The sequence below is a fragment of the Diabrotica undecimpunctata genome, chromosome 4, assembly GCF_040954645.1.
Source record: "Diabrotica undecimpunctata isolate CICGRU chromosome 4, icDiaUnde3, whole genome shotgun sequence".
NCBI lineage: Eukaryota > Metazoa > Arthropoda > Insecta > Coleoptera > Chrysomelidae > Diabrotica > Diabrotica undecimpunctata.
Window position 1 is genome coordinate 16330228 of NC_092806.1, and position 72089 is coordinate 16402316.

The 72089-nt window shown below is 32.7% G+C and overlaps 2 protein-coding genes and 2 long non-coding RNA genes across 4 annotated transcripts; all 4 read left to right on the plus strand.

Annotated features, from left to right (window-relative positions):
* Positions 1-12834: 12834 nt before the first annotated feature.
* LOC140438142 (uncharacterized) lies at positions 12835-29445 on the plus strand. The gene is made up of 2 exons (XM_072527852.1): positions 12835-12993; positions 29109-29445. Exons 1-2 carry the CDS (start codon positions 12982-12984, stop codon positions 29331-29333), a joined length of 237 nt encoding a protein of 78 aa, XP_072383953.1. The 5' UTR covers positions 12835-12981; the 3' UTR covers positions 29334-29445.
* Positions 29446-36512: 7067 nt separating this feature from the next.
* Positions 36513-39066, plus strand: LOC140438143 (uncharacterized). Its single transcript, XM_072527853.1, has 2 exons — positions 36513-36662; positions 38722-39066. Exons 1-2 carry the CDS (start codon positions 36651-36653, stop codon positions 39022-39024), a joined length of 315 nt encoding a protein of 104 aa, XP_072383954.1. The 5' UTR covers positions 36513-36650; the 3' UTR covers positions 39025-39066.
* Positions 39067-49152: 10086 nt separating this feature from the next.
* On the plus strand, positions 49153-51744 carry LOC140438144 (uncharacterized). Its single transcript, XR_011950445.1, has 2 exons — positions 49153-49292; positions 51454-51744. It is a non-coding gene; the product is annotated as an uncharacterized lncRNA (long non-coding RNA).
* An 11533-nt stretch (positions 51745-63277) lies between these two features.
* LOC140438145 (uncharacterized) lies at positions 63278-68590 on the plus strand. Its single transcript, XR_011950446.1, has 2 exons — positions 63278-63386; positions 68306-68590. It is a non-coding gene; the product is annotated as an uncharacterized lncRNA (long non-coding RNA).
* The last annotated feature ends 3499 nt before the right edge of the window (positions 68591-72089 follow it).

A 72089-nucleotide genomic window follows, 5' to 3' on the forward strand; every position in this document is an offset into this window, starting at 1 on the left:
TCTAAACTCTCTACTATGGTCTAAAGATATTAGACAAGAAACAAAATTGACAATCTATCGAACCTTGGTAGAGTCTATTATGACTTATGGGGCAGAAACTTGGCAGATCACGAAAAAAGATAGAAAAAGAATAGAAGTAGTAAGAATGGATTTTCTAAGGAGAGCGTGTGGTGTATCCAAAAAAGATCATATCAGGAATGAAAATATTCGAAGGAGGAAAAATACTGTATATTCCAGTGTAGACAGAATGGAAACGAGACAACTAGAGTGGTACGGTCACGTGAAGCGAATGAATGAAGATGGCCAAAGAAAACTTTAAATTACATACCACAACAAAAAAAAGAAGGGGAAGGCCTTCAGTTGCCTGGAAAGAAAATGTACGGCACATATTGAGAGATAGAGCCATCAAAGAAGACGAATGGATGGACAGAAAACGATGGCGGTCGAAATGCCAGAAGCGGCAGAGGCTGTAGAAACCTCGCTTATATATATATATATATATATATATATATATATATATATATATATATACAACGCAAAAGTCTAAGGATATTTTAATAATTTGACAATACCAATGACAGAAATTTCATGACCATATAAATTTGCTTGTACTATAATTGTTGATACAGACACTCACTTATTATCAAAAAAAAATTGTAAAACTGATAGCAATACGTGTTTTAGAATGTTTTTTATAAGGGACAAAAAAATCGACATTTTTATGTCTCGTTTGTTTTTAATTTTAGTCACTTTATACCATTCTTGCTTAATAGGTGAGTTAAAGATATTGTCTTTTTATCATGCAACGACCACATTTAACGTTGGATGAGATGAATAGAGCCGTGAGACTGCTTCAAGCTGGTATGCGACAAACTCAAGTTGCTGACCAGCTGGGTGTCTCCCAAAGCGTCGTAAGTCGTTTGTGGCGTCGGTTTAGAGACACTGGGAGTCCAGCCGAGCAACATCCAGGATGTGGTCGCTCTACAACCGTCGCTCAAGACCGATATTTAATTTTAAATGCCAGAAGGCAACCAACAATTACAGCACCCGAGCTGGTTAATGAATTACAGCTTGCACATAATGTAACAATTAGCAGCAGTACTGTGAGGAATCGTCTCCATGAAGCGAATCTTCGTAGTCGGCGACCACTGAGATGTCCACCTTTATCTAGAGGCAATCGCGCTGCAAGATTAACCTGATTTCAAGAGTTTCAGAATTGGACTGACAATGAGTGGGCCACAGTTTTCTTTAGTGACGAGTCTAGATATGGATTTCATTCAGATTCTCGTCGGACAAGAGTTTGGAGACGACTTGGAAATGGAAAACGATTACGACATCTTCAAGAAGTGTATACATACACAGGTGGTACATTAATGGTATGGGGCGGAATCATGGTTGACGAAAGAACTGACCTCATTTTCTCACGTGGCTTTCTCACAAGTCAGCAATATTTGGACACTATTCTTGAACCTGTTGTGCGCCCGTTTGCTGCTGCTGTTGGAGAAAATTTTTACTTTATGCATGATAACGCTCGGCCACATGTTGCGCATATTGTAACAAACTGGTTGGATAACGAGGGTATTGATGTATCGCCGTGGCCAGCACAATCACCGGACTTGAATCCCATTGATCATGTATGGGACATGCTCCAACGAAGAATTACTCCACATATGGGCCATATCTACAATGAATTTCAATTAAAAGAGCTTCTGAGAGAACAATGGACACAACTACCTCAAGCAAACATTAACAATGTGATTCAGAGCATGAACAGTAGATGTAGAGCTGTGGTAAACCAACGTGGTGGCCATACTTTATTTTAAGTTTATATTTCGTATTTTTAACACTTTATGATGGTATGTGAAAGATGGGTGATTTGCAATATATTTTTTTTGCTCCAATTTTCCGTTTTTTGCAATTTATGGTTTTTGACATATTAAACAACAATTTAAACTACAAATTTTGTATTTTTTTTTTTTTAAGTTGATTAAAGATAAACATAATACGTCTATTTATAAAAATATCCCTAGACTTTTGCGTTGTATATATATATATATATATATATATATATATATATATATATATATATATATTTTTCAACCTCAAAAAACTACCCTTGAAGACAAATTATCTCACAATAAATTTTATAAGGAATTGAAATCAATGTAATATTTCTAGTTTTATTTCGCAACCATTTAATATTTTCATCCCTTATAAACCAGTTCCGACACATGAATTTATAAAAAAAAATTCTATGCTTCAAACTTCTAAATGGTCTATTAATGGTAAATTAATTTTATTTCGCTATTTACAAATTAATTTTGTGATACAAGCATTTATTAAACCCTTAAAACCACCCTTTGTAGAGTATTGTATAAAAATTGTTAACTATAATTCCAAATTGCACAATGTTGTGGGTGCAATAATTCAAAATCTATTTATTACTAATATAATCTCTTTCTACATTATATAATAATATGTCTCAGAGTATTTCATTGTTTCAACTCATAAGAATTACGCCTTCTTATAAAATATTGTAGAAAAAAAATTTTAAACCACTAGATAAAATTTAAAAAATGTATGTTTTGTAAATTATAATTAAAAACTCTAAAGTGTCTATAAACGTAAAAATTAAAAGAGTTATGTATTTCGATGTGGGATCTTTGTACAAATCATTGAAAGACAAAGTACCACACTCAGATAAAAGTGATGTTGTATACAAACTTAGTTGTTTAGGCTGTGAAGGTTCTTATATAGGTCACACCTCCCAAAAAAGTTTTCAGCCGTGTGACTCTTCACATTAGATTACACCCTGATAGATGTTCCCTAGCCACACATGCTAACACAACAGGACACTCTTTCGATTTTCCAAATATAAAAATCCTGTTCACCTGTTCATCTGTCAAAAAGACAGATACCAACAATTTGAGCAACTTATACTCGTTATTGTTAACTTTAGATAGCTACATCAATAATATAAGTTTCATTAATAGGTGATATATAATATATCTTCTACTTCATAAAATAAGTCTTTTTTTCCTCTTCTTTTTCAGAAAATCCAGCGCCTATCAGATATACTAGCTAATTTCCTTTGTAGGCAAAAATTAAACAAGGTGGAGTTGCAATTTATGTAAAAGAAAATCTTATGTATTCTTTTCTTAATCTAAATGGATATAATGTAAAGCAATGTTCAGAATTTTGTGTGTAATTTATGTACCTTCAACAAAAACTAATATTTTACCACGTTATTAAAAATCCACCCACTGCACTGCCCTATTAATTCAATTAGCAGATTTAAAGAGGGTGGTACTCGTTTACGACTAATTATATTGCCTAGTACAGCCTACAAATAATCTCATTCGTCACAAGGAATTAAAAATATCGAATACTATGAGTCAACACCAATTAGTGGTGAGAAGAACGAGTCTAAGGTTGTACACAATAGTTAAACGGTTTTTTGTTGTAGTTTTATTGGAATTTTAACATGAAGGAATATTCTGAGTTCTTTGTTGCAAGTTTTTAGTCAAAAATAAAGATAAAAATAATTTTTTTACCATTAAATTTAGTGCACCAGCTTTTTGATTACTAGTATTTGTTATTTTAAAAGATATTTATTTATATGATTTTTTTGTTAAAATGTACCGTTTTTGAGTTATTTTTGAAAAACCACCAAAAAACATGCATTTTTAGGTAGGAAATCAACAATTTTCAGCGTGAATAACTTGCACAATATTATTTTGCATAGAAAAGTCTGTATATTTTTTGCTATAAATTGAATTATTCGTCAATTTTAGGATTTAATGTTATAACAGCAAATTTACTAAGATGTAAATTGGAGCTGATATGTCAGATACTAGAACAAGTGATTCAATATCTAGGCATCATACTATCTAGCTATGAAAGCTTGAAACAGAAGTGGAAGATGAAGTGAATTAAGCAAACAGAGTCGCAGGTTGCCTGAATGGAGCAACATGGAGCAATGTCGGAAAAGAAATGAAAGGCAGAATTGATCATATGAGCCGATTGACTAGAAATAGGCAGGGCCGAGCCGTGCGGTGGTGCAAGGGGTGCATGGCATCCGGGCGGCGCTCGCTTGGGGGCGGCAAAATTTACCCAAAAATATAAATATCAAAAATATAAAATCAAAACGCCAAGCAAGCAAAGTGCAAAAAAAATAGCTGGCAAATAGTTGACATTAAGAAGACAGCGCTGCCTTTTCCTGTGATGTATAATATACATTAGTATAATAAAAATAATAGTACCAAATTATTCGTAGCTGGCGCTGACCGATGATATTATTTTCCGGGATTTCCTGAAACTGGGGGAATTATTATTTCGGACCGAAATCTATACTATAAGATAAGTGTTTTCTGTGTTTTCTTTCATGCGAGTAAGTTTTACCGAAAGATAGTTGCGAATTTAATGACAAGTTGAATATTAGTGTGATTTTTTTTATTTATTTCTGTTATACAGTATATTATTGATGTTATCAGTGTATTGTGAATAACAAGTTTATTCCAAATAGCTTTTTATTACCTGCATTCATTATATAAAGTTAAAGTAATATTTTGCACTTTTTACTGATTCAATTTTTTTTTTTCAAATTTCCGGTCTTTATTTTTGTTCAAATTATAAACTTTTATGTACTGATTTAGATGGCTGATGATAGAAAGAGACTTTCTGGTTCACAATATTCAAAAAGAAGGATAGAAAAAGAGAAAGATCACAAGCGATTAGCTGGCTCACTAAAAAAGTTTTTTTATTCACGACGACTATGCAACCTCAACCTTCAACAAGCCAAGCCTTAGATGTTCAATCTTTTAAATTAAGTGAAAAAGATGCAGAATAATGGGGTCAAAATAAATCAACCGAAAACATTACACTGGACCAGGATACTACGAATACTCCCTCATCAAATAATACGCAAACCGAAACCGCAGATATTGATGTAAGTGGAGAGCAATTTAAAGATCCAGCATATTGGCCATAAGTATTAACAGATACTTTTAGACTAATAATTTTAGATATAGGTCCAGTACAATTAAAAAATATTATTTATCCTGTAAATAATTTAAACAGATCTTTTAGCTCTACTTACTTCGTAAAAAAGGTAACGAATAATGAAATAGTACCTAGAATGTACCTTATTTACTCAAAATCTAAAGATTCAATATACTGTTTTTCCTGCAAATTATTTGAAGTTTCTTTTAATAGTTTTAGCGATAATAATGGTTTTAGAGACTGGCAACACTTTCTCGTGCTTTAGAAAGATACGAAACTATAACAGCGTTTCACGTTAAGAAAATAACATTGCGGAGATAGGGCCATGTAATTCTTATGGACGATAGAAGCGCAGCGATGCCACGATGAATACAAGCACGATTCAGGGTTGTATAATTTGTATTTTCGTTTTCACAGACATGAATTAAATTAATGTTTTTTAACGTAATTGACCAAAAGTGCCCATTCGAAACAAGAGATGAAAAGTACGGAAAATGATTTTAATTAAATAAATAGTATTTACAAAAGATAATTTTATTTTATCTTATTTTAATTATAGTAACGACAGTTTATTTGTTTTTCGGTAAGAATATCATATACCATGAATCATAGAAATAAGTAGAAAATATTGCTTAGTTAAATCATGCACTTTGCCGGCTATTAAAGATTTAAAAGCAAATAAACGGACCGCTTGGAATGCATATATCTAATTACTAATTGCAACTTAAAATAATACGGTGTACGTATGTTAGCGATTTTATGTCGTTCTCTGAGATTACATAATGATAATAAGGCTATGTGCTTTGTGGTTCTTCAGTTGTTATTCTGACTTTACAGTTAAATGTTAATTAAAAATGGAAATTCGAAAAATATATCGACAATCTAGTAAACCGCATGCCTGAGAGTTTTGGCAACACTGATTTCCATAAGCCTAATGTTATTTTATGTTATTTTATCCATAAGCAACAATCGTTGCTTTTTAAAACAACCATTCTCTCTACACTACTGTCACAACACTCCCTCCAAAAAAAAAAAAAAAAAATTTTTTCAGCCCCCTATTGTTAACATCATATCTTTTATACCTCACTATTTCATTATTTCACAATCTTCACGTTTACATCATATTCCTGTCCATTCCTTTTTCTTTTGCTAGTTCTCTGTCTTTTCATATATCTATCATCCACTCATTAGTTCTAAACTCAGTAAACATTTAAACACAATCCAGCAATTCATCAGAATACACTCTCTCCCACTTTACCTAAACCCTTAATCAACCATTGCTTCCCCCTCTCTTAGTCAACAACTTAGTACACCATACTCACAGATAAAATTTCAAGCTTTTATGTGTCGAATTTAATATAACCAACATATATTTTGTTCAGGGTGCTAGATGCTTTAAGCATGAAGGACCTCTATCATCTCTAATTTTGTTGATTAACTCATTCATTTCCCTTTGACCCACTCTCCTTTATTCTTTAGTCATTTCATTTACTTTTATTCCTGCCAAGTCTCTGAGGATCTCAGTCTTTCCAAAAAAAAAAAAAAAAAAATTTTTAAAATTTAATCACATATATTATAACTTTAATTCCTTCAGCCGGAAGATTTTCAATCCCTTTTTTCAATCTATTGGACTCACTTATATTAAAAAATTTTTACGATACAAGCAGTATTAAACAATTTCATCTACATATGAAGTCTTACATTAGCTACAAATATATACTATTTATTTTTCCTTGTCCTAGATGTAAGCAACATAAAAGGACATTTCCATATATTTCAGCTAATTCTTCACAAATTACACCTTTTAGACCACACTCCATACGATAAAGAGTAACATAAGCTGCCTAATGCATACGTCATCCTCTTAAACATGCATTTAAACAACACCAGTAATTTACATTTTATATCCAATATTAAATAATTATAGAAAAAAAATTTTTAAATCCCAACACCTGGATTGCTGTTATCATTTTAACATCATCAAAGTTTTTTAATCTTTTGGCTGTAGTAATATAATGTTTAACTAACACTGTTTCATGGTTCGTTGACATTTTGTTTTTGACACCATTCATTGGTATTTTATCAATCAGTTGCCAACCGTAGTCCGTTTGAAGAGGTTTACTCTCCGGACACTGGAACTCACTTAAGCATGGGTGTATGTTACCTGAAGTAAAATCTAATTAAAATATTAAACATCATATAATATTATCAACAACATGTACAATCTTTGGTAACACATTACATTTTAAAGGGTTTTTACCCAAATATTTTGGTGGCTCAGGCATGGTAACCTGTAAGTATAACCATTTTATTGTTTTTTAACCTTAGTCAAAATTTTAAACCATGTTTGCTGTAATTAAATGGTTTATACTTATTTTAGGTATTTTAACCTGATGATGGAACAGTTGTTCCGAAAACGTTCGTGCTTGTAATGTTGCCCTTTTAAGGGTTTTTATAAAATAAAATATACCCACATACAAAGACTAACCTCTTTTGTTATACGTGGTATACAGCCAGCTACAGGAATTATTTTCCTTGTGGATTTTAATGTTATTTTCTTAACTTGGAACGCTCTATTTCGAAAGTGTTAAGAAATGGGTTGAATTAAAAAAAAATCAACTGAAAAAGGTTTAACTGTCGATTATATGAATCAGAATTTATTTCAAATAGAAAAAAAAAGAAGGGCATCTGTTTTAAAAAGAATTTTTGTGATTCAATTTTTGGCTGGACTAAATTTAGCTTTTAGGGTTAACAGTCAAAAACTATTCGAAAAAGGTAATGGCAGTTTTATGAAATTAATTGAGACAATTGCAAAATTTGATAGTGTAATGGCTGACCATATCGACAGGATTCAAAAAGATAGCAAAAAAATGGCACATTATTTGGACGATAAAATCCAAAATGAAATAATCATCTTAGTAGGAGAAACAATTTAAAAAAATATAATTGAGTCCTTAAAAATGTGCAAATATTTTTCAATTATCCTTGATTGCACACGTGACATTAGTCATCAAGAACAAATCACAATTGTTGTTTTAGGATCCTGCGAAGTTAGCAACACTACTGGTCAAGGTTTAACTGATTTCATATTAAATTTTTTAAAGGAATTTGATATTAATATTGCTGATATGTGAGGCCAGGGTTATGACAATGGTGCCAATATAAAAGGCAAACACAATGACCTACAAAAAATCTTAAATGTTAATCCCAGAGCTTTTTTTGTCCCTTGTGCGGCAAACAGCCTTAATTTAGTTGTGAATGATGAGCAAAGAGCTCGCTTGAATTTATCAATTTTTTCAGTATTATTCAGGAACTATATCTCTTTTTTTTTCGGCATCAACATATCGATGGAATATTCTTTTAAAAGAAGTACCTAGGTTAACGCTAAAACCGCTGCCTGATACCCGGTGGAAGAGTCGAATTGATGCAGTAAAGACTCTTAGGTTTGAATTATAAAAAGTTTATGATGCACTGTTCGCCCTTTATAATGATACATCTAGAGATAATGACACAAGGAATACTCAAGTTCCCTGATTAATAAAATAAAATCATTTAAATTTATATTTTTCTTAGTTGTTTGGTACAATATTTTAATAAAAATAAATGTAGTTAGCCAAATCATGCAAAAATCTGACGATATTTTACCAGAAGTTGTACAAATGTTAAATGGAATTATTGGAATTGTTAAATGGAATGAAATAGTTTTAACAGACATGAGATCCGACAATGGGTTTATAAATTTGCTCAATAAAGCTAAAAAAATAGCTCAAGAAATGAATGCAGAAATTTCATTTCCTGCAGTTCATACAGTTCGACCAAAAAGAAAAAAGACTTTTTATGAATATGAACATAAAAGATGAGCCAATTCAATCTCCAGAATTACATTTTAAAGTAAATTTGTATTTTTATATTATTGATATTGCCATCCCAAAATTAGATGAGAGATTTCATGATTTAGAAACACATGTTGAATCTTTTGATTTTTTAAATAACTTAAGTGTCTTTTGGACAGAGGAAATAATGAAATATTGTACCAATTTAGAAACTAAACTAACTGACCCGGAAACAAAAAATTTAGAAATAAATGCAATAGATCTTTACAATGAGATTAATATATTTTCTATTTACATTTCCTAATTTATTTGTTGCGCTTAGAATATTTTTAAATATGCCAGACACTGTAGCTCAGGGGAGCAATCATTTTTAAAACTTAAATTAATAAAAAACTACCTAAGATCTACCATGAGCCAATCCAGGCTTACAAATTTGGCTATAATAAGTATCGAGGAAGATATTTGTTTTAATTTACATGTGACTGACCTAGTTAGGGAATTTGCACTTTAAAAGTGTTCTAACCTAGTGTTGTATTTCTTTTTTCTTTATTTTACAATTATAAATTATATTTATGTACATAATATGTTGTATAAGCTCATATTTATATTATAGGTATTCCGTGCCTTGAGTTTATAAATTTTCTCAAAAAGAGTTGTTATAACGACTAATTCTTCACTAAGTGTTGGATTCCTTGATGTAAGCATCAATTTTGCAGTTAAATTTTCTTACCTTTAATTTGACGTATCATTTTTGAATCTGGCTAAAAGTCTGTCTAACGGATCCATATAAAACATTATTTTGTTGTCATAAATATCAAAAAAATATCAAACAGAATATTTTTTCAAGGTTTTTTGATTTTAGAATATGCCTGGAAATACATTAAATTCTCAATCTCAGCAACTCGTGCTGAATTTGTATAAATATTTTGAGTTGGAAAAAAGGAACAGAGGACTCTTATTGGCACCTTTGGCTTGTGTTCAAGAGGTATTGTAATGAATTGTATATTGTTTAATAATTTACCTACCATGAAATTGTTTTTAGTTTAAGAGGGTAGCTGCTGCCTTGAAAATATCACGGCGTACAGTACGTACAATTTAAAAATGAAAAGAAAGCAATCCTGTCCTTTCAACTAATCTGCCTGAAGGAACTAAAATGGCAATACGAAACACTGTGTACAATATGTACCTACAAAGTAAGTATAAGTTGATATTGTACAAAATAAAAACCATCTGGTTTATACCCCAGCCAATAGATGTTTCACATCAAAATTAACACTTCTAAAATAAAGTTTCACTATTTTTACTAGTTTTTATTTTCTTTTTTTTAGAAAAGCATGTTAGTCTACAAAGTTTGAAATGTGAATTAGAGCAAAAAGAAGTTGTTACTATGGGACAAACATCCTTGAGCATTGTAGTGAGAGATATAGGATTTAAATATAAAAAGGATGACAATCGAAGATCATTATTCGAACGAACCAATATTGCTGCTATAAGATCAAATTTTTTTCGTAAGCTCTTTGAAAACCTGGAAAGTGTGCATCCAAGAGAACTTGTTTTTTTTTGGTGAAACATGTATTTATTCAAAAGGAAATAAAACAACTTCCTGGTAAAACACTAGTAACAAAAGTGTACGTAAACCAAAAGGTTTTGATGGTAAACGTTTCATAACTGTTCACGCTAGTTCTTCTAATGGATTTGTTTCTGATGCAAGTTTATTGTTTTGTTCTAAGTCTAAACATATTGATTACCATGAAGAAGTGAACGACATTTTTACTAAGTGGATAAGGACACAAGTATAATTTCCAATTTGGAAGAACCATCGTTGATTGTAATGGATAATGCTCCATATCATAGTGTTCTTTTAGAAAAACAACCTACCACTGCTTCAAAGAAAGATGAAATTGTTACCTGGCTAACAACAAATAACATCCAATTTGACTCAAAATTTACAAAACCTGAATTACTACAAGTTGCAAGAATGAATAAAAAAGAAAATGTGTATGGTATTGATGAGTTACTATAAGAGAGCATGGTCATGAAGTGTTGAGACTACCTTCTTATCTTTGCGAATTCAACGCTATTGAATTAATTTGGGCAAATTGCAAGTCATATTACAATAAGCATATTGGTAGGGACGGCTATTCTGATAGTGCTGTTATAAATATGTGGAAAGAGGCGCTTAATCAATGTAATGGAGACATTTGGGAAAAAATCTGTAAGACATACTCATGAAATTATTCAAAAGTGGTGTGTGCGAAAGCAAAATATAGTTGATATTGATATTCAACCCATCATAATAAATCCTGGAGATAACTCGGATTCTGAAAGTGAAGGAAATATATTTTATAATTTTGATATTTTGTTTTTTTTTCTTCAATTTATTTTAATAATTTAGTCATTTAGTCATATTTGTGGAAATAGGTTGTAACAAAGTAATTGATCCATTCTTGAGGCTAAAACAATGAAACCTTTTACACATAACTTTCCACACTTTGTTTTGGAAACTACAGAGAAGTTCGATACACAAGTAAAAAAAATTGATAAAAACCAGCTAGTATAAAAAATAAATACTAAGTCTCTAGGTGTGCGATATAAGGAAAGTCGTATTATTTTAGTCAGATTGAGCACTAATTTGTAACACCCTTTAAGTTTTCTACAAATTAATGTATTTTCGAAATTTTTCTTTTTCCATTGTTTTTTTTTTGTTTTGTTTTGTAAAGTTTAATTAGTTTTTTGTGTTAGTAACTTAGTTCGAAAAGATGCACAAGAGTTTTTTATCTTTCAGGGCATTTTCTTATGCTTAAGCTTAAAAATTGAATGTTATATATATATATATATATATATATATATATATATATATACGATGTAAATGTTTAATATTGTATTTTGAATAAAAACTCTTTTTTCATCCAGTAACTGGCTTCAACTGTTGAATGCTTTGGTGTATAAATAAATAAATAAATATGAGAATTTAAGCTGTTTGATCTTGGGTCCATCTTTCTCGACTACAGTATTTCAAATAGAGTATTTCTTCCAATAATCATAATAACGTTGAATATGTAGAAAACTCAAAATTTTGTTCAAAACAATTATATAATGAGTTTTTAACATCCAGTACAATAAATAAACAAAAACAATCACTATAAATACGTTTAACGGGATATTAAACATTTCCTAATTATTTCATGAATCTAGAAAAGACTTACGTTTGATTTAAACGCTTTGATTTAATTCGTACAACTATGATGTGCAAAGATACAGCGAACGGAATTGTGTTTTTATTAATTTTCCCTAATTTGCGATGTTTTCTTATACAACTTTTCCAAAACTGCTGATGAGGCGGCAAATTTGGTTCTTGTACCAGGGCGGCAAAACTTCTAGGCTCGACCCCTTAAATAGGGTAGTAAAGACGGCGAGAGCCGGTGTCCCAATAATAATACGATCATTGGGAAGACCATGAAAATAATGGAATAGCAACTTACTGAAGGCACAATAAAAAACTGACAGTCATGCCTAAATAAAGACAAGAACAAGAAGAATAAAAATTTATCTATTTCTAGGCCAGTTTGTTTTTGATTTACTTCTATGGTGTTGCATTTTATATTAAGTGTTTTGGAGTTCTCGGTTTTTTTCTTTCACTAGATTTATATATCTATAGCACTGCCATCATTTTCCATCTATAATACATTTTTGTATGATGTTTTTTAATACATTTAAAAAATATACTGAATAGAAAAAATGATAATTTTTCGGCTGGTTTGTCTTTGTACAAATTACCAATAAAATATTGTATTTATATTAGATTATTGTATATACATACACTGATTATTACATATTTACCAAGTACGCACACTTAAAACTCGTTTTTCTTCAGCCGTCTACAATTACCACATTTTTTTAAAAATAATCCCCGACCAGATTGACCGGAATGTAACTAAAGTGAATCGCAATGTATCTCGTACAGCATTGAACTTTATTTTTCTTTTCTTTCGACTTAACTTCATTTTTAAAATCAACTTTTTTATTAAGGTAATCAAGCAAGACAAAGAGACCTACGAGATATATAAAGGGTATTTTCGCAACGAACAGGCATCAGTTCTGAAGTTGTCCTCTTTGACAAGTCTTAACTAACGTTGCTACCGTCAACATGTTCAAATTGGTAAGTAATTATATTCAAATTAGAATTGTTTATCCATTTTCCAAAGTGACATTATAATTATTTTGAATTTATTTTCGTGAAAAATTTTACGTAATTTATCCATCTTTATCTATTTGTCTTTTTTGTTCCATGTTGATCCATTTTTTGTATATTTTCCTGATATCATCGTACCGTCTGGACATTGTTGACCGTCGTCTTCTTTTTTCTTCCTTCGGCTTCCTCTATGACGTTTTCTTAGCCCAACAATATTGTCTATCCTTGCTAAATGTCTAGCTAATTTCCATTTGTTTTTTATTATATATTATTGTACTGTCTTTCATTTTAATAATTCTACTAAACATCTTATGTATTGTTTATCTTTTGTTAATGTTTTGCTAAGATTTCTTGCTAAATGTCTTAGTAAATATATTTACCTATTACTTTATTGTTTATGTCTTCAAGCTTAATGCTAAGTGTTATGCCTTTACATTGTCTCGGATTTATTTATTTCAATTCTGTTAACATTAACTGTAATTGCTCCAAAGTATCTGATATTAATACTACATCGTCTGTACAATTTGGATAGTGAATTCTTACTCTGCTTATTGTGCTTATGTAGTAATAGTAACTTTAAATAGTTTTGGCAATATGATGTCACGTCTCATTCTTCTTTAAATTTTTATGCTATTGGTGCCTGTATGGAATCTCATTGTAGTTTTGCCATAAGCGTAGTTATTTTCTGTAAGTTTGGTGTATCTGTGTTTTTTCCTATGTTGTTGATAGTCGATTGTTGACCACACCTCTAGGAAGCCAAACTTTTTTGATTTAACACAAGTATCAAATAAACATAAATTTTTTTTGATGAATCAATTATTAAATTAATAAATTACTTATATATTACAAAATTTGTATCAAATGGAGTGGATTCTTGTTCAATCATGCTCCTTGCCTACTAAAGTGACTTAATTTTTTTCTTCGTTCATTCCTCTTTCGTTGCAACCATCAATTCTTTTTTTTTTCTGAGATCATCCTGTACGCTATTACACTATCTTTGTCTGGGTCGTTCTTTCCTTGTTTTCGTGATTGCACTCCGTTTAAGGATCATCTTTGGTATCTTCTTTCTTTCCATTCTGATAAGGTACCCTATCTATCTTATTATCCGTGACTTTATGAAGCGACTGATGTTTGGTTCGTTATATAGTTCCTCTAGCTCCCTTTTTGTTCATCGCACTCAACCTTCCACTGTGTATTTGCCTCCATATATAAATCTGAACATTTTTCTTTCCCATCTTTTAAATTTTTCCATATTTTCTTTTTTTATTGTCCATACTTCACTACCATACGCCACTGTGGGCCTTATTACTGTTTTATATATCCTCAACTTTGTTTTCTCAATACATACTTGGATTTGATCAGTTTCTCATTCAGTTCCCATTCTTCCTGACCTTTCTCTTCTATAATAATCCCCAGATAAAAAGGACCACTCTCTCAAAATTATATTCCCTTGATACATTAGATATAAAAGTAAACTGTCGCTCTCCTCTTTGCTGTGTATTTCCGAATATCATGTACCTTGACTTTTCCTAGTATCTTTAGGTAAAAATAATTTGCCTCATTTTCTAATCTTTTTATAACAGTTTATTTATAACATAATTCCATATATTGATGTTTATTATTAAAGATGGATCCGGTCGTTTTAACTCGCTTATTTCTGATTATTGTTTCCAATACCAAATTAAAAAGTAGCGTGGATAACAGATCTCCATGTCTAAGACCTCTATTCACTTCAAACTCATTCGATGAAAATACTCTTCATACTATATGATTTCGTGTGCTATTCAGAGTCATTTTTACTAACCTAACCAGTTTTGCGGGTATGCCCAAGGAGCTCAGTGCTTCACACATTTTATTCCTTTTTATCCTATCATAGGTTTGTTTAAAATCTATAATCAATGCAAAAAGGGTTACCTCATATTCATAGAGTCTCTCTCTTAGCATCCTCGCTAATATCTTGTAATAATAATATCTTTGTCTATATGGGGCATAATAAAGTTTGGTCTATTCTTTGGGCATATTTTCCTCTTCCCATATCCTCTTGATAAGGCTTTAAAACCTTTTTTGTAGTTCTTTCCCTCAATTATTTATCATTTCTGCAGCAATGTTTCTCCCGGTCTTTTGTTGTTGGCTTTAACAATTGTAATATTATTAAAGCTTAAAGAGCTCAAATGACATAACTGTTTCTTTATTGATTGTAATTATTTCTTTAGTTAAACACACCAAGATTTTGCAACTTTAATATCATCGCTTCTCGTATTCTTGTAAATATTTAAAATAAATGTTTTTCGCTCCCTTCCTCGTTTTTTCCTTGTCCAGTTCCCAATTTTTAATGGTATCCTTTCTGTTTCACTTTATGTGTTTGTATATTGTGTTTCATTTCTTACACAATCAAATAATGTTAAATCATAGCTTTTGACCCAGTACGTCAATACTCGCTAAATTATGTCCTGGTATCTCTTTTTGTTTTCTTTGGTAAGTTTCTTCACCAAAACATTGGATGTAGTGCTTTGATCATATCTCTACAAAGAGGATGTACAATGAAGAATTCCCTACCCATATTGTAAGGGAGACTTATTGTATTGTTCACTGTGTTTATATATTGGCTACTTATGTGTGCTTATTTCATTGGAGTCCTTAATTTCTCCAATCGAACAGAGTAAAATGTATTGCGCATATCTAAAAAACTAGCGTTAAGTTTCATTCATCTTGATATCAATGCAAGATATTATTGCTCGAAATGTACTTTGTCCTTTAATATCTGTGATTTCACTTTTTAACCGGACATTTAGGACTCTTTCGTAGAGTTTTTCAATAGGCAAGTGTTAATGATTACTTGATAATTGTGGTAGTTGGTGCTGTTTCGTTTTTATAGTCGCTTTTCTAATCATTTTCCCTTTAAAACTCATTAAATTTTACACAACAGTTTCTATGATCCTGGGATCTGGTTCTAGAGCTCTATTAATTGTTATTTGTTTTATTGCTAATACGCTATTATTCTTTATCGTTCTTACTGCATCTACCTCTGGTTTATCTATATCTAATTGCATTTACAAATAATCTCTTCATCTTTCTTTCACTATAATAATAAAATATTATTAATTAATTAATTAATTTTCATCATCATAATTAGGTCAACAATCATTTGTAGATCTTGGCCTGCTCGTAGAGAATGCGTCACTCTCGTCGATTCCTAGCAATTTCCCTCCATCTTATGACCCTTTGAATCTTAAGGTCCTCTTTAACATCATCAATCCATCTTCTAGTTCTTCTGTCCTTTGGATCTTACAATGTCAATCCTCTTCGTGTAACGATTATCTAACATCCTATCAATGTGTTCAGCCCATCTTAGTCTATGCACCTCAATAAATTTCACAATATCTGGATTTGTGTATAGCTGGTATAATTTAAAGTCCTATAATAATCCACTTTTATTAACAGCCTAAAAATCGTTTGAATTATAAACTATTGAAAGATACCAAGTAGTATTTCGCCATTTTGGGATAAAGTAAATGTTTCAGTTCCATATATTAAAACTAGTCTTGTAAATGTTTAATGTGCTTTACTGTGGAGTTCTGTTTACTATTGCTATGTGTCTTTCTTTTTCGTCGTTTATCGTGTTTTTTGTGTTAACTAGCGATCCAAGATATGTGCATTCTTTGACTTGCTCAAAGTTCTAGTTGTTGATTTGGATTCAATGTTGAACATTTTGAGCGTTTTTGTAACCAAAATATATTTGGTTTATTCCTCATTTACAGTTCCAAGTCCTAGTTCTCTTGTTGCGTTCATAAAGTTTATAAAACACTACACTACGTCTCTCATACTGCTGCCCACTATAACACATCCTAGCGCATCTTCCTGTCTTAGACCATTATTATTATTAAAGAACGTAAAGTTTTCTCCTTGAACTATAACTCACAATCATACGTTTTGCATTGTTAGTTTTTTCAATTTAACTAGGTGAGATCCCAAAGTCTATCATTGCACTATAGAGTGCGGTTCCACACTGCAGTGAATCTGCATTAGTAATGTCCAATAATATTCTTTGTAAAGAGTTTAAGTGTCTCAAAAAATACGTTGCCGAATATTTTATATGCAGATTCTAATAGAGTAATGGTTCTATAGTTCTTGCAATCAAGTTCATAACTCTCTTTATGTAGCGGACACATTATTCCCTTTAGCCACTTCTGCTTTATCAATTCATTCTGCCATATAAGTACTATCAGTTTATGAATTACTGCCATAAGATGGTCACCACCTTCCTTATTCATTTCAAAGCAGATTTCGTGTTGAGCCCTGAAGCTTTATTATTTTAAAATAGTCTGTATATTTCTCTATTATTATGGGAATTATTTTTTTTTCTTTTGTGATTTGAAGTCCTAGATCTTCTACTATTGAATTTATTTTCACACGTTTGCTTTCTCAAGCTTTATTAATTGTTTTTTCTCAAGAGATTCGTGTTTTCTCCTTTTTTTTTATTTAAATTGCTTTTTACGCTGCTTTATAAATTTTATCTTTTAATGTTTGTTACACTGCCCCTGCTGTTTATACCTTCATCTGGTGTTTATACTAAGCATTGTTTGTACAATACATGAGTGAGTCCACTGAATTAACTTTCTATGTTTTACCTATTCCTTTGTAGTTTTTCCTTGTGATTTTAATAGTACATGATCTGAATCATGCTCAGCCTAACTCCAAACTTTTATTTCTTTGTATATTTGGTAGTTTTAATGTTTTAATGAAGGTATTTGGTTTAATAACAACATTAGGATTCTCAGGTCATGTTGTTTGCCCAACTCTACCTATATTTAACTATAATCTTTGACTATATCCACTCCGTTATGGAGTAGAATATGGTTTTATCAGTTATACTTTTACATTATATAAAATAACAAATAATTTCTATATTAATGCTATAAAATTGTAATTCCAATTCTGAATATAAACCTTCAAATACAACTTAATCATAATATAATAATTTTCTGATGTTCGCATAAAAAATCTCTCTAGTACTAATATCCAATTAAAACTGTTTTCTCGCAGCTCCAAGAATTGCTAACCTTGGCTTGCTTTGTTCGAAAACTTTAAAAATATCTGTTGAAGGATTCCAATAAGTTTTTTAAGAATATTTGGCATGAAGCGACAAATACCACGTGCTCTCTTCAGATGAGCGACAAAGGAAAAATATGTAGGTGAAAATAAATAAAGATTTCCACGAAAATATATTGTGTTAGTTCAGCAGCTAAAATGTCGCATTGAATCAAAAGTTTTCTACTTATAATGCCACGGACATATCTGAATTGTACACAATATACTATAGAAAATACGTGAACTAAGAATAAATTAGAATAAATGTATAATTTGAGAGACAATTTTTGTCTTTTTTCAAATTGGCAATTTTAAATTTAGCATTCGATAGGTAATTTACTTATGCAATTATATATATATATATATATATATATATATATATATATATATATATATATATATATATATATATATATATATATGTATGAAAGTAAAAGATTGCATTTTATATTTCAATTCGAATTCCACCATTGTTTTTCACGTGTTTCGAGTTATTCAACTCCCCATCAGGGACACTTGTAGTCCCCCAACTTCTTCTTACTTCGTATATACATATATAAATATCATCATCATCAGTGGTGCTACAGCTCTAGTTGAGCCTTGACCTTCCCCAGTATATTTCGCCAGTCGTTTCTATTCATCGCCAACCGTTGCCAATTTGCCGCGCCGATTTTCCTTGCGTCCTCGTCCACACCGTCCATCCATCTCAGTCGTGGTCTGCCTCTACTCCTATTTCCCACTGGGACCGATAATAGAGTTAGTCTGGGACATATATAAATATATATAAATATAAAAACCATTCTACCATATAATGGTGTAAGACCTACTTTCAAATTTTTTCCATTCTTAGCGCTTTCGTGTCAACATCTTTGCTTTGGTCCATATTACTTCCTTTCTCTCCAATATCTTAACAATTACCTTATCCCAGGTCTACTTTTTTTAATTTTTTAATATTTTTGCTTCCAACACTGTTCTCACTGGTTTTGTATCTTTCATCCGTTGGAAATGACCTCACCAACTCAGCTGTCTCTGTTCTATAAACTCCAACGTGGATTGGATTTTTAGTTCGTTCCTTATATCTGTGTTCCTTATTCTATCCATTTTCGTAGCAACTCTTTAACTCTTCTTAAAAACTTCATCTCTATAGCCTGTATTTTTGCCGTTCCGTTGGTACCCATGATTCGCTTCCAAAAGTCAGAACAGGTCTACAACCTGCTTTGAAAACTTTAATTTTTGTATTCCGCGATAGTTCTTGTCGGCATATAAATTTTTGTTTATTTTATTTTTTGTATCATTCTTAGTAACTTGTTTTCCATTCCTTTCTCTTTTAGTACTTTTCATAGTTTTTGTCTTGGTACTTTATCGAACGCTTTTTCTAGGTCAATAAATATTACGTATATTTTATTGTTCCCCTGCAGCACTTTTTATGTTATCTGTTTTAAAGTGTGTTTTAAAGTGTATCAAATATATGATCCTGTATATTCCTACCACTTCTAAATCCACTTCGTTCTTCGTCTAATGTGTGTTCTATCATTATTCCTAATGGTTTGTTTATTATTTTTTTCCAAGAGTTTTATACATGTTAATAGCAACGTCAATCCATCCTCTATTCTTTCAACCATCCTCTATCCATCCTACCGTCTTTTTTGTATAGGGGTACTATTAGTGACACTTTCCAATCTTCCGAGATGACTTCATTTCTCCACATTTAATTCAATATTTTTAGTAATATTTGTTCTCCATTTTTTCCCATGTTTTTAATCATTTCTGTTGTTATTCTTTCCACTCCAGATGCTTTTCCATGCGTCAACGTTTTTATTGCCCTTTCTAGTTCTTCTCCATTTATTGAGTTTTCTGTGCTATCTTCAATATATTATTTTGTTATTCATGAATGTCGTCTTGGTTTATATCCGTTAATAATTCTTCAAAATGTTGTTTGCATCTTTTAACTATTTGTTTTGTTTTTATTATTAATTCTCCTTTTTTGTCTATAATGCTGTCTATTTTAAAATTTTGACGTTCGTATCTTCATAAGGATTATTCTTATACCAGAGTGATCGTCATTGTAAGGACTTAATAATTCTTAAACATTTGTTGGTAGACTTTGTTTCTTATCACCATTGGGAATCATATTACGATCTTTATAGATATGAGATAATAATCATTCTCTTACCCTTTATTCTTACTTGGTACCCGTTTTTTTTGTTTATTTCTAATTCTACATTAATTTCTTTGTCGGGTTATACCAATGCCTGTCTATTCGTTTCCAATAATTTTTTTCGATATTTCTTTCCTACTTCTTCCATATACTTGAAACTAAGCCATTATTTGTATTTGATGACTATCATGTTAACGTTGAACATATCTTAACCTTTTAAATATATGCTCTTTAATTTTGGTAATAATTAGCACCACTAGACCTTCTATAATGTATTATTACTTAATTTTAATCTTTTTTGTCACTCCAATTATCCATCTGAGCATTTTCATTTTCATTGCATGTATTCATTTTTCTCTCCGTTTTAGCTGACCAGCATACAGTGTACCTATATCATAGCTGGTCCTATAGTATTTTATATAATTTTCCTTTCAGGTGCAATTGAATACTTCTGTCACAAAACACATTACTCGCCTGCTTCCGTCTCATTTTTTCTGCTTTAACTTTACTGTGTGTCTCTTCATCTATTTTTCCCTTACTGATATAGTAATCTTGAAAACTATTACTTTTCAAAATTATGTCACCATCCAAAGGTATTGTCTTACTTGAAAATGAACGTTATAAATTTTTTGTTTTTATTCACCAAAATATTTTCCCCAAGAATTTATCTTCCCGTTACAGATGTTGCTCTAACTCCCTTTTAGTATTTCTGACTACCATCAAAACAAATGCATATATTAAGCTCCAACGAATACTAGTTTATAGTTTCTTTTTTATCAGATCCATTATTAATTAGAATACGAGTAAATATGGACAAAAGCGTTGATCCGTGATACAATCTTTTTTTTATGAAATTTATCAGTTTCTCCCACACTTTTAACACTTAGTTGTTCCTATATCTTACACAGTTATCACAGTCTTCACGAAATTATCGGGAAGTCCTTTTTTAATAAGTAAATATTACAAAACCTCCTGAGAGCTCTATTATATCATTTCCCAAGATCATCATCATCATCATTCTGGCTATACAATCCTACATGGGTTCTAGTCTCTTCAAGAATTTCTCTCAAGTTGTCCCTATCCATTTGTTCTTAGGTGTTCCTCTTCTTCTCTGACCAATGGGTCTATTAAGAAGCGTTTTTATAAAATCATTATTCCCAAGATCAATAAATATTAAATAAGAACTCACTTACCCTCTACCATATTTTCATGGCGTGATTAAATAGCTTTTGGTTCCTAGTTTTTTATATTGTTAAACATCTCCTCTGTTTTTTTACCAGCTACTACGATACTGCTTGTTTATTCGTTATGCATTTGTCTCAGTTCCATAATTATATTAAGAAAACTTTTTATCTCTCCTAGCTTCACCTACGTTCTCCCAGAAATATCGTCTGGTCCAACTGCTTATGTACCTTTCTTTATTTATTGAAGCACCCGATTTGCATTTATTTTGGAGATCATTGTTTCCGTTATTTCAACTGTTTCTTTTTAATCAAACAATCTATGAATTTTGTTTAGAAAGACGCCTGACTATAAGATTCAGCCGTATTATAATAAAGTGATATTTGCATTTCGTGAATGTTTTGAAATCAGTTAAACCGGACAATAATATTTTGATGCTGTGATGCCCACGTTTACACGTTATAAAGCTCATTATCAACAACCTACTTTTTAAGAATGGTGTATGTACAACTGGAAAGGAAAAATTGTATAAACCGGAATATCTCTCCTGCTTAGTCCCACACACGTGTTGAAAATGATTTTCCTAATTGGTTGGCGTAAACATTTTTTTTCAAATGCTAATTAGAGAAAATATATTTGGCATATATATATTATATAGTATATATATATATATATATATATATATATATATATATATATATATATATATATATATATATATATATATATATATATATATATATATATATATATTTACAACTGCCCCCGGCTGTCCGTCCCCAGTTTTCATTATTTTCTATTTAAGACACCAGCCCTTACCAATTGTATTGACATCATTACTTAATTAACTTCATCTTTTTAATTTCGGAGTCATCGACCTCTTTTCCTTCGTTTTGCAGGTATCCAGTCCGATATTTTCCAGACATCTATCCTTAGGAATAGCCAAATCAAGCGAATTATCTTCTTTCTTTATTTTTGGAAACATCCTGTCCGTTTAGGCATCCTGTCTTTTCTTCCCCAGTTTCCTTTATTTTCCATTTAAGGCAGCAAATTCTACCAATTTTTTTGCCATCATAACCTATGATGGCAACATATCCCATATGTCCGAGATATTCCAACTTTCTCCTTTTAATGGTATACATCACCTCTCTTTCTTTGCCCACTCTTCGTAATACGGTCTCGTTGGTTATCTTGTCTGTCCATGATATCCTTAGAATTCGCCTGTATAGCCACATCTCGAAGGCTTCAAGTTTTTTCTCCATTGCTTTAGTTAGTGTCCAGGATTCAACTCCGTAATACAATATTGAGAAGATATAACATCGTAGGAGCCTTACTTTTATCTCCAGATTAAGATTGTGGCTTTTAAAGAGTTTGGCCATGTTATTGAATGCACTCCTAGCCTTCTCTATTCTACATTTTATTTCCTGTGAGTGATCCGATTGTTCATTTACTGTTGTTCCAAGATAGTTATACTGTTTTACTCGGTCCACTGGTGTATTATTGATAAGTAGTTGAGCGTCTCTAACTTTATTTTTGCTGATGATCATAAATTTAGTTTTTGTTATATTTACTTGAAGTCCAAATCTTTCACTTACTTCATTTACTTTGTTTATCAGTTGCTGTAAACTGTTCAAACTGTCTGCAAAAATAACGGTGTCGTCTGCATAACGGATGTTGTTTAGGCGTTCTCCATTTAGAAGTATTCCATGTTCGCATTTTTCCAAGGCTTCACTAAATATTTCCTCTGAATATAGATTAAATAATATAGGTGAAAGTATACAACCTTGTCTAACGCCTCGTAGAATCTGGATCATTTCCGTTGGTTCACCTCCAAAATTCGTTCTTATTGTGGCTGATTGGTTCCAGTATAAATTTTGTATTATACGCCGATCTTTATCATCTATTTGGGCTTTTGTTAGAATATCCATCATTTTTTGGTCATGGAATGGCCAAACGAAATAAATTATCTTCTTTATTTTTTAAAACATCCTGTCTGTTTAGGCATCTTTTGAATAAGGTTTGGATCATTTCTAGTAATTTTACAAAGCCAAACCGTACTTATTTTCCTTGTACTACTCTTTTTACCTACTTTAAGCTTAAATTTATAGCACTTTTACTGTTTCTGCTAAATTAAAGACAGTAGGATCTCATATGGCCTCACTCCCGTTTTCATTTCGATTGTATTTCTGGTGCCTTCTTCTGCTATAGTATTTGCTCGAGATCCTTCACTACCATACTTGTTAATATGATTAGCTTTACTGGTATGTTCCTTTGTTTGTTCTATCTACTAAGAATTTATTTCACTCCATACAGACTTTTCTTATTTCTTTAAATTCATCCACATTTTTTTATTTTTATGGTACTTAAAATAAGGAAAATTTTAGCATAATTTTATTACAAATTGTATTCTTTGGAAATCCATATTCTATATAATTTTACTTTTATTTGTACCCATTTTTTAATTTTATAATAACCCATATATATATATATATATATATATATATATATATATATATATATATATATATATATATATATATATATATATTGCTTATATTCTGCAAAATTTTCTTTCAATACCTAAAAAAATTATACATTTTTTTTTGTTTTCCATATTAATTAATTGTTTATAAATATAAAACCCCTTTCAATTAAATTTCTTATAATAAAATTCACCTTTAACAAGGTATAATACTATTTATACTCTTGTATAATATTACCTAACCTAATTATTACGTTATAATGACAATTGCTATTTTGCAGCTCTTTTCTAAATTCCACAAAAACACATTAAAAGATATTCATCCTATTCATATTTGACGTCATGTCAATCTTTCGGAATTGCATTGTGGTCTATTACACAACACCCATAATGGGTGGAACTTTATACAATAGGCTCAAGTGTAGTTAATAAATCTCCGTACAATTTCTGATGAAAATGATACTGACACACTCTATCCATCGTTGCATAATCATGTAATAAATAATTGACGCAAATAACCCATCTCGTATTTGATGCTCAAAACTGAACGTATTCGCTACACGGGTTGTTCTTGAAAACTTTAAAATGGAGTACTGGCGTGTGGATGTTATGCAACAAAAAGCTGTTTATTATCTGATTTGGCCTTTATATGTCAGAAAATTATCTCTTTTAGATAAAACAATACTCTATATGTATGTTTTCTATTTGGCGTATTTATCTACCATATTCTTTCATCATTCTTATCAGTGCCGGATTTAGTTCATGGACCACCAGAGGCTAAGTCATACTATACCGCCACTCTCCAGTAGGTATAGATGCGTCTTAGGTTAACAATTCATTAAAACTATTTTAATATTATTAGATAATTTATTACAAATATACAAAAAAGCCACAAAGACGCACTTACAACTTATAATGTAAATTAACATAATTATTTACAAACAAATTTTCCTGGACTTCCTACTTGCAAACAGGTCGATGGTTTTATTAAAATCTAATTTTGTAAGCAGATCATTATTATTATTTAAAACAGCGAACGAATTTAATGTTTCTTCCGTCATCGTATTTCTCAAATAATTTTTGACCCGTTTTAAAGTGGAAAATGATCTTTCACCAGTTGCGTTAGTAACCATCAACAATAAGAAGATTCTTAGTGCTATTTCTACATTTGGGAAGGTTGCAATTATATTATTTTTATGCAAAAGCTCCATCACAAAAGTAGCACTGTGAGAGTTTTATACTCAACTTGGCCTAGTAGGGACATTATAAAATGTTAAATGTTAAATACACTCACTTACTAGATATATATTCAAGTCATTCGAATAAATATTCACTAATACCGACACTTTGTCTGAAATCACGTTATCCTCTAAAAGAGGTAGAAAAAATAAAAATGAAAAAGTGATAGCAAGATCATCATAAGCTTTTCCTCTAGATTTCAGATTATTTGCTAAATAATCAATTGTTTTATACAGCACTGGGGTTCTAATCTTATTTTGCGGCGTAAGGATCTCTTCTGTATCTGCTTCGTCAAACTGTAATTTTCTTTTACGACTTCTAATTTCTTTGCTGTATTCCGTTTGGTGTGATAAGAGCTGCCCCTTTTGTTCAAATAAATTACATTTATCACGAAGAGACTCGTAAAAATGTTGTTATGAGCTATAAAAAGACGAACATGCATGTAAGTCCATATTTGCGCTTTGTAAAGATTTACTCGCTAGGTCAGTTCTTTCCAGTACTTCGAACCAAAAGGCAAAATAAATACCAAATTCTAACGTAGCCATCTTTTCGTGTAAATTGTTTGCTTGACAGCAAACTGGCATCTTCTCGTCGTCGTTAAAGGATAACTCTAAAAGTGCTTGCTTTATATCTTGATAGCATAAATTAAGAGCTTTTAATGCATTAAATCGTCCTGACCATCGAGTCGCATTAACTCTTTTTGGAACAAATGTTGTATGGCCACAATTTTTCAATAGATCACTGAGTCGTTTCCATCTGTAAGTTGAAGCTGAGAAAAAAACATAAATTTCTTCAGCAACTAAAAAAAAGAAGTACTTTCCATAGTGCACTCTGCTGCTTCACACTTCTGGAATATTGCATTTTTTTATATTTTTTTTTGCAGAATTGCTATTACGATTTCTTCCGATCATGTTTCAAGCATTGTCTTCACACTCTTCTATATTCATTCAGTATTCAACTAGACATTGATCTTTTATTTTATTTAATTGTTTTAGTAAATTATTTATGTACTCTCTTCATCCTCTTCAGTTTATATTTTCGTCTAGTAACTAGAAAATACGAAAATACTGCCATTTAATATTTTATTATAATATTCTTTTCACCATTTACCATTTATCACTATATAGTGTGTAGCTAGATTTTCATCCCTATCCCTAAACAATATAATTGTTTGTTTGCTGTTCTTTTTCACAAATTCTTTCTAACTTCGACTCTTTGGGTGATTCTTCATCAAACGATCATTTCCTTTTTCAATTCTGTTCTCTCTTTTAAGAAATCTCTGCTGATTTTGTTGATGTTTCTATTTCTGACCAGAAACTACTTCTTTATGTGCCTTGTCCTTCAAGAACATCGGCGACGCATGGTCCTTACTTTGTTTGCAGCTGACCTAAATAGTGTCGTGGTGCTCTCTATACTGCCAAAAGAGGTCTTTGAGCAAGGTTCTTGACCAGACACTAGTGCTTTCAATTTCCTATAGCCTGTTATAACTTTGCTTCCACAAAATCCACAACATATTCCTTTTCCGTTTTTTAAAACGCCTCTTTATTGTTTTATCAATATGTTGTTAAAGATAGTTCAAACACTCCTGACCATGGAGCTGCGCGAAAGCGGAGTCAAATTCACGTAAAAGCAGAAAGGTTCTATTGTAAGTGGAATTATACAGTGCATAGTACAATGATTTCGCATGGAAGTGGGGACTAAACCAAATTTCGTCTACTGCGCCGTGGTCAAGAGTACTAGCTCTAACTCTTCTAGCTCTAAGTTTTTCCGCCCATTGCTTCATTGATATAGTCACAACTTCTTTGAGAAAGTCTTCTCTTTACGTTCTCGGGGGAAATCTACTCGAATATTCCAACGATTGACTAAACATTAAATTTTAGCTCTCTTTTGCCCTCGGGTACTCTTCAATCAATATTCTTGACTTGTCTGTCATCTTCCAATCTTTCTAGATGTCTGAGCCATTGTAGTATACGTTTGTTTACTACTTTTTGTTATTTTATGGTTAGCATACAATTCTTCCACTTCTACATTAGTTCGTTTTCTTCATCCTCCCTCTACTACTTTTCCACCAAACATTCTGCGAAGTATCTTTCTTTCCAACGCTTCCAATCTATTTTGTATGGTTTTGTTCATACTCCATGTTTCGGCAGCGTATAGCATTGTAGGTCTAATTATAGTTTTGTACACTCTTATTTTTGTATTACGAGATATATCTTAGACCTTAGTTATTTTGTTCATGGCCACAGTACATATGTTGCTCTTGGTCAGTCTCAGGTTCATTTCCGTTTCTTCCTTACATGTCATGATCAATAAGAGTACCTAAGTACATATATTCATCCACCTCCTCGAATTCTACAACTCATCCATCTTCCACATCTAATAAAAGGAGCCCCCGGGGGTTTTTTCTATGTACTTGAATTTATTAATATTAACTTTCAGTTCCATTTTACAGCTTTCCCGAATCAGTCTTTTTGCTATACTTGACAGTTCTTTTCGATTTCTTGCAATAAGAACCACATCATTAGCGTAAGCTAAGCATTGGCGCTCTTTGTATAAAAGAGTGCAGGACCTATTTATCCCAAAAACCCTTGAAATTTGTTCTAGAACTATATCAAAAGGCAAGGTAGACAACGGGTCTCCTTGGCAAACACCTTTTTTCATCATTTCGAATTCTTCTGAGACTGTACTGTTGCATTTCACATCACAAATGGGTTTTCTAAGTGTCATTTTTACCAATCTTACTATTTTTTCTGGCATTTGGAATCCTTTTAGTGTTTCTATTAATTTGTTTCTATCTATTGTATCGTAGGCGGCTTTGTAATCAATGAAAAGTACTTGTGCTGAAATGTTGTATTCATAGCAATTGATCAGTATTTGTTTTAGTATAAAAATTTGATCGGTTTTTTCTTTAATTGGTGTCTTTGTTCCGAAAGTTGTCAACCATTAAGGTTATGGGCATTTTTAAGATTGCTGTTCTAAACAGAATGGCTATTGGTTTTATTAAATCATTCGCGCAGATTTTCAAAATAGATCTGTTTTATTCTTCTACTTATATCTTCTTGCAATATAAATTGAAGCGATTGATATTTGTCTCCTCTCACTGTGTATCTTTGTTAGAGCAATTCCTCTTTTTAGTAAGTACAAGTTTCTTCTATTTTTTTTTTGTTTTTTTTTAACAACTCGGAATTGGTGATTCCCTGCAAAGATCTGTCAATAATCCAATGCTGTAGGACTACAAACAAAAGAATAATATGTAGTTTTTCGTTTTCACGAATGTACGGCTTTTCCATTCGGACATTTGTTCCATAAAAACTTTCGTATTGCCATTACTTCATTGGTAGCTTTACCACAACTTCTCCTGGGGCATCCTCTTTATTTATTCGACAAACATATGCTCTTCTTCTTATTGTGCTGTCTGCTAACGAAGGTCTACTGTCTATTTGCAATGTGAAATATCTGTTTAAGACTGAGGTTAGTTTAATTTCTGATATTCCTCAGCTAAGATTGTTTCTTTATTACCAAGAGTTTTTTCCCTCTGCTCTTCCTTCATAACATTCCACGAACCTCAATCTGACAGCCATACTTAACATACGCTCTAGTGTACTTTATTCCATCCACATATTTTGATCCATTTTCATTGCCTTTTATATTTGGTAGTCTCTAACTTGCTCAAGATTTTTTTTCTTACTTGTCATATTTTGTTACTTAATTAGAAATGGGTAAGAGACGCACAGAGTACAGACACACAATTGTTAGCACATTTAGAGTATGAGTCCTCTGATTTTAAAATACAAATAAATAACTAACTTATTAAAATCAGTTATATCTTATTAAAAATAAAATATATAAAACATTGCAGGAGACGAATAATATTATCTCATTGATAATTTTTAATTTTATACTGATACTAATCTTTTATTTTTTATTTTTTAGATTGCTTTCTTCGCCATCTTGGCCGCAGCCTTCGCAGTGCCAGCCCCCAACCCCAACCCCAAACCTGATCCACTAACTCTGTATTCAGCAGGCCTTCCCTTGGCATACAACTCATATCAACCATTATCGTACTCGAACTTGGGCTACAACTACCTCCCATATGCCTACAACTACAACTACTACAACGGATATGCACCATTGGCCTACAGGAACCTTTACTATTAGGAAGGAGAAGTCTAGTGAACATGGATCGTGACTGATAGGAATTAAGCAAATTATTTGATTTGGAATGATATTGTAAGAAATTTGATTTGGAAGTAATAAAATGACAAAAATATTTTCTTGTTACTTTTTAATTTAATAATAAATTATAATTCCCTAACTGTATAAAAATCTTATTATACTAAAATGAAACAATACTGCAATACTAACGGTTGGAGAATCGTTACCAGGCACCTCAAAAATGCTGTGAATAACAATACTTACAACTTAGAATAACAAATGGCGCATGAAAATTGATGAAAGTAAATCTGCCCATATTGATTTCATTTATTATAAAATAAATAATTACACAGTTAGGAGTTCGGTCCTGATAGGTATACTAATTAGTGCTAATTTGTCAGGTCCAAACAAAAACAGTTATTTAGATAGTAGTTATTGATCAAATTTTTTTTATTTTATCAATATAAGTGCATAAGAGTGCATTCTCTTCCATCCTGTAAGTATTCTTTAAAATTATATAAAACAGAGTCATTTCACAGGAATTTATTTTATTTATCATAAGTCAGCTTGATGTAAAAACTCTAAACAAGTTTATTCGTTATCTTTCTTCTTCTTAAGGTGCCTTCTCCATTACTGAAGGTTGGCGATAACTACAACAAATTGCTCTCTATCTTGAGCTGTTCTTAGTATCGAATGTGTGTCCATGCCTGTCCAATCTCTTACATTCTTCAACCAGGAGCATTTTCTTCTTCCTGGACCTCTTATTCCTTCAACTTTCCCTTCCCTTATAAGTCGTAGGAAGTTGTATTTTTCTCCTCTGTAAATATGTCCTAGATAACTCGTTTTTCTGTTGTTTACAATATTTAGGAGTTCTCTCTAAGTCCTCATTCTTCTCAGCACCTCGTTGTTGGTCACGTGCTCTGTCCAAGAAATCTTCAGCATCCTTCGAAAAACCCACATATCAAAGGCTTATATACGCCTCATACTTGTAATTCCGAGAGTCCATGTTTCCACTCCGTATAGCAGTATGGATAAATGGCAATATGGATAAATAAACGTTTTTACAAATTGGTATCGGATATCCAACGATAACGTAGAGTTTATTAGGAATTTTTTTATTCGTTGAAATGCGGAAAAAAACCTAATTCGTTTTACAAATTCCCATCTGTCAACAAAAGCACGTGAAAGCCAAACAGGGTCGTACTGAGGTATATTATATGATTTTTAAAAATATTTACTTTTGAAAATATTAGTGTAAGAATTTCTTGAAATTTAATCACTGTGAGCAAAATTTAATGTTCCATTGAAGGAAAATGTGCTAAAATAAAATATTCATTAACTGAGAGATACATAACAAAGTAAATATTCTGAATAAAAAAGCAACACGCTACAATTTGAAGTAATTACTATTCAAATGGGAATAAGCCACAATTAAAGGTTAAAGTACGTTTATTGAAGTTTCAATTTCCACTTCGGAAATCGTTCTCAAAATACAAACATTATATTATATCAATAATTTTGGTGGCTTCTGGGAGGCAGAAGTTAAGAGTGCATCACTTAAAACCAGTTTAACAAACGTTATTTTACTTTTTGAGAAATTCCCTACTATTCTCTCGCAGATAGAGACAATTTGAATTCTCGTTCTCTCTGCCCTCTAAGTGTCGATCCTAATGACCTTACTCCATTAACTCCAGCTCACTTTCTTATTGGAAGACCTATAGTAGCTATTCCTGATCAAGATGTGATCGACAATTATCTGAATAGACTGAATAGATACCAGCTTCTACAAGTGACCCAACATTTTTGGAACCGCTGGAAGATGGACTATATTACCTAGTTACAACGTCGCACCAAGTGGAAGTCCAACAAGGGAGAACTATTGGAAGATTCGCTAGTATTAATCAAAGACGAGCGTACTTTATAGACACGATGGCCACTAGGTAGAATTCTGAAACTACTCAAGGGTGCAGATGGAATATCCAGAGTGGCAACCATCAAAACTGCCACGGCAATTGTTAACAGGAGTTTCCAGAGCATTTGTCCTCTTCCTACCAGTGTTTGAAAGGCACCACTTTCAACAGGGGGAGGATGTTTGCGCCACAACCCTCTAAGTGTCGATCCTAATGACCTTACTCCATTAACTCCAACTCACTTTCTTATTGGAAGACCTATAGTAGCTATTCCTGATCAAGATGTGATCGACAATTATCTGAATAGACTGAATAGATATCAGCTTCTACAACAAGTGACCCATTATTTTTGGAACCGCTGGAAGATGGACTATATTACCGAGTTACAACGTCACACCAAGTGGAAGTCCAACAAGGGAGAACTATTGGAAAATTCGCTAGTATTAATCAAAGACGAGCGTACTTTACAGACAGGGTGGCCACTAGGTAGAATTCCGAAACTACTCAAGGGTGCAGATGGAATATGCAGAGTGGCAACCATCAAAACTGCCACGGCAATTGTTAACAGGAGTTTCCAGAGCATTTGTACTCTTCCTACCAGAGTTTGAAAGGCACCACTTTCAACAGGGGGAGGATTTTTGTGCCACAATTCATACTCAACGTGGTGCTCGTGTACTGTTTGCGTGGCGTGTGTGCGGGGCTGACAGCGCCAATGGAGCAAGTACCACAGAGTGACATTTCTTTCGGTTCCGGCTGGTGCGCAGAACAGACATAAGAACCAGACTTGTCAATACATACATATAAGCACTTTACACCTAGTAAACCATTTTTGTAAGGTTATTTTTACTTCTTATAATTAAATGCTAACAGTTTGAGTTTAAAGGTTGTTTATTATCCTACATTAAACAACTAGAACAGGTTAGAAACATGTAGAATAAATGGAAGCAAATTATCTATAACTGAAAACTAAGCTTAGGTATCAAAATTACAGTTATTAACTGCTACGTTTGGTCAGTCCTTTTGTATGAAGTTGAAGCATAGACATTAATATTAAATACCGTGAAACAATATCGAAAAAATGCTCAGAATATCATAGACACAAAACATTACGAATTAAACAGTATTAAACACCATAAATAGAGAGTTAGAACTTATAACAACGACTAAGAAAAGAAAGACCTCGTACCTAGGCCACACAATGAGAAATGACAAATGTAATCTGCTACAAATAATAATTGAAGTGAAGATAGAGGACTGAGGTGAAATAGGCAGAAGAGTCATGTCATGGAAAGTTTTTTCCATGTTTGCTTAACATTTCAGTGGCTTGCATGTTCTACGACGATATGATCAAGTACAAGCAAGACGCAAAACTATCAGTAAACAAATTTGAAATAAGTTTGTGGTAAAGAGTATACGAATTTAAAGAATGCCTACCTACCTAAATTTCCAAGAATTTCATCGGGAGCCAATTCACACTTTTTTCCGGCGTTATCTAACTGCCCCACGAACTATCTGGGCCCATTAATTCCAAGTACCTGCTGCCCCATCGCCGAGAAAGTTGGGGATTAAGTCTTTAATGACCGGAAATTCCAAATTTGATTATAGTTGAAAGTAAGAATATAAATATTTTTAGTTATTCACTTCGGTTGCAAATATTTCGGTATAGTTTTATCCGTTAGTGTTTAACTTATAAATGGCGAATTCAACGACTATGTTTAGTCAAAGGGGAGAACTGTTATTAATAATTAATGAATAAAGGCCCATGTCTCCAAAGATGGAAAAGTTAGATGGCGATGCATCAAAAAAAGTGTCAACAAAAAGGATACACAAAGAAAGATGATGAAAATTACGTTATTCTTAAAAAATGACCGGCAAATTTTTAGTAATTCTACAAAGAGGAAATATGTAAAAGATATATGTAAAAGACCTTTAAAGATTGTCCACAAGGAATTGAGGAAGGAAAATTTCAGCAATTTACCGCTGACGACGAAAGACATTTCTTGCGTTCGAAGAAATATCTATGCTACAAAACGAAAATCCACACCATCATTGTCGAAGTCACCGGAAGAAGTTCTACAACTTTTTATTATCTACGAAAAAATAATTCCGCAATTTTTAGATGTTTCACAAATCCTTACTTTTTGTGTAATGTAGATGGAACTTTTCAATGATGTTCTAAATATTTTTGTCAGATGTTTGTACATGGCTACAAAAACGGTTTTTATGTTCCTGTAGTATTTTGTTTGGGAACAAATAAATCACAGCAATCGTACAAAAGAACTTTTGATACATTAATAACAATATGTACAGATTTGAATTTAAATTTCAAATCAAAGCGAATAATTTCTGATTTTAAAATAGCAATTCAAAATGCTGCCAAGTTAGTGTGGCCCGACATTATTATTTTTTGTTGCAAATTTCATTTAACACAAAATTGGTACCGAAAAATTCAAAATTTAGGTTTGTCCTCGGAATATAATAATGAAACTGTTATTGGAAAATATTTAAAATTGTTTTTCGGCGTTCCTTATTTAGATCCAAATGATGTTGGTTACTTTTTTTCTGATGAAATTTTTAATTTTATGCCAGAAGATGACAGAGTTTTGCAATTTTGTGATTACCTAGTTGATAATTATTTAACGGAAGATTCAGCATTTCCACCTTACATGTGGGCTTCAAATTTATCATCTCTTATATTTACTACAGACATCTATGTTTTTATAAATCACATCTTGACATATTTATATTTACAGGCATAAACGGCAAAAAGAAAAGTTGATTTTATTGAAAATAGGCTAAATGAATATTACGTTAATCAAATATATATATATATATATATATATATATATATATATATATATATATATATATATATATATATATATTTAGGGATTCTACAGTATTCACTGCCTTCCCTCGCTCAAGCTGTCGTTTCCATCTCTCTCTGTTGTTCCATTCTCCATCGTTTAGTCCTCTCTTACTCATGGCGTCGTCTACTTCGTTCCTCCAGGATTTTCGGGGTCGTCCTCTTTTCCTCCTTCCTATGGGGCTCCATTCGGTTATTCTCTTTATCCATCTGCTGTTGCTAGTTCTTCTTAATCGTTAATTAAAACATTACTTAATTAGACTTTATTAAGTCAGTTTGCAATTATTATGCAGGTAACTTTTAAAATCTAAAATATAGTGTTCACTCTTACTTATTTTAATCACTAATCAGACATTAGAATTAAGTATTGTTATTGTTTAACTGTAGTTTTTGTTATTGTATATAAGTTAATGTAGATTTATAAATAAACTTTATTCGATTATATTGTTATAGTTTCATTATTTAATCATTTAAAATTTTCGCTCATGCGTTGGGAATTGTGTTCCTTTTTGAATACAATAAAGTAAAATAAAAACTATATATGTTTACAAAAATATTATCTAAGTATCTAGGTCGCGTGGGGAAGTTCGTAGTCGCTTTCAATCCTACTATAAAACTGAACCCATTAAAATCTAGGTAGCGTGGGGGAGTTCGTAGTCACCCCTTAGAGAGCTTATTACCTGCAAGCGGAAGACAATTCATCATCATCATCAGTACCTTGACAACCCTTTCTGGTCCCTGGCTGGTTCTAGGATTTTCCGCCATTCTGTTCTGTTCCTTGCTTTGTTTTTCTAGTTGGTAATCTTAAGTGTTTTCAGATCTTGTTCCATGTATCTAAGTTTGGGTCTTCCCTTTGACCTTCTCCCTACTGGTGTTTGCCTCATTATATGTTTTGGTGTTTCAATCTGCAACATTCGTTCAACATGGCCCATCCAGCGCAGATGTTCGATCTTTATGGATGTTATGACCTTGGGTTCATTGTATGCTGTGTATAGTTCAAAATTATATCTTCTGCGAAATATGTCATTTTCTTTCACCCCCTTATATATGTGTCTAAGTATTTTTCGTTCAAACGTAACTAATAGGTTCTCATCGCTTTTCGAGAGTGTCCATGTCTCTGATCCATATACACGGACCGATCTTATCAGGGTCTTGTATATTTTGCATTTGGTTTTTCTTGTGATGTTGTTAGATCTTAGATGTTTAATTAGTCCGTTATATGTGTTATTAACAATATGTATTCTTCTCTCCTAACTTCTTCACTGACATTGTTATCTGCGGTAACTAGTGAACATAGATATGTAACATTTTTCACGCTTTCGATGTTATAGTCTCCTATTGTCAGATTCTGTAGGTTTCTTTGGCCTGTCGATTTGCTGGCCCTTATGTATTTGGTTTTTATTTCGTTAATGTTTAGGCCACTGTTTTGTGCTGCTCTTTCTATCGCATTAAATGCTTCTATCATCTCTCTTTCGCTTCTAGCTATGATATCAACATCATCTGCAAATGCCAATATTTGTACACTTTTTTTTATTATTTTTCCTCTGGTGTTAACTTTTGACTCTCTAATTATTTTCTCTAATGTGATGTTGAATAGAATACAGGATAGGGCATCTCCCAGTCGTAAGGCCCGTTCTCACATGGATTGTATCTGTTAGTGCGTTTTGAATTCGAGTTTTACTTTGTACTTTTGCTTTGTTTGACATCAAAAATATTGATGCCAGGAAAATGTTTTTTAATTTCCGGAAACCATTTTCCCCATTTTCGGTAATTTGATACAGTAAGTAAGGCATTCATACATAAGTTTTCCGATCGGCATATAGATTAATTTTTTTGCAACGCTGTACATTTCGGCTGGAACAGAGATGCAAAAACAGAAATCTAAGGCGCAACCCTTACTTTGAACCCCCATGCTTTGAGTACCGATAATTGGCAGCATAGTTTCTCTTCTTAAATGACCCACTAAAAATATTCCATGAGCTTGTAGTCTATAAAAGGCAAAGGCAATGATCATTTCTATACACGAAGAACAGTATTAACTCCGTATAGTAAAATAATAATAATAATAAAATAAATCCACATTTCTAGTAAACTTTATATTAAAATATCAGACAGAATCTCATTTTTCAATAACTAGTTGTTAACAATTGTGACCTTCACGCACTGGTTGATTTTTTATTAATGCTGCTTATTTATTAATTATTTGTTACTAATAAGTAAACTATAAGAAAATTAAATATTTCACCAGGAAAACCTTATAACTTCTTAATATATTTGTTGTTATTAGTACCACATAATTTAATCAACAAATTTTAATGGTAGCGGTAACTATAAGGAAATACTTTTTAATTGCTAATTAAATATGTAGTCTTTCTCGTTAAACAATTTAGATTTTTATTATTTTTGAATAAAACGGAAATAAAAAAATACTTGTTTGGTATCTTACAGGCAATAAAACCAGGGCTGGGTTGCTATAAAAGGTGGAGTCTTCGCCAAGTCTTTTGTCATTTGATTAATCCAGAATCAAAGCAACACATTACCAAAATGTTCAAATTCGTAAGTATTTCATATAATTATTTATTTTAATTTGTTAATATAACTAAAGATTTATTTAGATATTAGTATTATTATTCGTTGTTATTTTTGCAATCAAAATGTGTAGTTATTTTAAAGTAAACTATTCTTATTGGTTTTGGATAGTCAATAAGTTTCATAGTAATGGTGTTCGCCTATTGTTTTATACATTGGATTACCATGTATTTTACAGTACTAAAGTTATCATTATCTTTTTTCTATCGGCTGTTTCATCCAGCTCTTTTCATCTTGCCAATTTATCTTTCAGGTTTACATTTTTTTTCCTTGCCTCGTCTTTTTCCCACTAAAATACGCTTTAAATTTTCCTCTGTTTATTCTTCCTGTTGAATTCAATTCTGAGATTTTTTTATCCAGTATCCTGAATCCGCTTTAGTTACATAATAATACTTACATATTTTCATGGCGCTGCAGCCCAAAACGAGCTTTGGCCTTCTCCAAACTATGCCTCCAACCTTACTGGTCCCACTCTTCTCCAGGTCCTTACATCTAGAAACATTTGCGCGTCAGCTGCCACTTCATCCTCTCACGTTTTACATGGCCTTGTGCCCTGCAGTTTACTATCTAGAGCTCTTTTTGGTCATCTTTTAGTCTCCATTCTCACTACATCACCAGCCCATCGAAATTTAATGAATTATGAGAACGGTACCTCTTTAATTTGTTGGTAGAATTCATGGGTATACCTGGATCTCCATACTTCGTTTTCGTTATTAGGTCCAAATATCTTTCTTAGGACTTTTCTTTCGAAGCCTTCCAGCTTTCGTGTTGTATCTTCTATCATCAGTCATGTCTCGTATAACACTATTGGTCTAATAATAGTTTTGAAAAAAAAAAATAAGATTTGTTTCCCTTTGTCAGTTGTAGATCTTCCTTGTCAGAAACCGGTTTGATATTTTCCGACAATATTTTCAGTTAGTTGTTGGAGTATTTGTTTAGTTTGAAGGTAAAAACCTTGTACACTGTGCACAAGAGGGTTATACTGCGATATCTTTCGCATTTCAGTTTATTCCCTTTTTTAGAGATTGGGCGTATAATCCTGGATTTCCAGTAGTTAGGGGTCTTTTCATCATTATAAATCTTATTCATGAGCGTATTCATTTGTCCTGCTAGGTGTGTAGCTCAGAGGGGGCGTTCCTAATACCTGGAGACTTTTTATTCTTTTATGCTCGTATTGCTTGTTTTACCTCTTTCATCGTCGGGGTTTGATGCCCATATGCTCTTAATTTTCTTGGGTCCCTAAAAGAGTTTGAAAATAGGTTCTCCAGACTCTTCTTTTTTTCTTTTTGATCATTGGATATTTTCCCTTCTTCATTTCTGCGTAGATATGTTCTGGGTTTGTATCCTTCCCTTAAATTGCGTAGATTTTTATACGCTTCTCTTACATTGTTGCTTTACATCTTGGTAGCTTGTCCTTCTTTCTCTGGTTATTCTTCCCATATATTTTTTGTGTTCTTAATTTCTTTTCTGTCTGGCCTTTTTACAGTCGTTATTAAACCATTATCTTTTTGTCTTTTTTCTTTTTTGTGCATATGATATTTCTTGCTACGTCAATTATTTATGTTTTGATTTCTTCCCAATGTTCTTCGGTGACTAGACTGCCTTTATTTGTCAGAGTTTGTGTTATTTCTGTCTTATAGTTTCAATTTTTGTATATCTAATCGTTCTGTGGTTTGTTCCTGTCTCTCTTCCCTTTTTCTCTGAATTCTGCATCTGCATTTTATCTAACTATGACTGTCAAAAAGTTGACTTACGCCTATAAAAACCGATGTATTCTGTAAAAAAAAATAAAACAAAACGACAATCCTTCTAATTCACTAATAGTACAAATATTTATTAATTATAAATCAGATAACTTGAATTGTTAATTTGAAAAATGACTTACTATTACCTAGGAATTTAGACAAACAACTGAGAAATCATAATTCCAAAATTTTGGGATCTTACATTTTCATCAATTTGTCAAATTAACATTTTTGAAAGTATCATTCACAAAACATTATTATTTGTTAATGTTTTATTTTAGGTAGTTCTTTTCGTCGCCCTCTTCGCTTTGGCCTCTGCTGTCCCTAAACCTCTTTCTTTAGTGTCAAGCAGCCCTTACTACGGATCTGCTGTCGCTTACTCTGGATATCCCGGATATGGTTATGCCCAGGCTAGTCCCTACAACTTAGGTTACTCTGGATACTCCGGCGCTTACCCATATGGATACTCAGGACTGTACAATAACGGAGTATACGGATATTCTGGGCTCTATAACGGTGGAGTTAATGCTTATTCTGGACTTTACAACAACGGACTGTATAGATCACCTTTGGCATATTATTAAGGAAGTTTAGATATAGATAATAAATGCATCAAATTATAAAAAGTTATTTTTTGTCACTCACTAAATTTTCCCACTCATTATATCATTTTTCCTACAAATTATTCACTTTAAATATTTATTATCGAGGAAAGATTTTCGGGATATTGTTCTGAAATTGTTTTTTGTGGCAAAGTTAAATAATTGATCCAACTTTTGAGCTAAAATATCATTGATACTTATCAGATATTTATAGACTACAAAGCAGCCTACGACTCTGTGAGTAGAAGAGAAATGTTCAAAGCAATGAAAGAGCTATAAATACCAAATCAGTCGGCGAATTTAACAAAACTAACCCTTGAAAAAGTTGAATGTATAGTACGAATTCAGGAGAACTGTCTGAACCTTTAAAACAAATAACGGGCTCCAGGGAGACCCCTTTCTCCTGTACACTGTTCAATCTGGCTCTGAAAAAAATAATACGTGTGTCACAAATCACAACCACTGGTTCAATATATAATAAATCATTGCAAATCCTGGCCTATGCTAATGATATTAATATCGGAACGGAAAACGCAGTACGAGAGGCGTATGTAGCATTGAATGAATCAGCTACAAAAATGGGTTTAATAATAAATACCAACAAAACGAAGTATATGAAAATAAGCACGCAACCACAAATCCTACGGCCACTTGTTATCGAAAATGACGTTATCGAAGCAGTGAATGAATTTGTATACCTGGTAGCGCTCCTTAATACTAAAAATAATATTACTGCAGAGATAAACCGCATAATTTGCACAACCAAGATACTATTTTGGGTTCAATGTCTTCTTTAAATCCACAATTATATCGAAAAATACAAAAATAAAACTCTACAAAACAATAATACGCCCAGTCCTAACATATGGTTAAGAGACCTGGACTCTAATAAAAAATAATGAAAACATGTTAAGATGTTTCGAAAGAAAAGTACTAAGGCGAATCATCTATGGAGCAGTACATGACAATAGAATGTGGAGAAGTCGATACAACTTCGAACTTTATAGAATATACCAGGAACTCTTAGCGATTCTCTTATCGCTTTCTCTAGTGCAATATTGAATAGAAGACATGATAGGCTATCTCCTTGTCTAAGTCCTATCTGAGACTGGAACGTTCTGGAAACTCCGTTTTGCACTCGAATCTTGAGAGGGTCGCTTTCACCAATTTTACTAAGTATACTGGTATCCTGAATTCTATCATGGCCTTGTACAGTGCGTTTCTTTCAACACTATCATAGGCACATCTAAAATCAACAAGCAGGTGATGAGTATCAATGCCATACTCATATATTTTTTGCGGAGCTTGCCTTAGAAGGAATATTTGATCGGTCATTGATCTTTCTTTACGAAACCCACACTGATATTTACCTATTGTGTCTTCACAATACCCCGATAGTTGGTCGTAAAGAATATATGCTAATATATGCATATTTTGTATGTTACGTTTAGGAGGGTTTTTCCTCTGTAGTTGTTACATATTGTTTGATCTATTTTCTTGTGGATAGGTACAATTATACTTACATTCCAGTCTTCTGGCAACTTTATTTGCTTCCAGATCAGTTCTACCAGTCTACATACACAGTATGTCAGGTTTTCTTGCCATGCTTTAAAAGTTCTAAAGGAATGCCATCTGCCCCAGGAGCTTTGTTTTCTTTTAATTTTTGTATAGCTTGGATGACTTCTACCCCTGTTGGGATGTTATCTTTCTCTCTTTCGTCGTCAATGTCCTCGAGTTGGATTTCTGATTCGTGGAGCCCTGTCTCACCTTTTATATTTAGCCTTTCCTTGAAGTTTTCTGTCCATCTTTCTAGTATCTGGTCCTGATCATCAATGATCTCCCCTGTTCCTTTTCTAACGATTAATAATCTAAGTTTGAATTCTTTCATGTTCTGGTTAATCCTCTTGTAGAACTTTTTCTGCAAGAGGATTCCGCGTTTCTGCTTGTGCCTATAGTGTCTTACCGTCAAGTGTTTTCATCCCTGATTTTTATTTCTCCATATTGTTTCATTCAGTCAGCCAGCGGCTTTGTTTATTCTATTCACTTGATCTTTCACTTCAGTTTTAAGCTTTCCATCACCAAATGATTACTTGAATTCACAAAATTTCCTAACGCTCTTACAAATCAAATGCAACAAGTTTCATTGAGAGCCCAAAAAATTGGTATTGATATTGGCTTTGTTACCTCGGCTAAAAGGAAGAAAAATAAGCGACTATACTATAGGTAGTTTTCACTTGCTTTCCTAGCGAATAGACGACGTGCAAAGGACTTTGTAAAAAAAACGGGTGTGGCAGTCCAGTGGGACTGCCGGTAGAAGTTACACTTCTATACACGCATTCGCCGTTACAAATTTATTTGGGAGTCAATCTGCACAATCATTACATATGTAATGTTATAGGTAAGACGTAGCAGAAAGAGAAACAGAATTAATAACAACTTACTAACAATTAATAAACACCATTTGACCTGTAATAAAAGTATAATAAATGAAGGATTGAATCAATATTTTGATGAAAATGTATATTTTTATTTTCATATATGTATGAAAGGAGTTGAATGCAAAAATTTTTTTACGCACACTCTGCAGTAAAATTCATTGTTTATTTTGTTAATAATATAAAAATACATTACACTTCAACTGCAATTCAATATAATAATACAACACAAATTAAAATGCAATATTCATAAGTATTTAAAAATGACAATAATATACATAAAAAAATACACTACAATACAGTGCAACATAATTCAATATAATAATACAATACAAATTAAAATGCAATATTCATAAGTATTTAAAAATCACAATAATATACATAACTTTTCTACTTACACATAGGTATGTTTAATTTACCATGTAATAATATTAATAAAAAAGTCCTCCCCGACTGGGAATCGAACCCCGGTCTCTCGCGTGACAGGCGGGGATACTGACTACTATACTACCGAGGACATGACACAAAGGCATTTCAAAATTGACAGTTCTGGGTCATACAGTGATTTATTGAGATTATTATTTTGAAATACAAAAGACTAATATAATTATGAACATTTAGTAAATAATACAAAACATATCACATAAATAATAATATTAATAAATATTTTATTATATATATAATATTATATGTATATATATATATATATATATATAATATATATATATATATATATATATATATATATATATATATATATATATATATATATATATATATATATATAATATTAAATATATATATACAAAGGGAACATTTTTATATTCGAGAGAGGAAGAGAGAGAAAATATATCTTTTGTCTTTCTCTAACTCATTATCTTACATATGTAATGATTTCACAGATTCACTCCCACACAAATTTGAAACGTGGAGCGCGCGTATAGAAGTATTTCTTCAAAAATTCAAAATAAAAACACAATATAACTTGTATTTTAGTCAGGATTTTCTTGCTTGTGAATATAAAAAGTAGTTAGTGTAAAAGCTAACATTTAATTGTTGTAAATACCGATTTTATAAATAATTTAAAGTATTTTATGTTAACTATTATGTGCATAATGTGCATATTGTGCATAAAGCTGTCAAAAATGATTGCTGATAACGGCTAATAATTGTCATAATTATTCACAGAAACAAGTATTAAATTAGAATATTTATTACGTTAATGGTGTCTCAAATTACTTTATTGATTAAAGCTGTGCAAAAACTCATGCTAATGTAGTGGCTATAAATATAATCTTGAAATGTACTATTAGGTCTAATTATATGTAAAAATATTCAGTAAGATCGTGATTATGGTATTTATATTTTGTATAAAGATTTAGATTTTGATGTATAATAAATTGATAATACGGATTTAAATCATTTTTCTATTTCAAAAACATATTATTTTAAATTCTTTATAAAGTATATATAAGTATAAAATAAACACTTCAACAGAGCTATTAAAAAAATCCTAATAGGGGAGTCTACGAAATTGAAATGTAAGTAATTAATGTCTGCCATTTAGTCAAATATCAATTTTTCCCGAATGACATCGTATATTAACGAATTGACATTGTCAATGTAAGCTTTGGGCTTTGGATATACACGTATATTTATATAAAAAAAACTAAGTAAACTAAGTACATGTGTACAGTATTAGTCCAGGGAAATACGATTTTTATCGTGAGACTGAGCCCGCCAGGCAAAAAACAGTTGTTTGGAGTAGTATGGACAAAATTTCGTTTTTTAAATGTTACTATCCTTATTTGTTGCTTAGAAAATTGCCAAATAAGTCATAAATTTCGGTTTTATATAATAGTCCAAGCGTGATCAGTCGAAAAACATAGCAAAATAGACATTTTCATAGGAGTCTAATTTTTTTGTTGGAACTACTTCAGAATGTACCTTCTATCAATACTCACGATATGCATCAGTCGCAAACCTTGTGCTTAATTATTTATTTTACAATATCCGAAAAAAATTGAAAATAATTTTGCTTTTTGTGCCCATATTTTCGCTCATAACTCGAGAGATTGCTCTTAAAAAAAAATTATGAAAAGTAAAAAATTTGGTTTTTTATTTTTACATGGTACTTGACTAGCTAGAAATTAAAAATTGAATGTATTTTGTTAAAAAAATAGCAATAATTGGGGAAAAAAGTGCAAAAAATGGTGTTTTTCCTTTAAATTTTTTCGACCCCTTAGACATAACTTTTAGCCTTCATATTCCGCCTAGAAAAACTTTGTAATACTAATAGAACGAGTACGAATTTTTGTTAGAACAGACTTAATAGTTTTTGCATAATACTTATTTTGCAATCCAGAGTCCACAAAAAAAATTGCAAATTTTCAAATTGCAAAATAAGCACTTTAAATGGTCAAACATGTACATATTTACATGTAAAATTACGATATGTCAGGAAAGATCAAAGCTTTCAAACCAACTTTGAAACATTGAAATCAGTTTGTATATTAGGCGAGTCTATCGAATTTTTTTAAAGGTATAAACAACTTTTTCAAATTATATGTCATTTTCGGTTAAAAACACATTTTTAAATTTAATAAATTATTAATTATTATAACACTGCTTAAATAAATTAATTTTACTATGTAAATTATTTTAAAAAGGTTTGCCAATTTGCCATATTGCCACAAATTGGTTGCTCTGTAGTGATCCTTTTCCAAGTAAATCTGCTCGTTTTTTCACACAGATTACTTGACACAAATTTCAAATCATGTATCCAATTAAATTCAGTCAATCATAGGGAGAAAAGTTCTATCAGCTATCCTTAAAATCAGATATCTTAACTACACAACGTAAAACAGAGGCTGTCTCATTACCCAGGGTATCCAAAGTAACGTTCAGTCAACGTCCTCATTCGCTATGTCCTGCGATGGGGAGGGGTGGTGGCATTGCTTCGGGGTTAGATACGTAATAATATAATAATAATAATAATAATAATAATAATGTAATAATAATAATAAATAATGTTGTAGCGAAGCTTAATCATCTGTTGTATATGGATGATTTAAAATTAATGGCTTCCACTCGAAACCACCTAGATGAGATGCTAAAAACTGTAGAAAATTTCTCAAATGATATCAGTATGAATTTTGGACTAGACAAGTGCCGTATACTAAATATAGTCAGAGGAAAGATTCAGCCCGGAGGTTTCGATATGCAAGATGGCCAAAACATCGAGGCAATGGGTGAAAATGATATGTACAAATATCTCGGAGTAAAACAAGCGCGGAAAATTGACCATAAACAAATGAAAACTGAACTAACTTCGGAGTTCGTACAAAGAGTAAGACAACTAAATCGGTCATATCTTAATAGTAAAAATTTGTTTAAGGCATTAAATACGTACGCCTGTTCCGCGCTGAGCTACTCATTTGGTATTATAAAGTGGTCAAAAACAGATATAGAGGGTCTTCAGCGGAAAGTAAGAACACTTCTCACAAAGGCGCAAAAACATCACCCACGCAGTGCAGTAGAGAGAACAACATTACCGCGGTATCAAGGGGGAAGAGGACTTATGGATATAGGTGAGCAATTGGATAAACAAATTGCTAATTTAAGAACTTATTTTCAGGTACAGGCTGAGACATCTACTTTACATCGAGCAATTTGCGCAGTAGATGATACGACGCCGCTTAAACTGAGGGAACAAGAAATGCGCATAAACCACCTGACTAAAGAAGACAAAATGCGCACCTGGATGAGTAAACCTCTGCATGGGCGACATCTCAATGAGATCAGCCAAGAATATGTCGACAATACAGCGTCGAACTATTGGTTGACATCAGGAAAGATGTTTCCCGAGACTGAGGGTTTCCTACTTGCCATTCAGGATCAGGTTATTCCAACTAAAAATTACCTGAAATATATTGTTAAAGATCCTCAAGTCCAAAATGACAAATGCCGATATGGATGCCAAGCCCAAGAAACCATCCAACATCTTACCGGTGGCTGCCAGGCATTTGTCGGTACTGATTATAAAGAACGCCATGACTCAGTAGGAAAGATTATCCACCAAGAACTAGCTGACAAACTGGGACTTCTCCAAACCGACCATCTTCCTTATTATCAATACGTCCCTGATAGAATGCTTGAAAATGACAACTACAAGCTATACTGGGACCGCACTGTGCTTACAGACCAACCAGTGGCCCATAATAGACCCGATCTCATACTAGTTAATAAAATTACTAGGCAAACAACACTTATTGATGTGGCGATACCCAACACCAATAATTTACGTGTTAAATACAACGAAAAGATCGCCAAGTACAGAGATCTAGAAATACAAATCAGGAGACAATGGAGAATGGAAAGTACCCAGACGATACCCATTATTCTTTCTACCACTGGAGTCATCCCGAAGAGCCTCCTAGAAAACATAAAAAAGCTGGGTCTAAACGAACATCTATATAAGATTATGCAGAAAGCTGTGTTACTTTCGACGTCCAGATGCGTACGAAAATTTTTGGGAGATACACCGACATACCAAGTCACCTAGGACTCGATAACATGGAAAGAGTCCCACCAGAGCTCAATCCTTTTGATACCGTAGGTATCTGGGATGAGTGAATTTTCCCCTTAGAGGGAGTGTGAGCCGTATGGCTAAATCTGGAATAATAATAATAATGGTAAATACAACGAAAAGATCGCCAATTATAGAGATCTAAAAATACTAATCAGGAGACAATGGAGAATGTAAAGTACCCAGACAGTACCTATTATTCTATCTACTACTGGTGTTATTCCCAAAAACCTCCTAGTGAACATAAAACAGTTGGGTCTAAATGAACATCTTTAAAAGGCCATGCAGAAAGCTGTACTCCTCGCGACGTCCAGATGTGTACGAAAATTTTATACTCCAGCAAACCAAGTCACCTTGGGCTCGATAAAATACGGAAAGAGTCTCACCAGAGGATCCTCCTCCACAATCCTTTTGATACCGTAGGTATCTGGGATGAGTGAATTTTCTTCTTAGAGGGAGTGTGAGCTTTACGGCTAAATCTGGAATAATAATGTTTATTTGGAAGCTTACATTATAAAACAGATTACAAGAAACTAAAAGCATACCAAATACTAAATAAACCTAAAAACTCACTGAAGTAGTGCTACCTTGTGCGTGAGACTAAAAATTGACTTTATATATAACAGCTTGATAGAATATCTTAAATTTTTTTCCATAAATAATTCTAATTAACGACTAATTAATAATTTTTATAAAATGCAAGTAATTATTCCGTATTCCACTCCATCCTAAAAGGCGATAGATAAGTTGAGATTGTATAAGTGCATAATAAAGAATTCGTAAATGAGTTCTAAAAATTGTTTTAAAATTTGAATCTTAATAGGAGCCCTCTTAATTTATTTACTATATTATTTGCTTGAGTATTCCATCGTAAATATTTATCAATTCAAATAATAATAAGACTGTCCTCTGCGAGACTCCATAGGATATAATTCTTCCCTTACTATTTTTTCCATCTATATAAACCTGTTGTTGCCTGTTTAGAAGATAACTTTCTAGAATATTATATGCAAGCCCTCTAGGACCATATTGTTTAAGTTTATTTAGCAATATTTTATGTGAAACAGTGTCAAATGCCCTTGCTAAATCTATAAATATACAAAGAGCTGGTCTTGCATTATCAAGAGCTTTGTCTATTACGGAGTGTGACCGGTTGACCACCGTACAGGTGGGTCCCATTGTTCCGATGGAACACACTTGTCTCTCCGGACTGGATTTTACGAGTGTGTGTATAAACAGATAATGGAGACCAGACAAAAGAAATAGATCTAGGAAATAAATTACCAGAACGGTCCACTAGATGCAAAACTCTGTATTTTCAAAAATTGTAAAAAAAGGGAGACCTAAAGAGGTCGAAATACGTATAAGCGGCTTGTCGCTGCCCTGTATCGAAACAAAAATCTAATACCGTCATTATGTTTTATTACTTTACTCCGTTTGGAGTACCAGAAACAAAATTCACTACGAATTTTGACCATGGTGGAATGCAATTTTAGATTCAATTGCCGAGTAATTTATCAAGCTGTTTGCTTTGCAAGTTTTAAAAGGCACAGTGGTAAAAATTTGAATTCGGTTTCGCCAGGTAGAAATCGTTTGATTTCTCTTTTTGTTTTTAGATGGCATAGTTACGTCCGTATATATTGATAACTATTGTTTAGGACCGTAAAGATTTTTGTTTTGATTCAGAGCAGTGGCTATACCGCTCTAAGAAGACCTAAAGAGGTCGAAATACGTATAAACGGCTTGTCGCTGCCCTGTATCGAAACAAAAATCTAATACCGTCATTATGTTGTAAAAATAGAATTTCAGTTGGCAGTTATTTGTGAAATGTTATAGCTATCTGCTGATGTAGAAATTCAGCTGCAAAGTCAGGTATTTGCTAAGAAATAGGCATTAGAAATCTTGAGTCAGATCTAAAAGTCTGTATTTGTGAGCCTATGCCAGTTTTATAACTGTGTAATTGCAATTGGCCAATCGCTTACATTGTTTTAGTCCGGCGACCGGGTGCATTGTTTGGAAAAATGGAAACGAAATGTATCTACACCTCTCCACAATATTTTTAGGCATAAACCTAAGAATTTATCCGGGTTTTCCACATCTAATCATACAAAAAAAGTGTATTGTTGTAAAGATTTAAGATGCTAGACATTGAGCGGTTCTATGATAATATATACTCAACCACTGACCACCAAGCAAGTTACAACAGATTGGATGTTCATTGAAAGGAGATAAATCGTTCATTCAATCGATCTCACATATTATAAAATAATAGATACTGACGTACAGACAAATTATAACGGGAGTGCTTCAGAAAATGATCGTATTGATGATGAGGACCCAGAGGAACTTAGAGTTTAGGAATTAATATAAATATATACATATAATTTGTAAGACCTTTTGTACTTTGGATAAAAATAAACTGTTGACTAAAAGTTTACTTGCACATGCTTTCTTCCTTATTCGTAACACACTAGGTTTGGAAGAAAGACTAATCTAAGAACCACCAATATCGTTAATGGGTGACTATTATTATGTATTTACAAATGTTAGTTGCATAAATCTGCAATTACATAGTTTACTTGCAAAACTCTGTATTTTCAAATTTTTCTTTTTTTCCTAGCAAACACAATAACTTTCTAAGAAAAAATTCATTATATTTTACCTAATACAGCATTTATCTATCATAAAAAAGTGCCATTTATTAAATCTAAGGTTTTTTGCAAAATATACCAGTTTTTTGCAAATAACTCAGTTTGACTTATAGGGTAAATACAAAGTTTTGCATCTTGCGGACTCAAATACATTCAGACAACTGAAAAACTTACAATGCAACCGTAACCATAATAAAGAGATTCACAAAAAAATGCTACGACAAAAATCTGAAACCAAAAAATTAAACTCTAGATATTAGATACATGGCAAGGGTAGATACAATTGTATGAATAAATTCTTTTCATATTCAAAGAACAATTAACGTGCTAAATTTTAAACATATCCTCTTTACCCTAAACATCCAAACAGGTTTTGTATTATCCTTGATATAAATTTAACAAAAAAATGTTACAGTTAAAACAAAAAACAATAGCGATCAAAAGTAGCACACCCAAAAATTTACATAATATTAATAAAGTCAGTGGGTGAGATTAGTATAAAAGTCAAAACGTTTTTGAGAAGAGTATCATTTGTTTTATAGACAAATCAAACCAACTCTCAAAATGTTCAAATTCGTAAGTAATATTTTTATTTTTATAGATTAAAGTTATTATGAGTAATCAATTTATAATTAAACTAATTCAAATTAAAGAATATAGTTTTCATACTCTAACTGCAGTCCGTTTTCGCATGGATCTTATGTTATACAATGTCCATCATTTATCGGTGTTTTGTCATTGTTTAGTCTTCCCTATTTTTAATGAGTGGATTATTGTATTATTCTTTCTAAAAAAAAATTTCTGAGAATCGATTTTCTTTCTATTCTTTCTGATAGCTTTTCTGCCTTTAAAAACTTTAAGGTTTTTCCTGTGTAAAATCTCCTACTAAATTTGAAAAATATTTTTCAAAAAATATATATTTATTATTCTGGAGCTATTTTCTTGTGGAATGTATTACTTATTTAAATATTTCTTTTAATGGGAATTAAAGATAGTACAAAATATTGATTAAAAATACTCTTTATTTTAAGAAAATTTTAGCAATGCCGAAATTTCAAAGCTATTGTGCTTCCCTGCACTGTTAAGTCCCTGCGGTTAATGTGAGTATCGTAAAGTTCTATTTTTCATTAGAAGAGGTTTTTACCATCTCAATATCGTAAGTCTAATTTCTTTTTTTAAGACTTTATTTGGCACAATGGAGAAAAATAACATCAAAGAAAATCAGTTTCATTCGAAACGAAAATTGCAATTTTAGATCGCTTAGGAAAAGGAGACGGATCTACGGCAATTGGAAAACATTTTAATTTATTGCCGATTTTGCTGATTGATTCCAATACAGATTTTGGATATTTTGTCTAAAAAAGTCCAATTTTCTTTAGTGTGTTTGTCATTGTTTGTTGTTTTATGATACTTAAAGCTTTCTGATAGCCTAGTTATGGCTATCAGAAATTTTTGGCTGATGAATTGCACACACAGTATATGGATTTTCTAGTATTAATTTTGTTATTAAATATAAATTGGGTTTTACCGCTAACTTCTTTATTTTTGAATATATTCTATTCCCAATTAATTGTACACGTTGGCCTTAATTGGTGAAACTAGAAAGGTAGATTTGAGCCATTCAGATGATATTTCTCATGAACCATACATTATGATAAACAGCCGATATAGATGATCTCAACATAAATGTTATATTCCCCTGGCGTCTTTCAGTTTTTTTTTTATTTATTTAGATGGCATTTTCAATTTCTAATACCAGAACAGATAGTCCCGAAATATTGCTAAAATCAATTAGAATTCGTACAGTTGGTTGGTCTTTGAGAAACATAGTTTTAATATATTTTTCCCAGGCCATACGAAATTCATCACTGTGTATTAATATTTTGTTGGGTTGTCAAATCAAAAAGTTTTTTTCTCGAATCGTCCTGTAATCAGCACGCCCGCGCGTGCGCGTGAGTCATATAATATGTAGTTTTGACTGTCATTGATTACATTCTGATTTTGTCCTATACCTGTAAAATAACCAGACTTTTTATAATTTTAATCTAACAATTAATTTTTAACATGTGTCCGTTATCGTATGGTAATTCATGAAACAATAAGCGCATCAATAAATTGGATGCACATTAACGGTGGACGAATACCTCCAATCATAGGTGTCGACATGTGTGTGACCTTTTGTTGCAAAATCTAGATCCATACATTTCAAATATTATTTTATGTGTTTCCATTTTATAACGAATTCACTTTGAGTTGTGGAAGACGTGAAAATATTCTAAATATTATTTATAATATAATAGGTATATATATGAATATATTTAACTTGTTTAGTCTTAGTTTATATTTCTTGAAGCATCTTTTTTGGGAATAAGTTCTTTTAAAATTAGATACTGTTAAAAGCTTTTTATTTATTCATGAGTTGACGATTCGATAAGTAATCCATGTCTTTATCAAAACTTTGGCATAAAACGTAAGTTAGTTAATTTGGGGTGAAATCCAATAAGTAGAAATTAAGTTATATATAATAGATAAACACAACTTTACACAAAAACAGTTCAACATTTAAAAAAATCTTAGTTGTGGTTGATTCTACTGTCAACGTATCAATTGATAATAAAAGTTTGTTTATTGATATATGAAAAGTTAAATTTTTCTCGGGATTACTTCTTGAATAATGGAAACATTTACTTAAGTTAGGAAAGTTGAGAAGTTTCTTTAACATTATTTTTTTTTTCAGTTCGTTTTCTTGTTCGCCGTCTTGGCTGTAGCTTTCGCCGCACCAAAGGCCCAACCAGTACCACAAGTGTTGGCTGCTTACAGCGCACCAGCTGTGGTTAGCAGCTACTCATACCCATACGCAGCTGCTGGTTATTCAGCTCCAGTTGCTTACCCCGGATATGGATCTTTGGCTTACACTGCACCATTGGCTTACTATTAATTGAATTGAGGATTTTGACCTGGACGTCTTTATGTTAAATGAAAATGGATTATTCTTTTAGTTTAAAAATAATAAATGTTTTAAATATAATTGGTTTTATTTTATATTATTAAAACAAACCTTCTAAAGGTTTGTTTGCATCAAAGACCACACATATTGGAAAATCATGATCTGTTCCTTGCTCGGAATTTCCAGTTGGCAACACCAATCTTCGCTGCATATTGTGTTACCCCATCTATCCACCTCAGCTCACAACCTCTTGGTTTGCCCCCTCTTTTTATTCTCACTGGTTGTACTGTTAAAATCGTTGGGAAGTAGCGCTGCTGACTGGTGCTCGAAGTTACCTGATTCTCCTAATCGATGTGTTTACTTTTTATAACCGCAAGGCTTCTTTCCATGTTGTAGGAAGCCTTTGAGCATCATCTCTTTGGTTTAGACTGTTGGGATTTTTTTTCTATTTCTATTGATTCTCTGATCTCGCGTTTTCTTTTAATTTCGATGTTAGCTAGCATCGTAGTTTGGTTTAGGTTTATTATATTAGTTTCTTTCAGCAAAAGTTTGCTGAAAGCCATATATTATGGGATTGAAGCATAAATTAGTCAAATTTTGGGTAGGTGATGCGGCAGTAGACATTGTGGCGGAATGTGGAGGAATATTTTGTAAAGAAACTACTACCGTTGTTATAAAGTGCAGACCATTCAAGAAATATTTTCTGATGATCATTATAAACGAATGGAATTCTGTGAAATGATGAAGAACGGTTATGATACAGACGAGTCCTTATACACAATTCATGAGAAACATAATCATTAAGTGTACAATATTGGTTTTTTGGTAAAAAAACAAAATAGCGTACACAAAACCTTTAAACACAAATAAAAACATAAACATATAAAACATAGCTACTATAAAAACCCGGAATAAAATACTTATATCCAACAAGATTAATGCTATATGCCCAACAAAGATCTATAAACGAAGATGTTGAAGAAGAATGAAATCAAAAGGAAAAGACAGTTAAGATTTTATTTCACGTATAGGGAGCTTGCGCATCCGTTTATACGTATTTCAGCCCAATAGGCATCATCAGAACGGCTTTCGCAAACGCTCTGAACGTGAAATAAATCTTTTCTGTCTTAGGAAGCAACTCTAACATGGCTTCGTATAGACGCAATGTAGCGACATCTAATAATAAAATCGTAGACTAATTTTCGAAACCAAATTCAAGAATTCCGCTTTAATCTGTGCCTTCTAAGAACTGCAAGGCAAAACAGACGTTGATAAAGATGTTAAGAAGAGATGTTAAGAATGAAATCATCTGAAAAAGATTATATACTCTATATGCTCCTAATACACAATCCCTCCACACATTATCCTTACCGACGAAGACTTTCTGGCAGTAGACATACACCTCAACAATAACACAACATTGAAAGTAGTCTTTTATTACAAACACCCTGACCAACCCCGCATAAATGTTGCTTGAATATTACTCTAGCCTCAATATGGCCATCATCCTCGGAAACTTTAACGCCAGGACACACAATTTGCCGACACAGTCACAAACCGTGCAGACAACCTCCTATCTGATCTCCTTCTAGAATTACCCATACTTTGCATCACAAACCGTGAACCGACGTTTATGAATCACGTCCTCCGTTGATCATGTCATAAATATGGTCGTTTGATGTGGTATTCTTGATGACAAGTGTATCATGTGAGATTCATTCACGTCAGATCACCGACCCATTCTAGTTAAAGAACAGGTACTTAACCAAAACTAACCTCAAAATCACATTCATACAAAAAAAGACTACAATCAAGCCGACTGGAACTATTTTAGACAAAAAAACTTACTATGGTTTAAAAACTTCTTGTGTAAAATGTTATAAATTTATTAAAAATTTTAAAAATATCCAAAAAGTTTCAGAGCGTTATCAGTCCTTACGGATCATCTTCAGTGGAAACCCTAGAAATAAGTATAACCATGTTAAAAATTAAAGTAAATAGGTAAAATTTTGGCGGCTGAGTGTAATATGTGGTAAATACTTAGGTCTATATAGTAATTGAAACCAGCCACATAACGAGGTCAGATGACCTTTTAATTACATAATTAACTAATCAATTTTATAATAATTCTGACACTAGGTCGATGTTAAATAAAGGATTTTCAGTTTTAATTGAATTCCTTTAAATCGGTCCTCCAAGAACTGATAAAGTAAGCAATTAATACTTTAGTCCCCAATAGTGTTATAAACCCCATTAGACCACCACTTTCACCTCATTTAATCGATAAAATTAAACCTAAAAGACGTTTCCTACCGTCAATTCTTACCAACTCCTTTCTCGTCAACAATTACCACCGAACACCACCACCAGTGACGAACGACGAAAATATTGCCCCCCAAAAAAATACACATCACGTTCTGAAGAGGTGATAAAGTCACCTAAAACAGGACCCACCAACAAACCAATCGAAGTACACTCAACTCAAATCCTAGATACAATGGAAGAAGGAGCAATTCAGATTAGGTTATCGCTCCAGAGGAATAACTAGCAGCCTCTGAGTGCTCCGAAGACGCTTTTTTCGCTTTCTCTATAAAAATAATATTATATACATATATAGTACTTGTTCTTTTCAGAACTACATGCATTTGCTTCGTATATTTTTTAGAATGATATTTTATACTTTAAATAAAGTTAATTTACATCGGTACGTTTAATTATCTGCATTGATTTTTCATTTCTTGATCTATAGAATATGGATACCACAAATGCTAAGAGGTCATCACGGGGTGACCTACCAGAGGATTCAATTTAGGACAGAGCAACTGGCGAGGATACCAGTAGTCCTTCAGATCCTCCCAGCGACAAGAATTGGACGATCTCTTGACACAAATGAAAAACCGCAGCTACAGAATAACATTAATATGAAGCTGCTGAAATCGGAGGAAATCTTTAAAACTACAACTTCTTATTTTAATAACATTTATTGAAAACAAGACAAACTCCACAGGAATGAGCAATTACTAAAGCTAAATCACTAAAAAAAGGTAGAAGAACAGAACAAACAATTACAGAGGTATTAACTTATTTAATACAGGTTATAAACTATTTGAACGAATAATAGCATCATGTACAAAAACAATAACTGAATCCTTTCTTGAGAAAAAGCCAAATGGGTTCCGAGAGAGTCGCTTATGAATAGACGCTATATTCACGATTTAACAGATAGTTGAAAAACGCTGTAAATGTAACCTATAAATTCGTATTTCATTTGTAGATTTCACGAAAGCTTTCGATAGAGTCATACGTAATAAACTGTAATTTTAGAAAATAAAGATTCTCCAAAACATCTAATCAATTTGTGAGATTATATAGGCACACCGCTATATCTATTGACAATAGTTCTGACGAAGTAACAAGATCAATCCTAACAAATTAAAAAGTGCGAAAAAGATGCTAATATTTTTATCTATATATTGAGATAACTTGATTAGAACATAGAAAGCAAAAGCACAGAAGAGAATTATTCTCTATTCAAAAACCTCAATTAATATTCAAATTTTCGGTGACGATCACTCAGGTCTTATAACATAGGAAGATGACCTAGAAAAAGCCATACACCTTATATACCTTGATGTCAAAAAAATACAACTGCGAAATTTCCAAAACCAAAACAAAAGTCATGGCCTTTCACCGCAAGGAAACTGTCAGATCTAAAGATGTAAAGATCAGTAGTTAAGATGTAAAGAGCAAAGAATTTCTGACAATCTCATCTCAGAAAACAAAAACAATAGTAGTCAGTAAAGAACCAACTAGATGTAAAATAGAAATTAATGTCATCAGTATTAAACAAGTAATGGAAATAAAATACCTGGGAATTACACCATTATGGAGACCTTGACAAAGAAGTGAGAGATCAAGTACAAAAAGCAAATGGCAGGATGTCTTAATAACACTATATGGTGAAACATACACATTAACACTGAGATGAAGTCAAGAATTTATTAAGCCATTGTAAGATCAATAATTTGGATTGGAATCCAAAGGGAATAAAAATAGATGGAGAATATCTAAACAACTTACGTTTCGCCGATGATATACTTATAATAGCTGAAGATCTAGGTATGGCAAGAGAGATGGTACAGGAACTCGTTGTGGCTACAGAAAGTGTAGGTTTAAATATAAATATCTCGAAAACAAAAATCATGACCAATTTGGTAACCAACCAGAACATCGGTATTGGTGGGAAAGAAATAGAACTCGTAGATAGATATAAATACCTGGGACATGAAATTATGATTGGCAGGGATAACCAGACTCATGAACTGAAGAGAAGAATCGGCCTTGGGTGGGCATCATTTGGAAAACTGAGAGAAACTTTTAAAAGTGAGCTGCCCACATGCCTAAAGAGAAAGGTATTTGATCAGTGCGTCCTCCCAATCTTGACGTACGGAGCAGAAACACTTACCTTAACAAAAGCAGCAGCTGCCAAACTGAAGTCACGCAGAGAAGAATGGAGCGGTCCATGTTAGGAATAACTCTGCGAGACAGAATAACCAACGAAGACATCAGGAGAAGAACCGGAGTGACTGACATCATCGAGAAGATAGCCAGACTAAAATGGAGATGGGCAGGACACATAGCCAGAATGACAGATGGGCGATGAACAAAGAGGTTATTGGAATGGAGGCCAAGAGAAGACAAGAGAAGCGTCGGTCGACCACCTACAAGATGGACTGGCGATTTGATGGCGGCACAAGATAGACGGGGTTGGAAACATGAGGAAGAGGCATATGTTCAGTAGAGGACTCTTGAGGCTGGATGATGAAGATCAATAATGACATATGCCTTAGAAACCCAACACAGTCATAAGTTAAAGGCTACTGAAAACGGCAGAGATGAGAGTACTGAGAAGAATTACAGGCAGAAGTGAAGACATTAGAAGGAAATGTAACGTACAGTGTATAAATAAATGGACACAAAATAGAAAAAAAGAATGAAATAACCACATAAGCAGAATGGAGGAGACCCGTGTCGTCAAAATAGCAAGAGATAAGTCACCAATCGGCAGAAGAAGTATCGGACGACCGCGCAAAAGATGGAGTGATAACCTTCCATAGAGGTATTAATCCGCCAATGAACAAGCAGAATTATTTATAAAGAGGAAGAAGAAGAAGAAAACTTAAGATGTAACATATCATACGGTATTGAACGTGACAAAAAATAAGCTAGAGAGCTAAGTCCTATAGAATCTGCGACACAATAAAAAAAATTGCTAGGTAATAAATGTAGAAGAGATATCCAATTTAAATGTTATAAGACAATAACCGTACCAACACGACTCTATCAACTAGTACTCCCATGAAGATAAAAAAAGTGAAGACCACATACCAAAAATAGCCACAAAATACCACCTACGAGAAATGCGCTGCATATGACTCCCCCGAAAAAGATAGGCAGTTGATCCGGAACAAGCAGTAAGGCCTGATTCGTTAAGAACACGGTTTAAAAAGCCCCTTAAAACCAAATTTTATTTAGCTGAGGAAACGGCAGTTTCTATTATTTAGATATACCACGCAAGAATAAATATTATCTTAATTACTTCTCGATCTCAACTTTAAAACCTCCAATAACTATAAAACACCTACGTTAGTAATTTTCTTGAACAAATCTAATTAATGATAAACCAAAGCTCACAACTGTAATCCAACATCATATTTAGTATATTAAATGTCAAGCAATTTGTTTACATCCTTGGAGTCACACTAAAAAAACTGTAACATTATTGACAAAACGGATTAGAATGTATTCATTATCATTTAAAATTCATATCAAACGCATGAGTGGGTTGACTTTGATATAAAAGCTCTGGTCTCTCGTCGAATAAGTATTATTTGTCTTTGTGATAAATCAAATCAAGAGTCCAAAATGTTCAAAATTGTAAGTTTATTATAATAGGTAGTTTAAAGTCTTTGTAGTTTTTCCTATTTTTCTGAATTATCTTCTATATGTTAAAAGTGTTCTTTTGTTATCGCTTCCTACTAAAAGGCCTGTATTTTGACTTTTCTTTGGTACTTTTCAGTCGTCCCAACTTATTTTTAGAGTAAACTTCTTGGAGTACTATTTTGAAGATTATTTTCTCGTTTTCCGCTACATTTATATCATCTGCATTCCACATTATTTATAAATCTTTCGCAATAAACATCCTTTATATATGAAAATTTTTTTATTATCTGATGAAGCGATAATACCGTTGAAAATAAGTCACCTGGCCTCACCTCCTTTTTTCTTTTGCAATATTGATTGTTACTTGGGAGTCTCCAATTGTTACAAGTATTATTCTTTTTCAGTTTCTTTATTATTTTAATATTTTGTAGTATATTTTTTTTAACTTGTGAAACGCCTTTTGATAATCAGGGAATAGGAAATGTATCATTGTGTCGTATTCATCCGTATTTTCCGCAATCAGCTTTAATATATGAATGGAGTCTACCATTGAGTTTTCTCATTTATCCTTGTATATTTGAAGTTTTTTTCTCTCTAGGTCAGTCGTTACTTAATATGTTACATTCAGTAAATTGGTGCCTTGGTATTTTTTTGATAATCTTTGGTTACCTTGTTTCGTCATGATTACTACCGTTCTCATCTTTAATGCTTTTAACATGGTTTCTTCTATCCATATTGTTAGTATAAGTTCATAAATATTTTTTTAGCGCCTCACTCCCACATTCCCACAGTTTAAGTTCTTCACATATACAAACACATCCTGTTGGTTTTTAATTTTGTTTATAATTAATATTCATATAATTTAATTTCTCCTAGCTTAGTATTCTTTTGTGGGCATCAACTTGGAACATAGAAACGGAAGTAACTCCTTTTTGTTAGGTATCAGTTTCTTTAGTTATTTGAAATATTTCTTCCATTGTTCCATGTTCTCTATTTTTCTTTCGTTTCGTACTTATTTGCTTCTTGTATATAGAGTTTCGGTCTTCTAAAGCATTAATGTTAGTATTATTAATATTTTTATGTATACTTTGGTTCTTTAATTTTTTATTTATACAATATTTCCGATGGTATTTAATGAAGAAAATTCCTAGTACATTTAGTTTCCAATTTTTATTATTAAAATTATCTATTTTACCTCCATACAATTCATTTTCTATAATATTTATTTTTAGATTTACTACCAACTATAAAAATGTACCTTTTTTATTTTTAGTTCGCTTTCTTGTTCGCTGTTCTGGCTGTAGCTTTCGCCGCACCAAAGGCCGAACCAATTCCACAAGTTTTGGCAGCTTACAGCGCACCAGCTGTGGTTAGCAGTTACTCATACCCATACGCTGCTGCCGGTTATGCTGCTCCAGTTGCTTACTCTGGATATGGTTCTTTGGCTTATTCTGCCCCATTAGCTTATTATTAATTTGATGAATAATTTTGACCTGCCATGTATATACGAAGAAAATTAAAATATAGTTAATTCTAAATAAATCCCTTTTTTGAATATTGCTTTTGTTTATTTTAATTTAACTAACAAAATTATAAGTTTATGATTAAAATCAAGGTACATTAAGATTTTTATCGTAAAAAATAAGATAGTGATGCTGTGGTTTGTTTCAATTGCATAAGAAATTACTACCCATATATTTGTGCTAGGAAATCGGATGCAATGAAAGCAAATACAGTAAAATGTGGTTAATGTGCAAAAAGTGAGGTTAACTCAGCAGTAATTGAAATATCATCATGAAAACCCAACGAAATCACCGACTTTCCAAAATAATTTCAGAAGATTCAGGAGGCTATGGCTTTCTAGGAAATAAATTTGATTCTCTCATGTTCTCTCTTAAAACTAATTGCACTACAAGAACGGCGAGATATGACATCAAGGCAAAAACGTTATTCGTATGGCGTCAATATTACAAGAACACTTAAACAAACTAGTAAATTGGTCCCTGAGTACCGGTTTTAGGTTTTGCTCTAATAAAACCAAATGTATAATATTTTCTAAAAAGACATATCGAGGATAAACCGAACATAATGCTTATAAACCAAAATACGAAATTAAATTTCTAGGAGTGATATTTGATCAACGTATCCAGCAGTTATTTCTTTTATGTCGAAATCGCCTTAACTTGTTAAAATACCTAGCTCACAAAACTTGGGGTGCCGACGGTAAAACACTACTCCTCTTATACATATCCTGAATTCGTTCCAAAATTGATTACGGATGTGTTGCATATGCATCTGCCAGCACAACAACGTTAAAACCTTTGGATACGTTACATAACACCACCCTAAGTATATTACTTGGAGCATACAGAACAACTCCGATAAATAGCAATCAAGCTGAAAAAGGTCAACACACGCCAGAGCTTATTAGGCAGTTATTAACCCCTAATTACACTTCTAGCATGACTGTAAATTAAAGAATTCCAATAAGTAACATTTGAGACATATCCATGGCTAATGACTATTCAAAGTTCAATCTTTCATATTCCCGTAGAATTTATCATACAATAAACCTACTTAACTGGAAGTAATTTTCACCCTTATTTCACCCATCAATACAAAAATATATCTTCATGTTCACCTTGGATTATAAAAATTCCAACAGTCAATTGCAGTCTATTACAATATCAAACAAATAGCAACAACCCAAGTCTTATCATACAACTCTTCAGAGATCTAATTAACTCCCATTCCGATTACACAGTATACTATACAAACGCGTCTAAAACTAAAACTAGAGTCAAAGTGGCAATAATTAAAAGCACAGAGATTCTCAAACATATAATTCCAGATACTGCAACTATATTAACAGAAGAACTCCATGCAAGCGATATTGTACGCAAATGCAAATAAGATGAACAAAATATTAATCGTGACCGATTCTATATCATCACTACAAATAATCAGGAAAATATACACATAGCATCCATTAGCTTTACTAATAAAGGAAAAACTAAATAAATTGCATATTGAAGATACAAGCATCATGTTTCTCTGGGCCCCATCACATCTTGGAATAGCAGGTAACGAAGCAGCAGACAAAAATGCCAAAGAAGCTATAAACGACAATAGTATCCCTATATCACCCCAATCTATAAGTTTGGATCTATAAAGCTACCTCATAAAGCACCTGTTCGAGAACTAAAACAATAAATGGAAATCCACACCATCAAAGCTTCAGGAGACAAAAAATAAGATTGGACCACGGCAACCAGCCGCGGTATCCAGACGAAAGTAATTAATTATTTCCCGTTTACGACTTGGACATACTCAGTTTTCTCAAGAACATGGACGCCCAATTTGTAATAAGTGCGGTTCATCCCTTACAGTACAACGTGATACTCGTTTTATATTATTTCGATCGACTGCTTAGATGGTATACAGTATCGGCTATGACATTTTGTCATAAATTTGGTCTCCGTAGGATTGATCCTAAGCCCAAAACGTTTATTAGTGGTTTCAATCCATCTAATGTATTTTGCAAAACATTTAAGGTGGGTGCTAGAGTTGCCGTATCGTCAGCATATCGTATATTTTCTATTGGAATTTCATATCTTGTAATATCTCTACCATCTCCTTCGAGAAGCGTTTGGAATATCTTTTCCACGTACATAATAAAAAAGACTGGAGAAAGTACGCGGACCTGACGTACTCCTTTACATATATTAAGAGTATCCGTGGATAGGACTCTTTTTTTCTGCCTTGCATTTTTGACGCACAAACATCTATTATTTCTTCGTTAAAATATATTTCTCTCCTTCATTGGTAATTTTAATGACAATTTCATCTTACTTCAGTAGTTTTTAATCTCAAATCGACCAAAAAGGGCGAAATAAACTATATTAGTAAATCATATACAGATCATATTATAAACTAAAACAACTGCTATAAAATAAAACAATGAGCAAATACGAATATGCATGCAGCTGATGAATGCTTACGATTCAGTATCGACATTACAACCATTGTGTGTTCATTAAAATCAGAAAAAAAATCGTGGGGAACTATAATATAAGACAGGATATTTTGCAGATATATTTATGTCTCCAGAACTATTTAAAATATACTTGAAAATCACACTAAAAGTATCGAAGTAAAATGAATAAAATTGGGATACCAGTAATAAAAAAACACCTAAACATATTATACTTTGCAGCTGATTATCTATTGTACAAAACTTTGATGAAAAACTGAGTTATTTATAAGAAGAATACACAAAAGGAGGTCTCCCGAAAATAGAATACCTCACAATAATAGAAAAAGATATAGAAGATTTACCACAATAAAGATGAAGTACATCGCTGTAACAAAAGAGCTAAATACAAGAATTTTGCGTTTGTACGAGGGTCATTCGTAAAAAAGGTTTTCTATGCCGGACGAAATCTGGCTGCACTCTCCCTCTCTCTCACCCACCACTAATAGCTCCCTGCATTGCTTAGTGCCGACCTAGCAGTCTGCGAAGATGGAGCTTTCGATCGCTGTTACCGCCATATGCGAACTTGGGGCTGTGATACGTTTGTTAAATACAAAACGGATTTCACCTATTGACATTAATCGTCAGTTAATCGAAGTTTATGGAAAAAGGGCATATCTGTTTAACATATTTTATCAAATGATATAGAGAATTCAGTAAAGGCCAAACGGAAATTTAGGACAAAGATCGGAGCGGAAGGCTCTCACCTTCAGACGAAATTGTGGAAAAAGTTAAACGAATATTACTTAAAGATCAGAGGTTTACTATTAACGACCTTGCTTTACTTATTCCTGAGACTTCCCACACCACAATTCAGGTTAAGTGGTATAAGGCTTTTCCATGACAACGCTCGACCTCATGTTTCACAGCAAACTGAACAACTGCAAGAGATTTTCACTGAATTGTTGTACCCCACCCGCCCTATAGTCCGTACCTAGCACTAAGTGATTATCACTTATTCACAAAATTAAAGGAACACTTGGGTGTCTTACGCTTCAGTACCAATGAATAAGTCAAGGAAGAGATCACTCGATTCCTCAATGGATTGACAGCCCGGAAGCCCTGAAGAAGACATCAAAGAGGATGTCGAAAGCTCGGCGCAATGATAATCGACGCAGTTTAACCCGGAAGACTGTTGAGTCTTTATACTTTATACCTAATATTCCTGTAATAGTATTAATCTTAGCTCTAAGTTTATTATATATATATATATATATATATATATATATATATATATATACAACATTCGTTTCAAGGATTATGAGTGTAGAAAATTTATAATATTAAATAAAAGAAATAAAAGAAAGATATGCAAAATTTAATTTAAACTGTAAAACTAAAAAGCAGCAGTTTATATTACTCAGATATACCTTGTCATAATCAAGATAAACTTAATTACTTGTGAATCTGTTAGTTAAACTTACGTTAATTACAAAACACCCACATTGCTAATTTTCTTAAGCAAATATATTTAATGGTGTTAAAAAGCTCACAATAATTCTATTCCAACTTTACAACTAATATTTTTAAAATGTCAAGTAACATGTTTACATCCTTGAAGTAACACCGAAAAAATCTGTAACAGTAGAGAAAAAAATTTTAAGAAAAAAGTATTTATTCAGTATGATTTAACTCATATCAAATGCATGAGTGGGTTGACTGTGATATAAAAGGACTGGTTTCTCTGGGACTAAGCATCATTTGTCTCTGTGATAAATCAAACAATCAGTTAAAAATGTTCAAAATTGTAAGTTAATTGTAATGTGCTTTAAAATCAATTAATCTAATTATATGTTACTAATTTTTTCATCAATTTAAATAAACACGGTAGTCATCATACACTTTCTCTACTCTTTCTCAATATGTAATATTCGATTTTTTTACTTGGACTAAGTCGTTATAATTTATTTTTCTATTTTATGGATGCATCCGTCACCTTACTTCGTCTTTGCTTGATATTTTCGGTCTTTCTATTTTTCTCCCAAACAGTTTTAGCTGATTTTCTTCTATTGTTGTAAGAGCGTTTGTGTTAGAAGACTTACAACTTTGTGTTTAGATATTTTTTTTTATTTTTTAGTTTCTTTAGATTGCACTGTTCCACGTCTAAATTTTCTTTTCATTTTCTCTTTTTATTCTTTCTTTAATTTTGGCTTTCATACTTGTACATTTGCCAGCACAAAGCAGTTTAATTTTTTCACTCCACGGGACAACCTAAAAAGTTACCTCGGATGACAAACCCTGAATGGGTATGGTAAGAATAAAATAAGGAAAAGAAGAGTTTTAGGTTCATTTTTTAGAAACATATGTTTTATTTATATGCTAATCTTACTAACACTTAAAAATTTATTTAAAACTTCTATTTGCTTTGGTTAATATTTTGTAATATAGCTTTGATGTTAGATGTGTAGCCGCTCCCGCAGCTTGTAGCGGATTATGTGTAAGAATTTTCGGCAGATATCGAGAACAGTTTTTTTATTAAATCTTGCTTAAGTACTTTTGCTCTTAGAGCATCTTCAGGGGCATTTTGTCAAAAATTGTTGGCTATCCAGCACATCAAGCAACGCCAACAATTTTTTACGAAAAGTCCCTGAAGATGCTCTGAGAGCGAAAGTACTTGGGCAAGATTTAATAAAAAACTGTGCTCGATTTTTGCCTTTTATTTGTAAAATTTATATATTCGAGCAATCAACCATTTATGATTATATATATCGCATAATTTCACATTTTATTAATTGTCCAATAAAGGAAAATGTGATCCAAAACTTTTTCCTGTCTGCACTCGGTGTAGGATGTGTTGGTTCGATATAAATGTTTTCAAATATGCCTTGCCCTGTTAGCATTTTTATTCATCATCATCATCATCAGTAGCTCGACAACCCTTTCTGGGTCCTGGCTTGTTCTAGGATTTTCCGCCATTCTGTTCTGTTCCTTGTTTTTGTTTTTCCAGTTGGTAATCTTAAGTGTTTTCAGATCTTGTTCCACTTGTTCCATGTATCTAAGTTTGGGTCTTCCCTTTGACCTTCTTTCTACTGGTGTTTGCCTCATAATATGTTTTGGTGTTTCAGTCTCCAATATTCGTTCAACATGGCCCATCCAGCGCAGACGTCCGATCTTTATGTCCATATGTCATTTTCCTTTACCCCCTTATATATGTGTCTAAGGATTTTTCGTTCAAATGTGCCTAATAGGTTTTCATCGCTTTTCGACAGTGTCCATGTCTCTGATCCATATACAAGGGCCGGTCTTATCAGGGTCTTGTATATTTTGCATTTGGTTTTTCTTGTGATGTTGTTAGATCTTAGATGTTTAATTAGTCGATTATATGTTTTATTAGCGATATGTAATCTTCTCTTAACTTCTTCACTGACATTGTTATCTGCGGTAACTAGTGAGCCTAGGTATGTAAAATTTTTCACATATCTCTTTATCTCTCTTTCGCTTCTAGCTATGATATTAACATCATCTGCAAATGCCAATATTTGTACACTTTTTGTTATTATTGTTGCTCTGGTGTTGACTTTTGACACCCTAATTATTTTCTCTAATGTGATGTTGAATAGAATACAGGATAGGGCATCTCCCTGTCGTAGGCCCGTTCTGACATGAATTGTATCTGTTAGTTCGTTTTGAATTCGAATTTTGCTTTGTACTTTAAGTGTTTCTTTTATGATATCAATGAGTTGAGTTGGAATATTAAACTCTTTCAGTGCATGGATCAGAAATTCTCAATGGATGCTATCATAGGCACTCTCAAAGTCAATGAAAAGATGATGTGTGTCTATATTAAATTCACTAGTCTTTTCCAAGATTTGCCTCAAGACGAAGATCTGATTTATTGTGGACTTCTGCCTGCGGAAACCACATTGATATCCCCCAATTATTTGTTCCGCTTATGGTCTCAATCGATCATTCACAATATTTGACAGTATTTTATATGCCACAGTCAGTAGCGGTATTGCCCGGTAGTTTTTACATTGAAGCTGATCTCCCTTGTTATGTAGTGGAATAATTACTCCGGTATTCCAGTCTTGTGGCAGTTGTTTATTATTCCATATGTTCACTATTAGTTCGTGTATCGCATTCAATAGGGAGTCTCCACCTTCCTTTATTAATTCTGCGCTAATATTTTCTAATCCAGGTGACTTGTTGTTTTTCAGTCTGGTAACTGCTTCTTGCATTTCAGCCACTGAAGGGGGGGTTGTTTCTCTGCTATCCGTTTGATCCAGTATAATTTCATCATATAGTGAATCTTCGTTTTTTCAAACTTTTCTTTAAAGAATTCTGTCCATCTTTGTAGTATTTCACTCTGTTGAGTTACTATATCTCCTTCTTTGCCTCTACACATCATTGTTCTTGGTTTAAATTCTTTTTTACTTTTGTTAAGTTTTTGGTAGAATTTTCTGGTTTCTGATGGTTTATTTAGTTCTTCCATTTCCTGGAGTTCTTTTTCTATGTGTTCTCTTTTCTTTCTGCGATGTATTTTCTTCTCTTCCCTCCTTAGCATTCTATATTCCTCCTCTGCCTTTCGTGTTCTATGTCGTTGTTGTAGTCGTTGATATGCATTATTTTTCCTCTCTGTTATGTTACGACACTCTACATCGAACCACTGTCCTTCAATTGATTTGGGCTTTTTTTGTAGACCCAGGGTCTCTTTGGCCGCGTCTTGTATGATGTTTTTACACGCTTCCCATTCTCTGTTTATATCCTCGTGCTTTTGTCTGTTTTCTAGCCTTCCTTTTATATATTCTTTGTATTTTTGCTAGTTTTTTATTTCATATTTTTCAATTATGGATCCCTTTTCTTTTTTAATGTTTGAGATTCTGGCTCTTATTGTACTTTCCACTAGATAGTGATCCGAGTCTGCATTTGCCCCTCTTCTGCTGCATACGTTTATTACGTCTGAGTGATGTCTTGGGTCAATAATAACATGATCGATCATGTTTACTGTAACCCCATCTGGAGATCTCCACGTTCCCTGATGAATATTTTTTCGCTGGAAGCATGTGCTGGCAATGACCATGTTATGGGAAGTATTGTAGCTCTTTTCCTATTTTTACGTTGAGATCACCATAAATAATTTTTATTATTTTTAGCATTTTTTTTTATTATTAAAGCATTTTTATTATGTTTGTTAAATACTTTCTATCAATGTATAGAAACTTTTTAAATCATGGTATATTTGGGAATGATTATTGTGTTTTATCATACCGTTTTCCTTTCAATTGAATGGAGTTCTTCTAGGAATTGTTGTGATTTTCTTTGATTCTGATATGTCATTATAATTTACTTTTATATTTGCAGGGGCTTTTAGACCACATCCAGTTTTTGCGAGTTTATCTATATATTCTTTTTTCTTAATACCACTGAGTATGTCCTGCTATAGCTATTTGGAATAGTCTGGATATATATCTATGTTTTGAACCATTTTCTAATGTTTTTCTTCCTGGTTCTATTTTTCTTATCGTTATCAGTTATTGCTACAGCTCTTCTTGAGCCCTGACCTGCCTCAAAATATTCTCCCATCCTTCCCTGCCGAGTGTGTATGTTTTGAACCATTCTGCAAAGCATCCATATAGGTCGCATCTTTCTTCTTCGTACCGCCCTATTTAGCATGGTTATTTTAGCAGGATCACTTTCATCCACCCGCGTAACGTGGTGCACCGATCTAAAGCAGTTTATTTTGGTATTTTTCACAAATACAACACTCTCAATATTCTGTTATATGGACTTGCCCTGCAGTTGATAGCTGAGTCTATTTACGAATGTTTTTTAACCAAGACATCTGTTTTCTTCCTACACCTCTACGGGCTTTCTATTTTGCCTTTAAGAATCACTTGTAACCTAACCATAGCCATATAATACAAGATAGACTGACTGCTGGAATACTGTCACATTCCACCAGTGCGACAGAGAAAACTGACGCTAAACAGTCGCTGCATCTCTGTCTAATGAGCCGGGTTTATCAACCACATGATCTTGTTCTTGATCATTTAACGCAGGTGGTCAATAAACCTGGCAAATTAGAAAGAGATACAGGGACTGCTTTGCGTCAATTTTCTTTGTCGTACTCGGGGAACTGGCTGGTATTGCAACGATTAGTCTATCTTGTATTATATGTCTATGAACTTAACCTAACCTAACCTAACCTAACCTAGGATCATTACTCATTTCTTATAATATGGGCCTGATATTCTAATTTAGCCTATTAGATTGTATAAATGATCTCGCATTCCAGTAGTTTCGTATCTCACATTTACGTCATTTTTTTAAATGTTACTATTGTTCTCACCATCCATTTTTCTGGAATGGATTCTTCTGTCCATATGGTTTGTAATACATAAATATTTTTGTTATAGTCTGACTTCCATACTTTATAAGTACCATTCATAGCCAATCACATTCTGTATTTAGCTATGCTCTGGTCTATTTTTAAAGTTGTTTATAGTGATAGAAGGTAAGGATTATCTTCTGTATAAGTTGGTTCTTCGTATTCTTCTTTTTCTTTTTCGTCTGGTTATTTGCTATCAATATTTTGGTACAGTTACTCGAAGTATTTGTTTATTTTTAAATTTTAATAATAGGAAGATTAATTCCAAAACCATCAGCTGTATCTAAATGTAGTTTTACACTAGTATATAAGTAATAATATATATTTTTTATTTGTAGTTCGCTTTCTTGTTCGCCGTTTTGGCTGTAGCTTTCGCCGTTCCAAAGGCCCAACCAGTACCACAAGTGTTGGCTGCTTACAGCGCACCAGCTGTTGTTAGCAGTTACTCATACCCATACGCTGCTGCCAGTTATGCTGCTCCAGTTGCTTACTCTGGATATGGTTCTTTGGCTTATTCGGCCCCATTAGCTTATTATTGATTTGAAGAAAAATTTTGACCTAGCAATATAGATATGAAAAGAATTCAAATGTAATTAGTTTTTAATAAATCACTTTTTAAAATATTTGGCATGTTTATTTTATTTGGACTATCACTATTATCCCTTTATAGTTAAAGTGCCTGTCGGCAAACAATTTTATGATAATATACTCTGTGCAAACTTTGAGTATCGTATCATTAGGCCGAGTCTGACATGATTACCCTCTGCGATTTTTGTTGGTTCTGGTGCGTTTTCCTCTAATTTTGCAGAAAGATGTTGATTTTACAACATGCCGAAAGTTTATAGATATCTATTGCTATTCTTTTCAATTAAGTAACTTAAAAATTAAAAGCACAACCTCCTAAAAATGACAAGATAACATCTAGGTTAACATATTATTTTAATTATAATAAATTGTCTTTGTATTTCCATGTACCTAATGTCCCTAAATTTTAAATTTTAAAACTTTTACAACTATCACACCAGACATTGATAAACATAACTATAACAATTGATAAAAAAAATATATAAAAGTGAAGAAAAACATCTCATTACAGATAAATAAATATAATGCAATAGAAGAAATAAACTTTTCTAGGTTTGATTAAATGGATTCCTTGAGGAGGATGATGGTTTGTAAGATTAGCTTAGTTAATACAGCTTTCCTGTATCTGATATATTGTAGTTTTTACTTAACAAAAACTAACGTACTAAGGCCTGAGATGGGGCATATTTTGTAAGCGTTGAAACCGGTAGCCCAAAATTTAACATCAATAAAAACTACTTAAAATTGTGAAAATTGACTAATTTCCCGTATACTAGCTTAAAAATTTACTATCAATACGAAGAGGGCACAACCTCTTCGCATTCGCGGATGACCTCGCTATACTGTTAGTGGCCCGGGATGAGCCAGATCTTAAATACCGGGTTCGGAACGCAGGCGGCGTCGTAAAGAAATGGATGACGCAGCACGGGGCAGAGACAACCAAAGCCATCATTCTGGAAAAGGAACAGGCAAAGTGCGGAACTACAATGTGCGGGGGCATGTCTAATACCCAAGAAACACGTAACGTACCCAGGAGTGACGTTGTACCAGAATAGAAAATGGGGTGAGCATGTGCGAGAGGTGTTGTGGAGTGAATCGTTCACTACGTAGCACCAGTCTGGAACGGGGTGGTAGAGATAACGGCCTATAATAGGCTTGTGACACGAGCGGACAGAACAAATCTGTTGCAACTAACATGCGCCTACAGAATTGTGTCTGCGGCAGCCTTGTGGACTATCACTGAATGTGTTTCGTTGCATGTTTTGGCGGTGGAAAGAAAAGAGCTCTATAAAAGAAGAGAACCAACCTTACTATGGCCGAGAGAAGACAGGAAGTTGAAAGGTCAATGGAAAGATGGCAAGAAGAATGGAACAACACGGAGGATGGGGCCCAGTGGCGAAAGATGCTGATCCCGAACATAAGAGATTTGGTGGACTGTGGCCACTGGAATATTTCCTAATGCAGGTGCTCACAGGACACGGATGTCTTAGGGCCTACCTCTCCAAGTTCGGAAAGGCTGACACAGATAAATGCCTATACTGTGGACACTCAGACACTGTGACACATACGATGTTAGAGTACAACATATGGGTAGTAGAAAAGAACGAATGGAAAGAGAGACAGGTGTGAATTTTGTTACAGTGAGAGAAATGACTGAGAGAATGATTAAAAATAAAGGAGGTTAGACTAGTGAACCAACAGAAAAAGTAAGAGGAAAAGATACTAGAAGCTGAACGTAAAAAAGTGAGTCAGACTGTATGAGTTAGACTGTGTGAGTTAGACTGTGCGAGTCAGATTGTGGGGAAGGTGGAAATGTCCATTTCACAATGGGAGTGATGTCGTACTAGGAGCAATAAGGGTCTTCCACGCGCTACCTAGAACGAGACAGGGAGCCTCCTTGCTGACAGTCTGTGAATGAATGAAGGTACTGCTTCGGAAGTGATACCAGCCTTACAGCGGCCATTCCGCTTCCGGATCGCTGGATAACAGAGGAGGGTCTGGTTTAGCAGGTAGGCATTCGGAGTAGACTCGGCGACGGGAGATCATTTTAAAGTATCTCGGGAACTATCGCCGGGAGTACGAAGAATAAATCCTGCACTAAGGTCAGTCAGGCGACGTCCTGGACTTAGATGACTTTTGAAAATTCCAGACCCCCTCTATAAAGAGGAAAAAAAGCTTAAAAATTAGAAGAAAAATACGAAAATAAAATTGTCTGATGATAACGATAGGTCATTCAATGCGTCTGACGACTCAAACATGTTAAAATAACGACTGTAACGAAATTCATAGATAACCAGCTAATATTTCAGGATACTTTCTTAACAGCAGCAAAAAAAACTTTTCATATTGTCTGACGGAACTTGTTTTCCGATTTTTCTGGCTGACGGGCGAAAATGGTTAATTTATATGATCAAAATAGTAATTTACGTAACAAGTTCCGAAAGTGATAGTTTACGAGACGAGTAGGAAGTTTCCCGCGAGTCTCGTAAAATTACTTTTGGATCGTTTTAGGTACAATATTTTTCTGCAGCCGTTTTGTATGTTAAAAAGAAGATATGGATAAACTTTACTTATGAACTTTTATTAAACACTTTAAACACGAGAATTCAACATTTGAAAAATCTGAAAAAATTCAACATTAGAAAAATCTCAACTGGAATCATTACGTCTTCACTTTCACGGCTGATTTCCATTTCTTGGAATTGAAAAACGAAAAACTGAGCGAAAACACACGAATCTTAAATGACAAGCGTTGCCATAATAAAATACAAAGTTGACGTTATTGTCAAAGCCGTAGCCGTAGCTCTTTTCGGTACGAGTTGTGTAAAATGGAACTTTCGATTTACCGATCATACCGAAAGTTTTATTTTCGGGACGACTGCAGAAAAACATTATTAATTTGCGTTTTTTCCAAACATTTTTTGTTTGTAAATGAAATCAGGTCTATTTTATAGAAGATAAATAAAGTAAATTTTATATTTATTTTTCTATCAAAAATGATACCTTGCGTTCATAAGTATCTGGTCCATATTTATTGATAACCAGCTCCTTTTTTTCATCATAGTTTTAAAAAATAAACAGAATCTAATGTTCTGATGTTTAATGTTGAAAATGATTCCATGGTAACTGGTAGCGATGAAGAAGATACTTTTGATAGTAGCGATGATGACAATAGCGAAGAGAGCGACAATAATTTGCATATTTATTTAATTTTGTAATTTTTTTTATTGAAAAAGTACAACAACTCTTATATTATCTAATTAATATTTTTTAATGCAATATTTAATATTTATTTATTCATATCCTAATATACCGTCCATTTTATTTATAATGTCATAAAAAAAATTATTGTAATATTTTTCTTGATTTCTCGAACCCAGAGATTAATTTTTTCGTGAATACATACAATAATTCCGTCAAAAATTCACCTCTGGGATTTTACATTTGTATTTCTTAGAGTGTAGATCATATTTGTATCTATTCGATTTGACTGGTCTGTTTACGTCCGTCCTTTTGATTTGTATCAACTTTATAATA